Source organism: Castanea sativa, chromosome 1 (genome assembly GCF_040712315.1).
Source record: "Castanea sativa cultivar Marrone di Chiusa Pesio chromosome 1, ASM4071231v1".
NCBI classification, from domain to species: domain Eukaryota; kingdom Viridiplantae; phylum Streptophyta; class Magnoliopsida; order Fagales; family Fagaceae; genus Castanea; species Castanea sativa.
Window position 1 is genome coordinate 78,582,856 of NC_134013.1, and position 70,334 is coordinate 78,653,189.

The 70,334-nt window shown below is 35.7% G+C and overlaps 2 protein-coding genes across 2 annotated transcripts; one reads left to right on the top strand and one right to left on the bottom strand.

The window, feature by feature from the left end:
- The first annotated feature begins 32,914 nt into the window (after window positions 1–32,914).
- On the top strand, window positions 32,915–46,381 carry LOC142613948 (uncharacterized). The gene is made up of 6 exons (XM_075786473.1): window positions 32,915–33,518; window positions 35,479–35,565; window positions 40,700–40,861; window positions 40,975–41,061; window positions 41,141–41,212; window positions 44,081–46,381. The coding sequence occupies exons 1-6, from the start codon at window positions 33,243–33,245 to the stop codon at window positions 46,022–46,024; spliced, it is 2,628 nt and encodes an 875-aa protein (XP_075642588.1). The 5' UTR covers window positions 32,915–33,242; the 3' UTR covers window positions 46,025–46,381.
- Window positions 46,382–52,747: 6,366 nt separating this feature from the next.
- Window positions 52,748–54,541, bottom strand: LOC142613957 (uncharacterized). Its single transcript, XM_075786483.1, has 2 exons — window positions 53,544–54,541; window positions 52,748–52,969 (listed from the first exon to the last, which is right to left on the bottom strand). Exon 1 carries the CDS (start codon window positions 54,354–54,356, stop codon window positions 53,550–53,552), a length of 807 nt encoding a protein of 268 aa, XP_075642598.1. The 5' UTR covers window positions 54,357–54,541; the 3' UTR covers window positions 52,748–52,969; window positions 53,544–53,549.
- Window positions 54,542–70,334: the final 15,793 nt, after the last annotated feature.

The following is a 70,334-nucleotide window of genomic DNA, read 5'->3' on the forward strand; positions in this document are numbered from 1 at the left end:
TCTACTTTTGTTTTGTAAGTAGCTTTAGAGAACAACCCCAAAACCACATACATCACTTTTTTTGAAGAATTAACTATTGTAAGATACTCGGTCTCGAGTTCTAGGTTGTAGAGTTCCTAGAGTTATTGTAGCTAGTATATTTGACTTGTTGGAACTGAAATTGAAACTCCAAAATCAGATACTTTTGTTGTACAATGATCATCCAAGAATGTTGTTGGACTTGACATCTCTATGAATCATTGGTGCATGAGTTCACAATAGAATGCAATTGGTAGTTTGTGTGCATGCATATGCCTAAAAGTTTGACAACCCAATACAAACTCAACAACTAGCAGTAGAGCTACAATAAAAATAAAATATGTTGCAACTATTCAGCATCTATTTGACGCGACTTACTGACCACAGATTTAGTTGAATTTGTCAAAATTGACTCCACTGGAATTGGTATGCCCTGTATTTCAATATCAGCTTTGAATTCTAGACCAATTGATAAGACCATAAAGCTGAGTATCCCTTTGGTATTCAGTGTCAACTTGATAGCCAAATAGTCCTGAGCTTGCATTCAAAACCAAGTTACCACCAAAGTGATAATAACCTTGACTAAACAAGCCAATGCTATCGTCGTGCAAGCTTTTTTCTATCCAGCACTGAAAATTTGAAGCAGGTCTACCTTCTATTTTCATTTGACTGTCAAGAAGTAGAGCGACATCATTACCTTCAGCCCATCAGAAACACTGAGGCCAAAACCAATATAAGGTATCGAAATCGATATTCAACATTATCTTCTTCTTCTCTAAAGTTCAAAACAGGGTAAACTCCAGATTCATCACTGAATTGGGTAGAATATTAGTATGTATGGTATGAAGTAGACCAATGAATAAAATATCTATGAGCGAAGTACGATAAATGCAACAACTATTACTGTCCAACATCCATAATCAGTGATCCTTGTTGCACTTAACATGAATTATCCAATACTTGATTTTTGGAGTCCAAGATCCAAAATCTTTGCAAGCTCACCAAAATTAGTAGATGCAAGGGTGGTATCCCAAAATATACCACTAGAACCTTGGGCCCATGTAGCTAGGCCTAGAACAGTCAAAACAGTGCCGACTAAAATCACAAAGTAATTTCCATCCTTCCTATAGCCACTATAATATTTCTAATTTCTAGGGCTTTGAAGAACATATGCCTAAAAATTTGACAACAATTTTGTAATTGAGGTGCAGAATAATATTAATTTCATGTTGAAAATGTTAGTTATGATTAGTCTTGTCCAATCCTTTAGGAATTAAGTGAGAGACTTGTCTGAGTACAACACGATGTGGGGTACAAGGATGCATAATTTCTTGAAAAACTATGGTATGACACATTGGATATACTAAAATCAATTAAATTGATATTTATTGTTATGTGCATGTTTATACATATAGTATCTTTTTATTAGAATTTAAAGCAAGCAACAATACTAAAATGTTTTCACATCATAATTTAGTTTATTGAATGGGAAAAATAATATAAATAAATGAATCAATTTATTTATTCAGAAAGTTTAATATGAAATAGAAATCTCTTTGTGCTCAGTTTCCAACATAAAACTAAGCCGATTAAGTTTTAAAAATAGCAATTTTGGATAAAACCCACTATATTTCTAGTGTTTTTAAGAAAAAATCAAAAGTTCATTTGAAAATGAAAGTTAAAACCATGTGGCCAAATAACATTTTTCTTTTTACCTTAATATTTCACCCTAGTTACATTTAATCCCCAAGGCTATGGAAATGAGTGATTGATTTCCCAAAGTCATAAATCTGTTTTAAGTATAATGAAATTTAGCATTAAAATACCAAATTACTCTCTCCCTCCAAAACATATAGTAAAGTGGTTTTTCAATGCTAAATACCATCAAACTTAACAGCAAAAAAACAATATAGGATTAAGTATAACATATTTTTTTAATTTGGAGATAGATTGTGTATTTCGATAATTTAGAGGGTTGAAATACGTAATTTGCCTAAACCATATATATAAGCCATGAGTAATCACAAATAAAATGTTATATTGTGGTGAAGCAAGTGGCATTGTTTCAAGAACTACACTCAAATATTTGGTTGCAAATAAAAAAGTTAGACTACAACAATAAACAAACAAAAATGATGGGTCTTAAAACATGACAAAAGGGAGAAAATTTAAAGGATGTGGTAGAGAGAGAGAGAGAGAGAGAGAGAGAGTAATCTTCATATGTGATGTAGAACCCAAAAAACTTGTTTTGACCTCTATTGTATTTGGCACAAAAATTTTGTGTTTTGTAGGACGATAATGGAAGAAGAGAATCAAGGTTGGTCAAGCTGGTTAACTTTGCCATCCACTTGGCTTTGATAGAGGTCTTTATTGATTTATAAAATCCCCAAGTCTTGTTCTTAATGGATGACCTTTTTTGTTTTTGTAATTTTGAGCTGTGGGTTTCATGACGAAGTGAAATTGTTTAGGTTGGTGAATCCATCATTAAATTTTAGTCCACATGAAATATAGAGTGAAATAATGCATTAGCAGCAGAGCCTTTTCTTGGCTTTTTGACTCACACATAAGACATTTGTAGGCTCACGAAAGTGCATGAGCTTCAATCCTGCATTGTTCTTTTTCCTTTATGCTCAAAAAGTGTGTAAAAATTCTCTCTTGAACCCTTCAAACCAAATCTTGATAAGTTTTCTAAAAAAGATCCATTCAAGTAGGCTTGAGCCACATGAGATGAGAATGAGATATAATTAAAAAAATATTAATTATAACTTACCCACTTATGATTAAACATAATTTATAAGTGTTTATCTGTGATTTGATCTTTGTCACTTTACTCACCTATACTATAAATAGGTTAAATATGCTTTTTTTAATCCCTTTCTATGTGTCTCCTCCCTCCAAAGTAGAAAGAGTTCACCACCAAAACACCTAGCTACCTCCACAAAAGGCAACTCAGTGAAAATCGTGTCTAGTGAATCCCCAAAAACGCTAAACAAGCTCTAAAACTCTCTATTTCCCTCCGTAAACTCGCTCTTTCTCTCTCTCTCTCTCTCTCTCTCTCTCTCTCTCTCTCTAAAGATCAAAGCAGTAGCAGAGTGAGCTCTAATGGTAGTGACCCACACATAGATTCTTCCAATCCATGGCCAAAAGCCGTTGATTCACACACTAGTTCCTTTGGGGACACCCACAAAACCTCAAAACTTGTTGCAAAGCCCCGAAATTTTTTTATGCAATACTCTCTCTCTCTCTCTCTCTCTCTTCAAACCCAAAGTCTCACTGTCTACCTCTCTATCTGGGAGTCTGGTTTGATACCTAAATGGGTTCCAAATGGCTTGTGGCCTCAAGATTTGTGAAGTGAAGGTTGTTAGGATTTGTGCCCTTAAATCCTATTGTATGATACTATGTATGATATTATGTATGACATTATGTATGACATGATGTATGACTTAATATTGTATTTGATAAAGTTATTTTATTATTATCTAAAATAGTGGTTACGTGAATATGGAACATTATTATATAGTCCATGAGATGCATTGTATGTGATTTATGTGAAAAGTCACAGAAGATGTAAATCACAAGTTCTTTGTAAACTCAGAATTAATAGTTCGTAGTCGGTGATGAAATTGGGCATTTCATCTGCGAAGACTATAACGTGTCAACTAAGATGATTTGTCTTGATCATGGAAGTGGAAGCTTCTAGTTGATATGTTGATATGTTTTAAGAGTTAAAACATATTGAACAGGACCGCTGTGAGATTTATTATTCTCCTAATGACTGTCAAATGAATAATAAATCTCACGACTTCTATTTGCATGAACTCTTAATCCTGAGAGAATAATGGACTCGATCATGAAGTGTAGGTTGCTTTGATATATCGGAGTGAGATCGAAATAACGGTCAAAACCTCGCATGTTGGGCAGCCACATTTAGTGTTGATGGAACATATATTCTCAAGATGGAATTCATAGTCTCTTGATAGAGATATAAAATATTCCCTTGAGATAAGTTTAATGGTTTCAGTTATTCAGAGAGTTAGGCCTAACCACTTTAGTAAGAAATTACTAAAGTATATATTTATGAAATTGGATTTCATAAATATATAATGAATAACTTTAAAGAATTAAACCGGGTACTCAAGGATAAGATGTAGTAATTTATAAAGTGGCAGTCTACGTTTATGACTTTGTGTTACTACGAATATTTTATGAAGAGGTTACGTGTATAATAAAGTCTTGGGATATAATTTATTAATAAGGCCTAGAGTGCAATTATATTTATATAGTGGTATTAAATATAATTAATGGTAACTTTGGACTTGTCAAGAGTTGATGGAAAAGCCTAAGGCCCATTGGAGCTAGTGTCTTATTGGTCACTTTTAGTCCCACTCCAAGCCACACACTAAAGCCCAATTGGAAAGGCCTAATAGGCCAGCCCAATTAGATAATCAGTTAGTTATAAAGGGAGAAACATACATAATTTTTATTAGATGAGACTAGAAAAGAAAAAGAAACGGTGTGTGAGAGAGTGTGAGACACACTTTCATTCTCCCTTGAAAACTGATTGAGAGACCACACATCTTGGGCGTAAAGTGGAATTGGAGTGAAGATTAAAAGTGTTCCCAAGTGCTTCTAATCTTTGTTTTAAATTTCTCCACACCAAGGTACGCCATCTTGTTCTTAAATTCTGAAATTTACATTGTGCACGTTATCAATCATGAATGAAATAGACCCTAGTTCGTCGCTTCCGCTGTGGGTTTTGTATGAGATACAAAACCAGAATTTTTCCTTCAAAGGTAAAGGTCATAGCAAATGGGGGCGTGTGATGTTGTTTTTGGTGGCGCATGTAATGGGTTCAATTTGTATTGCATTAGAGCATTCACATTAAAGCACTTAATTTGTATGGTTGTGTAAATCTGTGAAAATGAAGGTTCTAGAAAGGAAATTGAAAAATCTCTCTAAATTTGAGAGTATTCTATATTGAATCACAAAATGATTGTGTAAGTCTGTACAAAATAATGTAACTGCTCTATTTATATACAACAAGAGAAGGGAGGAAAAGGCAGGAAAGGTAAAACCAACTCTAACGAACTTCTAACAACTTTCACTATGCAACGGCTTTTGACTTTGTCCAACCAGATCATGACATCTGGATTTACACGTGCTTTTCTTTAGTTTACAACTTCTCACGTGCTTGCTCTATTTCTTCATTAAACAAAATGTTTCCGTTTTCTTAGCCTCTTTATTTATTTCACCACGACAACTTGGTGTCGTTTTCTTTTTGTTCTGCTGTCCTTTAGGTACTGTAGATGCATCTTCAACACTCCCCCTCAAGTCTTGAACTTCTTCAAGTTCTGAGACTTGCACTGATGGACCAACCTTTAATTTTTTTGGAGTGAAAATATCTCTCAAGCCCAATCTGGCTGAAAGCCTTGTGAAAGATGAGATTCCTAAAGCTTTAGTAAATATGTTTGCCACTTGTGAATTTGTTGCTACATGAAACATTTTGATCATGCCCTCCATAATCTTATCCCTCACCAAATGACAATCCACCTCAATGTGTTTTGTCATCTCATGGAAAACAGGATTTGCTGCTATATAAAGTGCTGCATGATTATCATAGAACAACATAGCAGGCTTTGGATGGTCTATCTTCAAATCCTTAAACAATTGAAGTACCCAAGTGATTTCACATGCCACACTTGCCATGACTCTGTATTTAGCTTATGCTGATGACCTTGAGACAACACCCTGCTTCTTTGATCTCCAAGATATTAAGGCATCTCCCAAAAACACTGCATAACTAGTTAATGATCTCCTTGTGTCAAGGTGGCTTGCCCAATCCGCATCACAAAAAGATTTCAAATGCAACTCTGACTTGCTAGGAAAGAAAATTCCCTTCCCTAGTGAACCTTTGATATATTGTAACACTCTATTAGCTACAAGTGAGGCTCTCTAGGTTGTGATAAAAACTTACTCAACCTATGCACAGCATTGGTGATATCAGGTCTTGTCAAAGTAAGATACAAAAGCCTTCCAATCAGCCTTCTGTACATGCTAGGATCTTCAAGCAGCTTCCCTTCATACTTGGAAAGTCTTAAATTTTGCTCCATAGGAAACTTGACAGGTTTAGAGCATACTTCCTTTGATTCAAGTTTATGCCCTCATTTGTCCTTGCCACTTCAAGGCCTAGAAAGTACCTCAAAGAACCAAGGTCCTTCAAACCAAATCTGTCATCAAGCAACCTTTTCAAACTATCAACACAAGTAGGATTATTACCAATGAGTAAAATGTAATCTACATAGACTAAAAGAACAGTAAAAGAGGAGCCTTGTGTATGAGTGAACAAGGAATAGTCTAATTTAGATTGTACAAACCCCAGTTGCAAAATTGTTGAAGAAAACTTAGCAAACCATTTTCTGGATGCTTGCTTAAGACCATAAAGACTTTTATTGAGCTCGCAAACCAAATTAGGATGCTCCCCCTTGCTGTGAAAGCCAAGTGGTAAACATATATGCACATCCTCAACCAAATCACCATGGAGGAATGCATTGTTGACATCTAATTGGTGAAGAAACCACCCTTTCACAGCAGCCAATGAAAAGCCAATCCTAATTGAAACAAACTTAACAACAGGATAGAAAGTCTTAGAATAATCCAAACCAAGTTTCTGAGTGAAACCTTTAGCCACTAACCTGGCTTTATACCTCTCAATAGAGCCATCTGAATGGTACTTAATCCTATACACCCATTTGCAACCAATGGGGGACTTACCAGGAGGCAAAGGAGTAAGAGTCCATGTGTTAGTAAGTTCCAAGGCAGCTATCTCCTTGTCCATTGCAGCCCTCCACTCAGGCAATTGGACAGCCTAATGAAAGGAAGTAGGTTTTGCTGGAGAAGCAGCCACAACCATAACAAAAGAATGATAGGCAGGTCCAAAGTGTGAGTAGCTCAAGACATCTGAAATGTTATATGGCAAACCAGAAGCAGGTTTGGTACAAACAAACTGACAAGCATAATCTGATAGGTAGGCAGGAGGGTGATGAGGTCTAGTAGACCTCCTTAAAACAGGTAAGTCAGAAGGGTACATAAAGGAGGATCAAAATTAGGCAATGCAGAATCTACCATGTCAGAAGCAGAAATAGGATCTACAAAAGGAGGTTCTGCAGAAGGATCAATAGATGGAGTATCAAGGGAAACAGGTAAGGAGGTAGAAGGATGAGTTTGAGGAATGGAGAGAAGAATAGGATCAAGAGTATCAAATGAAGTGCAATGTGGAAAAACAAAAGAATCAAGGTATGAAGTAGAAGGAGAAATAGATGTAGCAAAAGGAAAATAGTCTCATAAAAAATAACATCTCTAGAGACAAAAATGGAATTAGATTCAATGTCCATCACCTTATAACCTTTGATGCCATGGTGATAGCCTAGAAAAACACACTTCCTAGCCCTAGGTTCAAATTTATGCCTGTTATGTGCTAATGTGGAAATAAAACACAAACAACCAAAATACTTAAGGTGATCATAAGAAGTTTGGGAATTAAACAGAAGCTCATAAGGGCTCTTGTTATGCAAAACTTTGGAAGGATTTCTATTGATAAGATATACTGCAGTTAAGATGCAGTTACCCCAGAAGCACAAAGGGACTTTAGACTGTAACATTAGTGCCCTTGCAACATTAAGTATGTGTTGATGCTTCCTTTCAACAATTTCATTTTTTTTTAGGAGTATCAACACATGACAATTGATGCAAAATGCCACACAAAAAAAAAAAAAAAAAAACTCCTTTTGGAAAAATTCAGTCCCATTGTCACTTCTGATGGTCTTGATGTTAGCGTCAAACTGACTATGAACCATTTTAGCAAAATTGGGAATTAAAAATTGTGTATAAGATTTATTCTTAAGCAAATAAACCCAAGTACAACAAGTAAAATCATCCATTAAGGTCAGAAAATATTTGAAACCATCAACAGTACATGTAGAAAAGGGACCCCAAAGATTACAATGTACAAGCTTAAAAGGTTTGTGAGAAACATGTGAACTTGCAGAGAAAGGAAGTCTCTTTTGTTTAGAAAAATGACATACATCACAAGAAGTTGATTTATTTGTAACATCAGTATTTACAACCTTATTCAACAATGCAAGCTTAGAAAAAGAAACATGACCTAGCCTACTATGCCACAAGTCTGAAGTGTGGTCAGTGCTGATAGATAAGGCAGTGTGTGAAGCCAAATTCTGCAGCAAGTAGAGTCCTCTGCACTCTTTACCCAGACCAATCGTGCTCCATTGAGCAAGGTCCTGGATAAAACTGCAATTAGTAAGAAAAATGAGACAACAGTAATTGTGTTTAGTGAGTTTGCTAACAGATATTAGATTAAAACCAAATGACGGCACAAAAGTACATCAGTGAGAGTCACAGTAGATGAAATATTTACAGTGCCTATATGTGTAACTAATGCTTGTTCCCCATTTGGCAAATAGACACAAGAGTGGACAATTGAAGTGATAGTTGTAAGCTGAGTAACAGAATTGACCATATGGCTTGTGGCATTAGTGTCTATAATCCAATCATGGGATTTATAGGCATGTCTGTAAACAAGATAAGCAAAAAAAATAGAATGTGTCATGTTGGGAGGAATCCAGAATGGATTACCTGTGAAATTGGATGGGAAAGATGAAGAAGAAGAAGCAATAGATGAGGCTAGTTGAAGGGATGAAGCAGGAGCCATCCCAGAAGCTGCTTAATGAGAAGACTGAGTACTAACACCTGATCCAGTTGTTGAAAGATCTTTCAAAAGACTAATAAGATGCTCATACGGAACTTGTGAAATGGGGCACTGTGACAAAGATCCTTGTGAAGGAGCTTGTGATGAAGAGCCAACAAATTGAGTAGCAAGTGAATTATGTGAACCAAGTCCACTCTTAGCTTGCAAACCAACACCAGGAAACATGCCATTATATGGGAAAGCATAAGGAAAACCACCATTGGTTTGGAAGTAATTAGGGTTAGTTGAAGTAAAATTACCCAAATTCCCAAGAGTAGCAGATGGCAAAACAGCTGAGACTTGATTAGCCAAAACCTTGTCACCTCCTTTAGGCTTATATCCTAGGAGATAGCCATGAAGCTTGTAACATTTGTCTGCAATGTGACTCGTAAGACCACAATATGTACAAATTGGTCGTTCATTTTTAGAATTCCCTCCTTTTCCACCATGAAAGCCCTGGTTATGACCTTGATGTCCTCTGTTATTAGTATTAGCATACATTGTAGTAGCTTCAACACGATAAACCATATTAACACCATGACCTATGCTCCTTCTCTTTTCTTCTTGCAAGATCAAAGAACAAACTTTGCTAACAGAGGGAAAATGTTCAATTAACAAGATCTGACCAATAATATTCCTATAACTATCATTTAATCCTATTAAGAAACGAAACACATGTTCTTTAGGCATCCAATTGAGAGGATTTAGATCCACAAGTACAAGGACAAGTGCACACAGTAAAAGGTTGGTAGTTGATGAATTCATCCCAAAGTGTCTTAAATCTGGTGAAATAAGAACTCACCATGAGTGAACCCTGAGAAAGATGAGAAATTTCCTTTTGTAATTCGAACAATCTTGGAGTATTGCCTTGTGAAAGCCTATCTCTGAAGTCAATCCACAAATCCTTGGTAGTGTTAATATACATAACACTTGCCTCGAGGTCTGGACTGAGAGAATTGGTCAGCCATGACAGAACAGTAATGTTGCATCTATTCCAAGTGTTGAACAGTGGTGAAGATGGATCAGGCTCTAGAATTGAACCATTCACAAAGACAAGCTTATTTCTGGCACTCAAGGCCAAAAATACTGATCTCGCCCAACTCATGTAGTTCTCTAGACCAGTTAGAGGCTGCGAGGTAAGCACAATTCCAGGACTTTCAGTTGCTAGTAGAAAATAGGGATTGTTAGTAGACTCATCCACCATTGTTGTAGCAAATGAAGGTGTTGATTGCATAGTAGACAAAGGTATTGATTATGTGGAAGTAGAATTGGAGTTATTAGCAGAACTAGAGGCCATGAATGAGCAAAGAAGCTTTGATACCATGTGAAAAATGAAGGTTCTAGAAAGGAAAATGAAAATCTCTCTAAATCTGAGAGTATTCTATATTGAATCACAAAATGATTGTATAAGTCTATACAAAATAATGTAACTGCTCTGTTTATATACAACAAGAGAAGAGAGGAAAAGGCGGGAAAGGTAAAACCAACTCTAACAAACTTCTAACAACTTTCACTGTGCAACGGCTTCTAACTTTGTCCAACTAGATCATGACATCTAGATTTACACGTGCTTTTCTTTAGTTTACAACTTCTCGTGTGCTTGCTTTGTTTCTTCATTAAACAAAACGTTGCCGTTTTCTTAGCCTCTTTATTTATTTCACCACGACAGCTTGGTATTGTTTTCTTTTTGTTTGGCTATCGTTTAGGTACTATAGATGCATCTTCAACAAAATCCAAGGTTGATCTAACACGTACGTAAATCTTTATCATGTAAGGCTATTGTTGATGTTACCAAAGCCATTTCTAAACACACTTAAACCCCCTAAAAGTGCGAAATGCACGAATAACCTGCCTAATGTTATAACTTAAAATAAATCATAAATTAGTATATTACCTCAAAAAAAGTGTCTTACAAAGCGGCCTTTTTTACAAAATAAATTTGTGGTGTATTGAATAGATTAATAATCATTTACGAAATTCAAAACATTGCTTTTTCTTTGTATTCCTTCAGGTGCCAAACAAGCAGGCTAGGAAAGTTCATCAACAACAAACTTATGCAAAGTCCATCCCTCAACCTATCACTTAAGATTTGTTGTGAAAATATTGTGAAGATGTTGTAGACATAATATTTCTCTAAACTAAAACACTTTTCCCAAAACAAATCAAATTAAAAGGTGTTTAAAATAAAGTGAAAATTGTAGTTTAATTAGGAAGTGTTGTTAAAACATACGTTCAAAGTACTCGTAACGGGAAAAAAAAAAAGTGTTTGGTATTATATTTCAAACAACATATTTTAAAATGTGAAAAAATATTCTGTAATTTTTTTTTTTTATAGAAAAAGAGGGTATTTTTCCAGACATGAACAAGTAAATAAATATTTATTTATTCTCAAAGACAATAGCACCTCCCTTTCTCTACTTCCTCGTCATCCAACAGACCCTCCTTGGGATCCCTCTTTCCTCTTCCAAACTTAACACAACTATGCCATATATCAAATTAACACAACCCACAACGCAGCAGCAACAAAAGAAGAGAAATTTCAACCATAGCCCCCTTCCCCCAAAAAATAATAATAATAATAATAATAAAGAAAGAAAGAAAGAGAAAGAGGCATGGTTGTGTTCCATTGATACCATGGATACCATCCACAAAGAATTTCATGACACATGAGAGTTCTAGTTGTGTGCCCCAATGATATGCGCTGCCTTTTTGTCCAATGCTTAAGGATCTTGGCTAGCAGTGGCATGGTTGTGATCATTGTCAGTGACCCATATTTGCGGCATTATGGATCGGTGCTTGTTGGATGTGGTTGTTGGTGCCATATGGGTGGAATGGTGCGATGCTTCAGACAATACAACCACCGCGAGTTGACCCAGAGATGTTGACAGTGATGCATGATGCCTAGGACTGTTGAGAGAGAGAGAGCACTCAGTTTATGAGAGTGAGAGAGAGGGAGCCGATTGAAGAGAAAAGAGAGAGAGGGGTCCGACTGAAGAGATAAAAAGAGACATGAGTTTGTGACTGTGACAGGGACGTTTGTCTTTAATCAAGTCAGTTTTGTTCGTTGACGTTTTTCTAAATATTTACAGCAATGCTGCTCAACACGGGTACTCAAAAGCCAAGAACTGGTAGGGATGTGTTGTTAAAATACATTATTTAAACATCTTAAATTGAGAAGATAACTTAAACACTTTTAAGGTTTGTTAGGGATTCGTTTACTTTGTTGAAATTAAGAATTTTTTGTTGAAAATATTGTAAATAGAAATAAATGTTAATTGAAATAGTACATTAAGACTTATTTATAGTATCAAAAAGTACAGTAAAACCGTAAATAATAATAAAAATAAGTAGAATAGTAAAATAGGTTGGTAAAACTAAGCTAGCCGAACATATACTTAATATAAAACTCTTAGCAGTTTTTCTGTCGAGGGGAGGTAATTGCCTCACTTGTGCAGCAGCTGGATCAGGCATATCAGTTGAGGCAATGGCAGCTTGTAGGGCAGTGGAATTTGGTAGAGTTAGGACTGCATAGAGCCATTGTTGAGGGTGACTCAAAATTGCTTGTGAAGGCTCTAAGATGTAAGGATAGTGGGTTAGCTCCTTATGCCCATTTGGTAAATGATGTGTCGTATTTTTCCGATTCATTTTCAGAATTGTCATACTTTCACATAAGGAGAGATGGTAATAAAGTTGCTCACAGTTTAGCTAGGCTAACTTTGACATCACCAAATTGTACTGTGTGGATGAAGGATGTTCCATTTCGCACTTTACCATTTGTTCAGGCTGATTTGACCGCCCTTTAGTTTCTTTCAATAAAAGTCTTCTTTCTCAAAAAAAAAAAAAAAAAAAAAAAACTCTGAAATGAGCTTGCATATCTATCAAACCGCCCAAAATATTTATTATCAAATCAATCACACAATCTAATTCTCAAAAAAAAAAAAAATCAATCACACAATCCAAAAAAAAAACCAGAAAAACATAATCAAATACAAATAAAAAAAGCAATTATCTTTGCTGTAGAGGCTGGATTCCATGGGTTAGTAATTGAAGGGGACAATTCGAACGTGAAGAAGGCTTTGATCACACCAAGCCCACACATATCCCTCGTGAGCCACATTCTTTATGAGATTTAACCGATTATTCCAGGAATACATACCTGCTCTGTTTCATGTACTCGGCGAACTGGTAATACAGTTGCTCATTGGCTATCTATGTTTGCTAAACATATTAGTGAGGAAGCTCTTTGGTTAGAAGACTCTCCTCCCTCGGTTGAGGATGCTAAATTGATAGTTGAGATCGGAAAGAGTGGTAAGTTGGACTTTTAATACTAAATTTTGTTTAATTAACCTCAAAATAGAAGGCGAAAGATACATTAAAGCAACATTTTAAAATTTGGAAGGTCAATTGTGTGTTATAGTTTGGGAATCAAAGTGTAATTGATGTAAAAGATTAGACCAAAAAAGTGTAATTTGCCCATCAATGAAAACACAAACATTGCACATTTAGAAAAGACACTGGAGGTATAAAACAGAGAAGTCTTTCAAGCTCAAAGCACAATGAATTAACTATCCAAACTTATAAATGTTGCAAGAAATAGGTATTACGAGCCTTTTCTGAGAGCAAGGCTCAAACCAAAACTAATTCACATATTTTTGACACTCTAGGGAGCTTTAATAGCTGTTCACAAACCTTCTCCTGCTTCTCTAAGCCTCCTACCAAACAGGACATAACCATCTCGTTCAACACCAATTCATTCTTGAGTAAAGTCTCTACCCTAGATAGATCTTCATCATTACCATGTGCTTTTAAGTCTTTAATGCACCTTGAGCTGTGACAAGAAGAATGTAGGCAATGGGTCCAATGCATTAAGCTTGTGTTCAGTGCATCAGTGCACTGGACACATGTACAAATTCCAACGTGTCCAGTGCATTATGGTACTGGACACAAACTATATCCGGGTCCTATATCTTATCAACTTTTTCACAATCTGAAGACAGATTGATTCCCCAAATTACCATTGCAAATTAAATGTTTTAACCATCACAGTAAACTAGTGTGTAGCCTCGTGCATATGCACAGATATAATTAAATATAATCACAATTGTACGATTAAAGTTATACATTTTCTTTAGCAGAGGTTCAATTTATACACGGTATTAGGTTACACTTTTTTTAAATCATACATTTCTAAAATATGTAATGATTTCTCAGTATGTGTGTGTGTGTGTGTGTGATTTAGAATTTAATTGGTTTTATACTCTTTGGTTATTACACCTAATAATTCACTTGCCACAATAATTAAAAACTTGGATGGACACATGGCGAAAAAATTTGATTTCAATCGAATCTAATTGGATTTGGACTCCTTGATTTTTACACTCAATAATTCACTTGGCACAAAATTAAAAATTGAATGAGACACATGTCGCAAAATTGAGAATCCAATTAAAATCTAGTTGGATTTTCTTTAAACTTTGGCTATTAATATATACTAGTGTGTAGCCTCGTGCATATGCAAGTTCAAATTATACCTTTTTTATTTATTGAAGATGTTCAAATTATACATTATATTAACTTACACTTTTTTTAAACTATACACCTCTAAAATATGTAATAGTTTCTCACTATATGTGTGTGTGTGTGTGTGTGTGTGTGTGTGTGTGTGTGAGAGAGAGAGAGAGAGAGAGAGAGAGAGAGAGGGAATTCAATTGGTTTTAGACTCTTTGATTTTTGCACCCAATAATGCACTTGTCACAAAAATTAAAAACTTAGATGGGCACATGGCAAAAAATTGGACTTCAATTTAGAATCTAATTGGATTTGGACTCTTTAATTTTTACACTTAATAATTTACTTGGCATAAAATTAAAAATTAAACAGGACACGTGGCACAAAATTGAGACACATAGTGCAAAATTGAGAATCCAATTAAAATCTAATTGGATTTTCACTAAGTTTTGGCTATTTGTGTATACTAGCATGTAACCCATGCAAATGCATCATTGCATTTAAAATTAAACACAATTTTTATTATAAAATATAAATAATTAGTCAAATTATTCCTAAAAAATAGTCAATTTTTTTTTTAAAGTAAATGTAACTAGTCACATATTAAAAATTTTACCTAAATTTAATACAACATCTAATCATTTTTTTTTCTAATTTTTAATAAGATAGAACGTGTGGTGATTTTTGTTGTGTGGTAATTTTTATTGAGTATATGTGATTTTTTTTTTTCTCTTTTTTTTTTTTAATTTTATAGTTCATTAATATTAGATGCTTAGTATTTTGCACTCATTAACTCACTTGGCACAAAGATTTAAAAATTTAAGTGGACACATGACACAAATTTAAGTAGATAATTATTGTATGATCTCCACATAAATTTAGACATATAGTACAAAATTAAATTCTAATTGAATTATAAAGTTGTGATATACAACTACATTTTTGTTGGCTTTAATTCCTTGTCACATTTGACTGTATTTTGTTCAATCATTTCACTGTATGTCTGTGGGATTTATTGTAAGGGTTGAGTGTAAGAGTTTGGTGAAGAATTGTGAAGACAGTAAAGTTCATGATTGGCTTGTGAGTGAACAATCCGCAAAAAGCCACGTGAGAAGCACATGCTAGAAGCTTAACAGACTTATGCTAGGCTGGTTTTCACAAGTCACTTCACGACTTGGCCAACTCGTGGGTGACCCGCAAAACTCTCTGTCTGGATGTTTTTAAAGAGTGCTTTCCTAATTTCTTTACCTATACTATATAAACCCACATTACCTACGAAATTGTAAGGAGACTTTTAGAGAGAAAACCCTAGCAATACACTTGAGAGTTAGAGATTATAAATCCACAATCATCTACACAATTTCTTTTAGTTTTTCTCTACTCCCATCTCTCAAATTACAAATTCTTGAGAGGTTCTTAGTCTAAACACTTACCTCACCTAATCTGAGTGTTGAGAGAAGTTTTGATGCATTTGGGAAGTATTGGAAGAAACTATTGATTGCCGAATGCAATTTGGAGCTAATTGCAAGATCCAGATAACTAGTGAAGACAAAACTTGGTGAAGTTTGTTGGGAGCTAGAACTTGGAGGATTCAAGTACATTGGGTTAATTAGGCATCCTTGTACTCCATCTATATTCACTAATGGATCATTTCGGCTTGGAAGACCGCAAAGAGGTTTTTCGCCGAGTACTTCGATTTTATCTTCAATAATACATCTCGGTGTTATCTCGTTGTTTACATCTCTCTTGCATTACTCTTTATGCTTTATACTTATTGTCTATTGTATATGCATATGTTTTAGAGTAGTTCCGGCCTCATTGTGTTACTCTTACTCTTATTCCAAGAAAATGGAAGTACATAGAAGTAGATAGAAATAACCAACTTAAAGTTTCAGGAGTCAAAATAATCTTAGTAATTAAAGATGTGAGTAAGAAACGACATTGATGGTAAGAAAAATGGAAGTATGCAAAGACACAATCTTAGCAGAAAAAAATTAAACCAAAACGAAGCAAGTTGAAAAAGTAGCATACTCCAACCATTCCATATCCCAATGTGTTGATTAAAATTGAAATTTGATCTTCATGAAGGGATTTCACTAGCTGTAGTAGTGATATATTTTGGGAATAATGACTGTTAATAAGAAAGGAAACACACATATGCATAACATTCAAACTTCACTTTCGTATGGTATATAGGATCAATGTCAATATTGTGCTCATTATCAATGTGGTCTACCATCTTCACAGGCATATCCTCATGAGACCAGAAAATGTTCAAGTAATAACCACAAAAGAAGGTTAAATTCTCGAATGAAAAGGTAATTAACAGTTACAGTTAAACTAAAAACTAAGGAGTGATAAATTACACAAGCCTTTGTCAGAGAAAAAATATATATTATTTGAGTCTTATCTAAGTAAATTGAAAATAAAATGTAAAAAGCATATGCTACTAAAAATACAGTGCTATTATCTTTAATTATTACATAAACTCATCCTTTAGAGTATAAACTCATCCTTTAGAGTGTAAATATTGAACATATGTAAGTGGGATACAAGGTGACACTTGTCTTAAGGTCAGGTAGAGAAACCAATTGTAAATCATAATAAAAAGAAAATCAAACTACAAGCCTCTTTTTTTTATTAATTCACTGATATTTGACAAGCTATACAATGAATTATTAGAATTCTTATTCAATCTAACCAATTTTACTTCTTTTTTAAATATAAATTAGTATCTGCCTGAAAGAGCAAATATGAGGATGGATGAGATATATAAGGCACTGTAAGAGATCAAGGTTGGTTCCTTTGTGCTGGCACGTGCATGTCCACTATTCAATACCTTAGACAAGCTCAAGATTTAAAAACTCTATGTGGACAATGCCATGACAACCTTAACAGTTTCCCTTAAGGAAGACATGCTAATAAAGTGCATTAGGAAATTGAATAAGTGACCTAGAATATGAGGCCTACTTTCAAATTACTTTAAGATATACAGTCAATAATGTGAAGTGCCCTCAAGGTTCACAATACACCTCATTAAACGATACCCTTTAACAATGATTTAACCACAATCTGAATCATTAAAATTTGTCTTCCAATTGCTGCAATAACTGCATCAGAAATCTTTAATCAGTGGCATAGATACTGTTTTGTGAAAGCCAAAATAGATACTGTTGAAAGTGACAAAGAATGTAAGAATTTAAATTCAAAAAAGATACTTGACATAATTTCTTCAAAAACTCCTCAGTATCTTTGAACTTCAGAATGGTTAATGCCAACAGAATTTGTCATAATGTAATGCAAATTAAAAAGAAAAAAGTTTTAAAAAAAGTCAGCTCTTAAGTTCTTAAACAGAATCTTTATACAATTTTAGGGAGGAAATCAATTATAGATACTTTCCTAAATAAAGATGCGAAATTATTGTGTACTCCCGAATTACCATAAATGCATGAGTTATGGTACATGAATAGTGGGTCCCAATAATTAAACTTATTTTGGGACTCACCATTCATGTGAGAGGGGTTATGGTACTCCGGGATCCTAATAATTTTCCCCTTATCCTTGCCTATTTACCTACTTCTCAGTTACTATGATTTAAGAACTTAAGTCTCTAATAATTTTGTTTTACATATTTGAAATTAGCATATTTTTGTGTAGAGGATTATATTTTTTTGTTTAGCAGAATCATCATGATTACGGAGACATATTAGGAGTTTGACATGATCCTTAGCAATATTATTTACTCAGTTTGAATATAGCTTGGGGATAATAATCTATTCACTCATTTTACCTATTAACATGCAATGCTTTCACTCTGTTCTGAACAAGACTGACTTTAATTTCTTTCCTTACATATTCAATTTTCCAAAGTAAAAAGCTATGTTGTCAATTATTTATCTAACAGCTTCTCAAAATATCATAGAAACTTTTCATTCATGAAAATCAAATTCCAAATCCTGAAATTTGTGGATATAGATCAAAAACTTAAAAAGATGCAAAAACTAGAATCACTACTTACCCACGAAAGAGAAATTCTAGCAGTGACAAAAGGATAACAAATACAATATGAGATTTTCCTTAGACCAAAACTGTTTTCAGTAATCACTGACTCAACTTATGTTGATAATTTTAAGGATCTTAACCTTAAATAAAGGAAATTACCCGTGCAAGGTTCGATGACCGTGGGCAAAAAGCAACACCCACATTAAAAGCTGCGTAAAAAAAAGTCACCAAAAACTTTGATCATATAAAGAATAGACTAAGAAGACAGAGTACTTTGAGGGAAATATAAGTCATAACCGATAGCAATAGACTTTTCAACGTATGATACTAATAACCTTAGCGACTATAACATAAATGTCCTCTTGAGAATTTCTTGAGAATTGAGATCAGTGTTGTTTCTGACAAAATTGGAAACAGTCTTTTCAACGTTTAAGAGAATTGAACAGCAATCACAAGAAACCAAGAAGAATCCTATACTAAAAAAAAACCGAAACCCCAGAATTGGAATTAGAACTAAACTATAAATTGACTAATAGAGGATTTCTCTTTTAGTTCTCAAACGCCTCCATTGCTGATACCCCTCTCTCTGTTTTCCAGAGCTAAAACAGAGGCTTAGTGCTCAACGGGATTTTTAATGTAGCCTAGTTTCTCAACGGTAACATTTTTTTGAAATTCAAAAAAATTTTGGCCTTGGATCACTCGTATTTTCATTATGTTAAGCTTATGGGCCTTTTCTGGTTATAACTTTTTAAGTGGTTGATCCAAGTGATTGATCCGCTGCTTATAGTTGGGTCCAACTCGAAGGCCCATTATTATTAAAAACTGAAATAAATGATACACGAGAGTATTTTCTAGCCCACTACAAAAAAAAAAAAAAAAAAAAAAAAACTAAATTTATTAGTATATTAAAAAAAAATCAATAGTGTATGAAGTGAAATCAATGTTGATTTTTGTGATAAGTTTCCACTTCCATATTTTGATGATATTCAGTGATCACCCTTTTTGTTAATTGTGACCAAAAAAAAAAAAAAGTGATAGTGGTAAGGAGGGTAGGATATTTTTGGTTAGGGGTACAATTTTTTTTTTTGATGTATTTAGCTAAAGAGAGAGTTAGTTTAGCCTATTGTGGGTGTAAATACATATTTTTTATTTACTTATATATATTTGCTATTTTAGTAACTTTTACATTATGTATGGATTTTTTTTAAGAAGATCATCATGCATGGAGTTTAGAGTTTAGATTCTCTACCCATTTATTTTGATATCTTTGAGCTAAATTATTATATTTTAATTAATATCAATTTCATGTTTTCACATGTCTATGTTGAATTGAATATTTTATTATATTATAATATGTGCTTTTTTATAAGATATCTAGAGCTAAAACTAATATTTCTTGTAATTACATTCCACATGGAATGCATAACTTGTTTGTTATTAATTTAAAGAAAGAAAAGTGTAAGTGCACAATCGCACCTGGACCCAATAACAGTTACGGGCTCAGGCCCAATGAGCCTTAAACAATATGAATTTGTAGAGTGTGGGCTTGAAACCCAGGTTAGAAGTATGTGAGGATTAAATGACAAGCCAAAGATCGCAAACACTCGAAAAATAATAGAGAATATTGTAAATCAAACTCCTCGGACGTAAGCCAAGAGTTATTATTATCTTCTCTTTTCCCTTTTCTTTTGATTACAAAGAAGTCCGTCCCCTTTTTTCTGTTTTAGGTCGCCCCTTAAATACCCCTCTTTTTAATACTTTGTACACGTGTTGTCATATCCCCCCCCTTAACCTAGATATTTCTTTTCTCAGTGCCTTTGAATAGTAACCAGAAGTTTCCCTTCCACTATTCAGGTGTCACTTCCCCATTAATGCGGCCAAGGTGGTAGGTGCAGGATCTTTAATGTGGAGGTAGCAGCCTTTATCTTTGACACTTTTCCAACATTGGTGCTTCTAGGGCATTCAAGGGTTCACCCCCTTTAACCATTGGTTTTGACCGTGTCATTCCCTAACCTTTACCATGAAATCCCGAGTTCTCTGGTGTCCATCCGCAGAGAAATTCACCCTCGGCTAGATCCTCGGATCCTCGGCGTATGGGCCAACCCATAATACTAACAAGTCCTAAACCCAAGAGCAGGTCGGCCTTCCTTAGCATGGCCCAACAGCCCATGTAACCATCAAAGTCTTTTTACCCCCCACAATAGCCCCTCAAAACTCTAATTTTCAACGTCCGAGGAGAAAAATAGGGTTTTGATCTGACGAGAACTTACTCCACACACTTTGTGAGTTACGGCACGTGTGGAAATCGTTTCGCGTCCCAGAAGATGCCACTTGGCGGTTTTATTTTCAAAAACGCGCGCATTTATTACTGTAAGTTACACTTTGTCTTCCACGTTCAACGGTGAGATGGACATCTAACGGTCCTCGTTCCTCCACGAAACTTTAGGCGGGATAAATATAATTTCGAGGCCGCCTTTTCGCACGTCGTGACGCTTCGGGAACCTGCGCTTTCATTTAATTCCTCAGGGGCTAATCCCATTAAAACATCAGCCATCATACCTTACCTGCAGAAAACCGTGGAAATTTGCACACCTTCAACCTTGTAAGTTCTTGCTCTTTCTACTCTTAACCCTTTTTTTTTCTCAGTCTTTGTCCTCGGCTGTCACTACAAACATTCTCCCTCTTAGAGTTTAATCTCTCGTTCCTCTGTAATGGGAAGATTCAAGTGTCTAGTTGATACCGCCGCTGGGATGGAAGGCTTTAGGGCCAAGTATCGTATTCCCAGCGACGTAGGTCTAAAGTATTGTCCGGCGGAAGCAGTGGCTGATTCTAGGAAAGAGGGAGAGGTTATCATCCCAATGATAGCCTTTATAGAGGGTGGGATGACCCTCCCAATGAAACCTGTAACTAGGGAGTATCTTCGCAACCACCGGTTGTGCCCCGACCAGTGCCTCCCAAACGTTTTTAGAGTTTTGGGTAGTGTCGATGCTCTAAATGAGCAAATGGGTCTAAACCTCACTTGGCACGACGTCGTCTTTCTGTACGAGTCCCATAAACTATCCAACGTAGGTTACTACATTAAGTCCCGTTCTAGTGTCGTTAGGTTAATCTCTTGTCTGCCCAAATCCAACAAAGGCATGAAGGACGACCACCTGATCGTCTCTAGGAACTGGCACGACGGCTTCCACTGCCCAATTGAGTGGGGGGATCCAGGTGCGATGCCGTAGGATTAATCTCCCCACAACACAACTTCCTCTAACACACACAGAAATGCGTATTCATACTTACTTAAATTTACTAAATATCTGTGTGAATCTAACCAGGTTTGTTTGTTTTGATGTTTTTTTGCAGATAAGCAACACGTGCGTCCTCGTTTGAGCCACTGTAACGTCGCAGATCTAAACTGAGTACTTCGCTCCGAGGTGTTCGTTAGTGAAGACTTACAACTCCGGGCTGCTCATCTCATTCTGGGGTACACTCCCATTTCCTCGGACTTCTAGGAGATAGAGAACGCCATAGTTGCGGGTGACCGAAGACGAAGGAGGATAAACGTAGCTCGGCCCCACTTTCTGGACGACCGCGATCTCCCGGATGCTCCTCACACTGTTTTGCACAACCGACCTATAGCAGCAATTCCCCTCGTCGTGCACTCACAGGCAACTGTTGTTCCAGAAGAGCAGGTGTCTTCTTCGCATACACTTGACGACGAGATAGATCAATTCCATTTTGAAGACATCGAGAGACCTCGCGGGAATCAGTTTGTTGTACTTTCCGACGAGGAGGAAGAAGCCGCCGAGGCCTCTGGAATTGCAGGATTTGTGGTTGCCCTACCCGAGGACGAATCTGAGGAAGATATGGGCAGGATGCAGGGTCTCCTAACCAATAGAGCTGCGAAGGTTGTGGAGAAAAAGACGGGGACGTCCCAAGTTCCCCCATCTCTACCACTTCCCCCTCCTCCAGCTGAGCCAAAACTTCCAGCTGAGGATCCCAAGAAGAAGAGAAAGGGGGATACCGAGGGGACGATCAATAAGGACCCCAAAAAACCACGACAATAACTCCCACCGGTCCAGCAGCAGAAGCTGGACAAAGGCAAGGGTAGGGCCCGCTCAGTTGAAAGCGGGGAAATCAGGGACGAGGCCGAAGTGCGCCGAGTACCGACCACTTGGTCCCCCGACCTAAGACTGGACGGCGCACCCATCTCCTGCCAGTCCAGTATAAGGGCGGTTCAACAAGGCCATGCCCACCACTTGGCCGAAGTGTTGGAGCGCCCTCTTCTATTGCCCAAGGACATGGAGACCTTGGAAAAAATGAGCCAGCCACAACTGTTCCTTTCTTTAAAAAGGGATTTAGCGCTGGTATTTTTACCTCTTTTTAGGAAGATTCCACTTTTAATAATATTCATAAGTTGTTTACTATTCCTGATTCCATCATACTTTGTTGTAGGCCATTCAGGAGGTCTTTGTAGCCGAGAAATTTATAGAAGACACTCGGAAGAAGGCCAGGACTGAGCTGGAGATAAGGCTGGAGACTGAGAAGTCTTTGGGCACTGCTCTTGCTGAGAACGAGAAGCTTACCTCGGAGATGGCTGAGCTGAGGAGAGAGAAAAATGGGGTCGAGTCAAACTTGAAGACCATGAAGACCCAGATAAAAGGACAGCGCAAGCTCCTTCGCGAAAGAGATGAAGAGCTCTCCCAAGCTCAAAGGGAGTGTTCGGATCTGAAAAAGGAACTGGCGCTGATGAAGGAAGAAGCCAGCTCCTTCCAACTCTTTCTACAAGCTGCCAAGCAGGCGAGTTTCGATGAAGAGGTAGCAACCACAGAGGAGCAACTGACAGAGGAGTTCGCGGCTTTGTGCCATGAATACTGTCAAAAAGTATGGGGGGAAGCTTTAAACGTATCAGGAGTTCCTCTATCTTCGGATCTGAGGAAGTCCGAGAACGTTTGGCTTCCCCTGGAAATACAGGAGATTGAAGAAGCTCCTGCTACTACTCCTACCCCTGAGACAACTCTTCCTGCTCTTCCTCCCATAGTCCGGAAGCCAATTCCAGATCCTACAGAACCTTTGGGTTCCAATAAAGACAAGGAATGAGGCGGAGATGCCGAGAAGGGACTTAGCCAAGCCATGGAGTACAATGTCCCTCCAACAAAAGAAGCAGACAAAGGAAAAAAGGTTCTGTCTCCTTTTGAATTGGAGTTGAAAGAGACAGAGGGAACCAGCACTTCTCAGCAAGATCCTCCTCCAAAAGCTTAGGACTTAGCTTAGGGCTTCTCTTTCTCCATGTTCAGCCTTTATATGTAATGCATACCCAAATGATTAATGAAGAACAACTTTACTTGATTTTTACTTGTGTTGCATCTGTTTTTACTTTATTCTTTTTATATTTATCGCAAAAGTTTCCCATTAATACATAACAAAAGTTTCTCAAAGTAAACAAATCTAACTCCAAGGATTGCACAATCATAATTTCCACATAATCATGCGCACATTATTAAAGATTTGACAGAAGGTGATATGGTTGAGATATTTAAACAATGCCTTTCATTAAAAAAGAAGAGAAGATCTTGTGTAACGATTAAACACTTGTAACATACATCATCTTTTCTAGTAGGATGTAAGGTCCGAGGACCATTTCTTACACAAATTTGCTCAACACTTAAAGATATGAAACTTAAGATCCAAGTTAATAAACAGCAACACATTGACACCCAGACATAATAAGAAGTTAACTTTGATCAAAGTCGTGGTCCGAAGATAAGACTTAACCAATTTTTCGTTTGATTCTTAAAAATTGTAATTTCAAATGTTAATTTTCCCAAAGCAGGAGGTCCGAAGACCCGGCATAACTAAGGTTCTGTTTAACAAATGACAAGACATCAATTTCCACAAGGTTTGTGGTCCGAGGACTGCACTTAACCAAGTTTCTGTTTGATTCTTAAAAGTGATAACTTCAAATGTTAATTTTCCCAAAGCAGGAGGTCCGAAGACCCGGCATAACTAAGGTTCTGTTTAACAAATGACAAGACATCAATTTCCACAAGGTTTGTGGTCTGAGGACTATACTTAACCAAGTTTCTGTTTGATTCTTAAAAGTGATAACTTCAAATGTTAATTTTCCCAAAGCAGGAGGTCCGAAGACCCAGCATAACTAAGGTTCTGTTTAACAAATGACAAGACATCAATTTCCACAAGGTTTGTGGTCCGAGGACTGAACTTAACCAAGTTTCTGTTTGATTCTTTAAAGTGATAACTTCAAATGTTAATTTTCCCAAAGCAGGAGGTCCGAAGACCCGACATAACTAAGGTTCTGTTTAACAAATGACAAGACATCAATTTCCACAAGGTTTGTGGTCCGAGGACTGCACTTAACCAAGTTTCTGTTTGATTCTTTAAAGTGATAACTTCAAATGTTAATTTTCCCAAAGCAGGAGGTCCGAAGACCCGGCATAACTAAGGTTCTGTTTAACAAATGACAAGACATCAATTTCCACAAGGTTTGTGGTCCGAGGACTGCACTTAACCAAGTTTCTGTTTGATTCTTTAAAGTGATAACTTCAAATAACAGTGCTACTCATGACTTTAGAATATCAACTGACCAAAGCACATTTCATTAATAATAATACCTTCTAAGATTATTTACATTCCATGGACGCGGTACAATTCTTTCGTCTAGGTCAGCTAGCCTATACGACCCTATGCCTGTTACTGAAACAATACGATAGGGGCCTTCCCAGTTGGGTCCTAGCTTACCCCAAGCTGGGTTCTTAGAAGTGCCTACAACTTTCCTTAGTACAAGATCACCTGGCGCAAGTGGTCTTAGTTTCACGTGGGCATCATATCCTCGTTTTAGCTTCTGTTGATAGTAAGTCATTTAGACCATAACTGCCTCACGCCGTTCCTCAAGTAAATCAAGATCTTTCTCTAGAAGTCCCTTGTTACTCTCTGGGCTAAAAGAACTTGTCTTTAGAGTAGGAAAACCAGATTCCAGTGGTATCACCGTCTCGGCTCCATAAGTCATAGAGAATGGCGTTTCTCCAGTGGACCTGTGCGGTGTGGTCCGATACGTCCACAGGACATGAGGGAGCTCTTCTACCCATTTGCCTTTCGCATCGTCCAACCTCTTCTTGAGCCCGTTAACTATGACCTTGTTAACGGCCTCGGCTTGCCCATTTCCCCGAGGATAAGCTGGGGTAGAGTATCTATTTATGATACCCATGTCACCACAATATTGCCTAAAGGCGTTGCTGTCAAATTGAACGCCATTGTCTGAGACAAGTGTATGCGGTATACCGAATCTAGTGACAATATTTTTCCATATAAATTTCTTGGAATCAACATCTCGGATATTGGCTAAGGGCTCAGCTTCAACCCATTTAGTGAAGTAGTCTGTCCCTACGAGCAGCCATCTTTTGTTTCCAGCAGCTCTCGAAAATGGCCCTACAATGTCCAAGCCCCATTGCACGAAAGGCCAAGGGCTGGAGAGAGGGTTGAGAACCCCTCCAGGTTGGTGAATATTAGGGGCGAACCTCTGACATTGATCACATTTTCTGGCATAATCCTGAGCCTCCCTCTGCATATTGGGCCACCAATAACCCTGAGTCAGGGCTCTATGGGCTAAGGACCTTCCCCCAGTGTGGCTCCCACAAATTCCCTCATGCAATTCCTCCAGTAATGCTTCTGTTGATTCAGGGTGTACACACAACAAGTACGGTCCTGAAAAGGATTGTTTGTAGAGCTTCTGATCCTCGGACAACCAGAAACGCGGCGCCTTTCGATGTATCTTTTCTGCTTCAGCCCTGTCCTCGGGAAGGATGTCATTCTTAAGAAAAAATACGATCGAGTCCATCCAGCTAGGACCAGGCCTTATTAGATGGATGCGAGGCGCGTTAGCAGTTACAAGAGAAGGTTCTACCAAATCCTCAACGAGAATAACCCTTGGTAAACCTTGAGCCGAGGATGTTGCCAACGTAGCCAAAGAATCCGCATGAGTGTTTCCACTCCTAGAGACGTGAGCTAAGGCAAAGGAGTCGAATTCAGTCTGCTGACGTTTGACCTAGGCCAAATATTCCTGCATTCTGGGGTCTCTAGCCTCCATGGTCCCCATGACTTGGCCGACCACTAACTGAGAGTCCGAGAACACATGGATTTCCTTGCCACCCATCTTATGTACCATTTGCATGCCTACCAAGACTGCTTCATACTCGGCCTCATTGTTAGTAGCCGAGAAGGCCAATCTTAATGATTTTTCGAAGACAATTCCTTCAGGGGACATTAGAACAAGTCCAACACCTGACCCTTTCTGATTAGCAGCCCCATCCATATACACTCTCCAAGCCGAGGGCAATACGGCCGTGATCACACCAACTAATTTTTCACCCATGTGTGCTTCTTTTGAAGTTTCTTCTAACAATGGTTCGGTAAACTCCGCCACCAAATCAGCGAGGACCTGACCCTTCACCGAGGTGCGAGGCTTGTATTTAACATCAAAGGCTCCCAAAATGGTTCCCCATTTTGCCACCCTGCCAGAATAATCAGCACTGCACAACACAGCCTTGAGAGGCAACTGGGTCAGAACAACCACAGTATGAGATTGGAAATAATGAGGAAGTTTGCGCGTGGCGTGGACTACAGCCAAAAGTGCTTTTTCCAAGGGCAGATAGCGCACCTCAGCCTCATTCAAGGACTTACTAACGTAGTAGATCGGTCTTTGCACTCCGCTTTCATTCCTTATAAGGACTAAGCTCACCGCGTGGACAGCTACGGCCAGATAAGCGAACAAAACCTCGTCCACCTTAGGGCGAGACAAAATGGGTGGCCGAGAAAGATCTTAAGCTGTTGGAAAGCTAACTCGCAGTGCTCGGTCCATTGAAACCCTTTCCACTTGTTCAACAACTGAAAGAAAGGACGGCACCGGTCAGTTGACCGAGAGATAAATCTATTCAACGCAGCAATCATTCCAGTCAATTTCTGAATCTCTTTTGGGTTCCTAGGCGGCTGCAAATTCTGAATAGCCTTAACCTGCACTGGGTTTACCTCTATGCCCCTATGAGTAATCATATATCCCAAGAACTTTCCAGACCCCACGCCAAAAGAACACTTGGAGGCGTTAAGGCGCAACTTATACTTCCTTAGCATGTGGAAGGTGTCGGCCAGATCTGTCATGTGTGAAGGCACTGTCTTACTCTTCACCACCATATCATCCACGTATACTTCTATGGTTTTCCCCAGTTGCTGTTCAAACATTCGGGTCATCATTCTTTGGTAAGTAGCCCCAGCATTTTTTAATCCAAATGGCATGACCTTATAATGATAGTTCCCGGTTGGAGTAATGAAAGCAGTCTTCTCCTGATCTTCTAACGCCAAGGGAATTTAGTGGTAACCCTGGAAGGCGTCCAAGAAACTCATCCGAGGATGTCCGACAGTAGCATCTACCAGTTGATCAATCCGTGGCATTGGGAACGAATCTTTAGGACAGGCCTTGTTCAGATTAGTAAAGTCCACACATACTCTCCACTTGCCGTTCTTCTTTTTAACAACAACAGTGTAAGCCAACCATTCAGGGTAAAAAACTTCTTTGATAGCCCCCGCCCTTTTGAGTCTAAGAACCTCTTCCTTCACAGCCTCAGAATGTTCTCGGGAAGATCGCCGAGGTGGCTGCCTCCTCGGAACAATGGCAGGATTCATGTTTAAACGATGACAAATGAAGCTCGGATCTACGCCTGGAGTCTCATAGGGGTCCCACGCAAAGACATCTATATTATCCTTCAGAAATTTCAACAACTCCATCTTCTCTTGGTGTGGCAAACGTATGCCAACTTGGAAGAACCTCTCTGGATCATCTACTATTACAAACTTCTCTAACTCCTCACAAACAGCCTCATCTCCTGTCATCGCTCCAGGTGCCTCCGGAGCTGTTAATTGCTATGACACCTGGATGGGCAAAGTTGATGACTCAATTTCTGACTGACGAAGCACCGCAGCCGATATGCATTGTCTGGCCACTACCTGGCTGCCGAGGATTTCCTCAACATGATCACCCGAGGGGAATTTAACCTTAACGTGCAAGGTAGAGGAGACAGCTCCCAAAGCGTGCAGCCATGGCCTGGCGAGGATGGCTGTATATGGAGAGTACGTGTCAACCACAATGAAATCCACCTCAACCGTTTCTGTGCCGGATTGAACGGGTAAACGGATCTGTCCTTTCGGCACAACGGCTCTCCCTTCAAAGCTTATAAGTGGGGAGTCGTAAGGAGTTAGATCTTCCAACTCCAACCTTAGCCCCTTAAATAGATCAGGGTACATGATATCTGCACCGCTGCCCTGATCTATCATCACCCTCCTCACATCATAGTTCCCTATCCTGAGGGTAACCACAAGAGCATCGTCATGGGGCTGGATAGTCCTTATTTTATCCTCCTCGGAGAAACCCAAGACGGGTAAAGTGCCCTTCAATCTCTTCGGCCTGCTACCCACATCCTCGGCCCGAGGATGGAAAACCGCCATCACCCTAGTGGGACCTGAGCCGGTCCTACCAGGTGCAGCGAAGATAACATTAATTGTTCCCAATGCGGGCCGAGATGAATCGTTCCTCTGGTTGTTTGAACCAACTTGACTGACCTGCCCAGGCCGACACAAGTGCTGCTTCAACTTTCCCTCACTGACGAGCTGCTCTAGATGGTTCCACAGGGTCCGACAGTTCTCGGTAGTGTGGCCCACATCCTGATGGTATCGACAAAAGAGGTTTTGGTTTCTTTTCGCAGGGTCCCCTGCCATCTTGCCTGGCCATCTGAAGAAGGGCTCTTTACAAACTTTCTCTAGTAACTGATGCACTGGTTCTCGGAACACAGTATTTACAGCCTGAGGTGCTGCCGAGCCGGATTGGCCGAAGTAATCCCTCCTCGGCTTGTTGTTGTGGTATCTGTTCGACCTGAAATCCCTTCTCTCCTGCGGGATAACCTTCTCCTTTCCCTTCCCCTGCTGCTGGTCTTCCTCTACCCTCTTGTACTCATCAATACGATCCATAAGGTGGCGTACGCTGCGGACGGGCTTTTTCGTCAAAGACTTTCTTAGGTCGTGGTCAGTAGGAAGACCTATCTTAAAGGTATTAAGCGCCACCTCATCAAAGTCACCATCTATCTCGTTAAACATCTCCCAGTATCGGTCGGAGTATGCTTTCAGTGTCTTCCCTTCCTTCATGGCCATGGATAGTAGCGAGTCCAATGGCCGAGGGACTCTACTACACGTAATGAACCGCGAAGCGAATGCCCTAGTTAGCTCCCCAAACGAGCCTACAGACCCCGATTTGAGACCGTTAAACCATCTCATAGCCACAGGTCCCAAGCTGGAGGGGAAAACTTTACACATCAGAGTCTCATTGTGAGAGTGCACTGCCATCCTATGGTTGAAGTGACTCACGTGCTCCACCGGATCAGTCCGGCCATTATAGATGGTAAAGGTGGGCTGGGTGAACCTCCTAGGAAGCCTCCCCTTCTCAATCCTCCGTGAAAACGGAGATTTAGAGAGTTGGTGCAACGCCCTACTCATAGTATCGTTGCCTAAGCCCCTAGAACGAAGCTTCTTACGTCTGCGGGTTGGCTGGTCGTCCTCCTCGCCGGAGGACGTTGCACTGGTGGGGGAGCGCGACCTTGAGCTGTAGCCAACTCCCCTATCCTTCCCCGAGGAAGAACTGGACGAGGACGGTGAAAACGTACATTTAGCACGGCGTAACTTCCTCTTCAAACGATTGATTTCCTTTTGCATGGATTTAGATCCCTCCTCGTGGGTGGTGCTACCCCCGCCATGAGTATGGCTAGCGCCTGGGTATTCTGTATGGACACTCCCTTCACGATCCCTCCGACGTTCAAGACGTTCGAAATGATCTTCCGGTTGTGATCCCTGTGACTCTGCATGGTGAGAGCCTAGGCCTGCCATAATATCCCTACCTCTTCTAGACTAGATTCCCACAGACGGCGCCAATTGTAAGTGCACAATCGCACCTGGACCCAATAACAGTTACGGGCTCAGGCCCAATGAGCCTTAAACAATATGAATTTGTAGAGTGTGGGCTTGAAACCCAGGTTAGAAGTATGTGAGGATTAAATGACAAGCCAAAGATCGCAAACACTCGAAAAATAATGGAGAATATTGTAAATCAAACTCCTCGGACGTAAGCCAAGAGTTATTATTATCTTCTCTTTTCCCTTTTCTTTTGATTACAAAGAAGTCCGTCCCCTTTTTTCTGTTTTAGGTCGCCCCTTAAATACCCCTCTTTTTAATACTTTGTACACGTGTTGTCCTATCCCCCCCCTTAACCTAGATATTTCTTTTCTCAGTGCCTTTGAATAGTAACCAGAAGTTTCCCTTCCACTGTTCAGGTGTCACTTCCCCATTAATGCAGCCAAGGTGGTAGGTGCAGGATCTTTAATGTGGAGGTAACAGCCTTTATCTTTGACACTTTTCCAACATTGGTGCTTCTAGGGCATTCAAGGGTTCACCTCCTTTAACCATTGGCCTTGACCGTGTCATTCCCTAACCTTTACCATGAAATCCCGAGTTCTCTGGTGTCCATCCGCAGAGAAATTCACCCTCGGCTAGATCCTCGGATCCTCGGCGTATGGGCCGACCCATAATACTAACAAGTCCTAAACCCAAGAGCAGGTCGGCCTTCCTTAGCATGGCCCAACGGCCCATGTAACCATCAAAGTCTTTTTACCCCCCACAAAAAGTATACAGCTTATCAAGTTAATTGTCCTAGTTTGTTCTATGGTTTCTCAAGACCTATTGAGCTTAATTAGTTTTCATTTTATGGTTTAACGTCCATTAGTTTCTTTGCCTATGTGTCTAATGGAATAATGATGCACCATTTTTTAAGTGACATGGCAACTTTATCATTATTAATAAAATTACACAATCAAGTCTCAATTTGAGTTATCAAAACACTTTTAATAGCTTAGACTTATTCCTTTATGCTCCTATTTTTACAATTTTGAGAATTATGGGGTTTTTTTTTTTTTTTTTACAATAACCAATTTGCTCGTGCGAATATCCAATTGGATTGTGGCAAGTGGTGACGATATTGCAAAGATATTGGTAAAGAAAACAAGGTGATTTTGTAGATAGATTAGAAGTTAAATGGCGTAGGGTTCAAATTTTCATTTGAATCAGGTTGTTTAATAGATTTTCAACTTGTATTTTGATTCCCAGTGCACGGGAAATTTCGTTTAATCATTAAACACATAAACTCTTTGTTTGACAACTCAAATTGTGACTTGCACTTATGTGTAATTTTTTTTTGATAACATTTTGTGTAATTTTTTAATAATGAGAAAGTTATCAAATTACTTTAAAAAATGACACATCATTATTCTGTAAGACACATAGAGAATAAAACTAACAAATGTTAAACCATTGAACGAAGATTGATCAAACTTAATAGTTCTTGAGAAACTATAGAATGAACTAGGACAATTGACTTGATCAATTGTATACTTGTCTTTCTTTAAATTAATAACAAACAAGTTATGCATTCCATGAGCGAATTGGTTATTGTACAAAACAAAATACCATAATTCTCAAAATTGTAAAAATAGGAGCATAAAGGGATAAGTCTAAGCTATTAAAAGTGTTTGATAACTCAGATTGTGTAATTTTTTAACAATGATAAAGTTGCAATGTCACTTAAAAAATGACGTTTCAGTATTTCGTTAGACATATAGGTAAGGAAACTAAAAGACATTATGACAACGACTAATAACACCAATTTTTTAAACTTCAAGGACCAATAGTACATGATAGGTAACCAACTATGTATTTATATATGAAACGACTATATATATTCACTTAAAGTGTAATTCAATAAGTCACATGCAATGCACATAGTAGAGACACATATTATCATTTTATTGTTGGTTATAGTCTTAAGCTACAATCAGTTGATTATAACCAAACTTTGTCATTTATTTTAGACTGAGGGATTTTTATGTCGAAACAAATAGACAAAATTTGCAAAAACTTCTATGTTTGGAATTTGCTTAATTTTTTTTTTTTTTGTTTTTTGCTTTTTGGTTTTGATTTTTGTGTGTGCAAATAATATAATTTTTAAACTTCTTTAAATAAACTAACTTTTAATTTTTTGTCACATAAAATTTAACAACATCCATATATGTATTTGATAAACACTATTTATGCTCGAGAAAAGCAAAACCCAAGCATTTTGACTCTTATTACTAAAAGTAGAGACACAGAGATCATTCCCAACCAAAAATCATGACTAATCGCATCCAATACACAGTGGAGACCAATAAAGCAAAATTTATTTTATTTAACTTTAAGGTTTGAATTATCCCCATAAATGTCCTCAACCCAAACTCCAAAGTAGGCAAATACCATAAACAACCAAACTCATTATTATTTAAAAAAAAAAAAAAAAAGTCATATACAACAATCAGCTTCTTACTTACACATATCTCTAGCTTAAAATCCAAAACCGATGCTCATACTCCACATCACCACCCTATCATAACTTACTTAAGTTAACCTCAAAATCAAAACCCTCCATTTTCTCCACAAAAAAGAAAAAAGAAAAAAAGAAAAAAAAAACACATCAACCAGAAAAGCCCCAAACTTAAAAAAGCTCTCTCTCTCTCTCTCTCTCTTTCTCTCTTCTTTCTCTTTCAATTTGGACTCACAGGTTTTCAGTTTCTTTCACTCTTTTTCTCTCTCTGTGGAAATCGGACACATCTAAGCAAAAAGTGTCCTTCTCTGCAAAATTTTCCAAACCTCAGGGGGTTTTAAAGAAACTTGCAATCGCCACTCCGATTTCGCACGCAATTTCAAGGAAATCTAGGGTTTTGTGGCCAGATTTCCCATTACATTCGAAGTTCAGTTCATTTCGGATAAGGTACTTCTTGCAATCTCAGCCGTCAGATTGGTCGATCCGTGGGGGTTGGAGGGGGAAATGGACGCTCGAGATTCGTTGTCGCCATCGACGGTCGCTTCTTCTGCTGCTTCTGTTACTGCTACTGCTGCTGCTGCTGCTGCGGCGGCCGCCTCTGCTGCCGTTACCGTTTCTCCGAATCGCGACGGTTCTTCCGGCGGCGCCGAAGACGACGCAGTTTTGTCAGCCGTGGCGGTTCTTGCAAAGGACGCTGCCTTGCACTTCCAGTCCTCCAAGTTCGCCGACTGCGTCGAAGTCCTTAACCAGCTCTTGCTCAAGAAACAAGACGATCCCAAAGTAAACCTTCTCTCTCTCTCTGTCTCGCACTTGCTTTCGCTTTAATTCAAATCTTCATTTCCGGTTTTTTTTTTTTTTTTTTGGAGCTAGGTTTTGCTTGGCGTTGTCGTTTTGATATGGATCGCATAATTGGATATTAGTGTTTGTTTTTGTGAGAAATGCATGTAGGTCGATTTGGTTTTGGATGTGAAGTTCGAGCCTTATGTGGATGTCTTGAGTGAGTGAAAATGGCAGAGATTCGTAAATGAAGTGGTGTTGGTAATCAGTACTCGAAATTTGATAAACAACGAGAAATTCAGGCTGTTAGAAGCGTTTTTTAGTTCGTGTTTCGTTTGAATACTGAGATTTGTATGTGTTTTCGGTTTTATGGTCGGGTTTAGGTTCTGTTGGTGATGGTCATATATTTGGCGTAATTTAATATGTATTGAGTGGAGTGCTTGTACATGTTAACTGAAAACTTGGGTGAGAATGAACAAAATTACTATCAAGCACAAACATAAGGATTTATGGAGAAAGCATTAGCGAGGAGGATCATTTGTGGCAAATGTCATAAGGATTTATTGGGTTTGTCTATTTGTCTATGTCGGCAAAAGAGGGGGATCAATATCTATAAAAGAGTAGGGTAATTAAAAGCATTATTATCAACCTCTTAGCTTTTTATGTAGAATGGCATATGGCTGTCTGGCACACCCTCTAACCCCTAATTTTGTTTGAGGAGTTCTTATATGCATTTTATTGACGAACCATCCCAAATGATTTATACTGTTTAGGGATCCCATAACATTGCTAAGAGGGGTTGAATGTAATGATGAGCCCATAAAGTACTAGACAGACACCAGTACAATCACAACAATTTTAGACTGTCTTCCTATAGATACTGTGGTAGCATTTTGAGTAAATGAACATTTAGTTGGTCTAGGTTTCTAATACAATTAGCCTGCTACTGTAGGCATTAGGAAGGCATAATCTTTGTGGTTTGTTTTTTTGATAATTAGATAGTTGGGGGAGGGGGGATTTGAATCCTGGATGTTTCCGTTGGAAACACCAAGAAGTGCCAATTGAGATTCTAGGCTCTTTAGAACCTTAGTAGATTGGCTGTCAGCTTTGAGAAACCAATCATTCTCTTCCTTTCTTGAATTTCTTGATTTATGTAATATTTGTACTTGATTTGTTTGACCCCTGTACACTTCCTGTGTACTAGGGTGTCTGTTTTTATATGTCAATAAATCTTATTACTTATTAAAAAAAAAAAGCTTCCACTAATGGTATTATCCATTCCAAATATTAAGCTGGTTCCTTTTTGTAGAGGAATAGCTGATTCTTCCTTGAAAGCAAAAATCTCCACTATGGTTATTACTTGGCTATTTGTTGTTTTCTATGATTAAAAAACAGATTAGGTTTATTTATTTATTACAGAGGAATGTCTATTTGGTAAATAATTAGAGAATATATAATATGAAGCAGAATTGGTTCTATTAGTAATCTACAATTATGTCAAGCGTTCTGTTTTAGAGTATGTCCCCCCCCCCCCCCTTCCCAACGAACAAGTTCAGTAAATTGAAGGATTTTCTTACAATTCTAATTGTTAAATTCTGATGAAAGTCAATTTTTTTTTACCAAGACTGCCGTACAAAATTGTAAAGTTTTAACATGATTTTTGTATGGCTTGGGACTAATTTGATACAAGCCTCTTGATTGAATTTTCTGTTTATATGAAATTTTAAGTTTTGTGTGTAATCCAGATTCAAATCTTTTGTAAGCATTTCTGTCAAACTGTGGATCACACTTGTAATCATATTAGCAGACACAGACATAACAAATATTATGCTACTTTTTGACTTCCATGGATTATGGGATTGCTTACGTCATTCTTAGCTGCAGGATTTATTTATATATTTTTGATAAGTTTTTTAGCTGTAGGATTTATGCTTTCAAATCTTATGGGTATCTTTTTTTATAGGTTATTCATAATATTGCAATTGCCGAATACTTTCGTGATGGTTGTTCAGATCCAAGGAAGTTGCTTGAAGTACTTAATAATGTCAAGGTACGTATCCTTTTCCCTTTTCTCCTTGTTATATATATGGATGTCAGTTTTATGCTAGTATATGGTCATTTAGTATGGTCATGAACAAAGGCGTGAGCATTAAGCACATTGTGCAATTCCTTACCAATTAAGTCCTTTACAGAAAATTAATACGTTATACTGTGATGTTAACTTCTTTTCACTCTAGATTCCCTTATATCATGTGATATTTTCTCTTTATGATAGATGGAAATATCAAACTAACAAGGACATTGAGATTTTGTATGTACTTTCATGAGCAGGGAAAAATTATAGGTGGAGACCACCAAGAAAAGGTGTAAATTCTTGGAAAAATTTGTAGGCATGATATGCGGAAATTTGAACCAAACATAAATATAAACTTAGTAATTATTTTTCGTGTGAAGGAGCTAAGTGGAGAGTTTGTTGCGTGGAACAGGGCCAAAAAAAGAAACGAATTGATTGGCTCTAAAAAAAATTTGGTTTTGGGCCACGAGACCATCAAGATAGAAACTATAGGTGGGGATTTAAAGAATAGATCTCAGGACGGGAGCCAAGGAACCAAGCTTGGGCTAAAATAGTTTTGAAGTGTGCAAGTGTTCAAAAGCCCAAATTGAATTGGCGCAATGGCTTGGATGCAGATTGGTTTCTTGGGTCCTTTACATTTGAAATTCTGTGTAGATTTTGTCAATCTACATAGCTGAACCCTCAAAATTTGCAATTGTAAGTGTGAAGTATGAAAGACCCAAGACTAAGGCTCTATTTGGTCGTGAGGATGGAAAAGTGAGAGAACAAAAAACGTAGGAAGGACAAAAAAGTGGATGGATAGAAAATGTTTTAATTTCCCTCATATGTGTTTGGTAGAGAGGATGGAAAATTTGCTTTGAATAAATTTTCTATTATACCCTTATTATATAAAAAAAAATGATAGAAAAAATTGTAATTATAAGGGATAAAATAGTAAATTCTATGTACAAAACATTTTCTCTCCATCTTTTCCCCCCCAATTTGGGAGGATGGTTTTGGTTGGGCTTGGGTGGAAAATTCCATCCTTCCTCATTTCCATCACACCAAACAATGGAGAACTCCCATTTTCCACTCAACCAAATGGACCATAAACATGATAATGTTGGGGTGTCCCATGGGAATCCAATCGAAGGCTAGGCTAGTGGAATTGATGGTGAGTATTGAGCACTGAGCACGCAATCTCTTTCTTGGGCTTCGACGACATGAGGATGACGGTGTTTCTTTTCCTAATCAAGTAGCAACGATGGAAACAAATCTCTAGATGATATTGTCCATGCAAGAGGATTGGTGGGTTGACGACAGCCCACCAAGAGCCTTGTAGCTTAACTGGTTGGCACCTCCTGATATTTCCAATGGAGACATTTAGGATTGAAATCTCTCCTCCCCTATTGTAAGTTGTAACTATGGTTTTAAAAACCGGATTGGACTAGCCGGTTTAACTGGGAACCTGGCACCAATCCGGTCTGATAAAACCCCTAAAACTGGTTAGAACTGGCCAAAACTGGGAACCGGGACTAAAAAAGTGGTTCCTTGATTTTACCAGTTTTAAAAATCATGGTTGTAACTATTGAATTAAATAAAAAATGGTTTGACAACAACCTGATTGAGTCATTGAGGCTGAGGACAGGGATGGATTTGGTGATGACATGCCTAGTTGCCTAGAAGTGATGACTTGAATGGGTAAAGAAGTGCTAGTGTTTTGGTCCTTGGGTAGGGGTGAGATATTCTTAGAAATTTCAGGATTGGACATGGTACTCTTTAGAAGATCCTTTGATGCAAGTCCCTCAGCTGCGTTGCAGGGCAACACAGTGGTGATGTATGATGTTTCAAGCACCGAAGTTGACTAGGTAAGAAATGTATTAATAGATTTAGTAAATTCTTGGGAACTTCTTTTGAGGTAAGAGGAAGTCATGATTTGAGAACATGAAGAGCACTTCACCAACGAGATAAGTAAACAAGTCTAAGATGAATTGGCAAAGGTATAAGGGACCCAAAGAATTTGATTTCTTTAATAAATTACTAGAAAAAAGGAGCAGTGAATGAATATCCTAGCATGTGAATAACTTGTAAAATACTAAGATGTCCATGATATGAATGATGGGGATAAACAACAGAGAACTAAAAGTCTACTAAGAGATTGGAGAACAGATATGGTATGCCTTCTAGCAACCAGGATGGGAATAATAAGTAGGGAGACTGTGAGAAGCTAGGGGAACCAGTTTTGATAGGTCTTTAAGTACATTGGGGGCTGTAATAGGTACCTTGGTATTATGGGACAAAAGGGTAGTAGACAAACTAGAAGAGTCAGTGGGTGATCACACAGTTACCTGCAAATACAACTATGTTTCTGATGGTTTTTGTGTGGTCTTTTTTTGGTGTCTATGGTCCCATTGTAGATGGGGAAAGACGCGATTTATAGGAGGACTTTTTAACAGCTGGTGCGATCTTCCCATGGTGCACAGCAGGAGATTACAACACTGATTGTTTCCCTAGTAAACAAGCGGGAGCAGATAGGGCCTGCACAAGTATGTGTGATTTTTCAAACGTCAAGACATTCAATAAAAAAAGATTTCTTCTTTTTACCCAATTTTTTTACCCTTATGACACGACATCCAAATAATATTGATTCACCAATTTTTTGAAATTACTGAACATGGTTTGATAAATTTACCTTTGGAAGGAGGGGCTTTTACCTAGTCCAACAACTATGAATCCCTAACAAATTAACCAACAAAAAGAAAAAAAATGAACTCACCTTGTGGTCCTTGGTGGAAGGGTATGGAGCATGCTTAAGTGGGTCTTGAAGAAGTCCTTCCTCATCATTCCACTCAATTGATGGATCATACCTCTTCCCATGAAATGTGAGGAACCTAGGTAGCTCAGGAGGAAGTGCCATGGAAGATAAAAAGATGAAGATTTGAAAAGAGGGTTTCCAAAAATGGGTTTTTCAAAAACACTTAAAAACTTTCTTATTTGTCTAGAATAGGAGTATTTCAGTAATTCAAATCAGAGATTACTTCCTCAAACATTATCAGACCACTTCCAAATACTGGTTGATGCTAATGGCATTAATAGTGGAAAAGTATTGTTTAATGTTGATAACATGTGGCTCAAAATAAAGGGCTTCATGGTAAAGACAATGGTAGAGTAGTTACCATTTTAGTGGGACACCTAGAGTGAACACAAACTGTTGAAAACTGACTTTTGGATTTAGAACAAAGACCTCTATTTTAGTAATTGATTGTGGAGTTATGTGAAGGAGAGGGATGCACTACGTAGCAAGGTAATTGATATCAAATATCGTACTTCCTAGGGTGATTGGCATTCAAATGGCACAGGGAGGTTTGTGGAGTGAGCTTATGAAACGTGATAGATGTGGTTGGGACAGCTTTCTTAAATTTGTAAGATTTGAAGTGGAAGATGACACCAAGTATTTTTTTTTTGGCATGATAAATGGAATGGAGATTTAACTTTGGAGGAAAAATTTTCTTGAGCTCTTAATTATTGCAAGGAATAGAGATGCTTGAGTTGCAAACTCCATGGATTGCTCAAATGGAGCTATCCATTGGAACCCTTTAATTTTTAGGCCAGTTCAGGATTGGGAAATGAAAACTATGGAATACTTTTTGGATGATCTTTATTCTACTAAGGTTAGGCAGGAAGGAACAGAAAAATCGTTTGTCACTCCTCAAAGAAAATGGATTCTAGGTTTAAAGCTATTTTTAGATGTTGCATTCAGAGGGTAAATGGGTTTCCCTTGGAAAAACATCTGGAAAGTTTGAGCTTCATTACAGGTAGCATTCTTCACTTGGACTATTGCTCTTGGGAAATTTTTTGACAGTGGATAACTTGAGAAGTTGATGGACTGGTGTTGTGTGTAACGCCAAACGGGTGAATCTGTGGACCATTTAATTATGCATTGTTCAATAGCATGTGAAATACGGACACTGATCTTCTGTCTCTTAGAGATTAGTTGGGCAATACTGAATTCAGTAGTTGATCTCTTGGGCAACGGGATAGGGATTCTTGGCAAACAGGCTTCTGGTGAGATTTTTGGAAGTCAGAACCAAAGTATTAAATTACCAATGTTCTTAATATGGACCATTTGGAAAGAAAAGAATAGACCTACTTTATTTCATTTTTTATTCAATCCTTCTAAAGTTCAGCAGCGCTTCTTCAAATATATTATTCTTTTTGCTGGGTTAGATTAGAAGATTTCATGATTTGGAGTTCCCTATATGAATATACTCTCCTTTTGCAAGTTGTTTAAAAGTGCTACATCCAAGTCTGCTAGGTCTATTTTGCACAGTATTTGATGTTTGATATATAATATAATGGCATTGATCCTTTTTTTTATAAGTAATAAACTTCATTGAAATTGAAAAAGGACGAAAAGATAAAAACAGGGCACACATGCAGTGTGCTAAGAGACAACAAAGGAAAAACTAAACAGTAATGAAGGTACAAAAATAAAGCATGTCAGGTAGAGACATTCAGGCTAATGTAAACATATGTTCTTCCCTTCTGATAATTATTGTCTCATTTTTATCCTTTCCTCCATTTTGTCCATTGATATTGAATTTCTGTTGTGGGAAAAGTCAAAACAAGGAGGAAAACAAACGTACCTTATGCAGATCAGGCTTGTATATTGAACAGTTATGTTCTTTAGCCTTGTAGTTTTGTGTTTGTTAGTTATGACATGGCTATTACATTGTTACATCAAGCATGCCAATACAAATGGGCTGTTTGCAATTTTCGAACCATGATTACTTTCATCCTCTTTTGCAGTCATGTTATCTATCTATGGATGGCCAATAAATAAGCCATTATTCATGATTTTATTTATTGGCTGAAAGATATTCTGCTGCTGGCCCCAAGTTGTCTAGACTGTGAAAGTTACTAAGATCATATTATTACTTGTTTTTCTTGTCCTCACAGAACATTCTCTTATGAAAATTAGAGCTATTGAGATAACTTATCAAAAAAATGTCACTGTAATAATTATGGTTCTGTAACTTTATATTCTAGATTTTTAAGATTGCTAGTTGATGGTTTTATCTTTGTTTTATTTTTGGTCATTCATTGTTTCTTTTTGTTGTTATTGGTTCAGAAGAGAAGTGAAGTGCTTGCTTGTGCATCTGGAGAGCAGGTGGAGGCTGTTAGCAATCTTGGGAATAAAGTTATTTCTGGGTCTAAAGGAAGTAGTGCTGCAAATAGTGCCAGTATTGTTTATACGGATGAATTTGACACTTCTGTGGCAATCCTAAACATTGTATGTTTTTGTTATGTCTATAAGTGAATATGTTGGAGACTGCTGAAGGGTAATTCATCTGTCTTATTTTTTGCTTGAATTGACATGCTTGTCTTGAAATTGGTCTTATCTAGGCGGTTATCTGGTTCCATCTTCATGAATATGCAAAGGCATTATCAGTTTTGGGGCCTTTGTATCAAAATATTGAACCAATAGATGAGGTATGATAATTATTACCTATGGTTTTCTTTTTGCTGTTGTAATCCTGTGTTAAATCCTTTTCTATATATTTATACGCAGACGACAGCTCTTCATATTTGCCTCTTGTTGCTAGAAGTTGCACTGGCATGCCATGATGCTTCAAAATCTGCTGTAAGTTCTATTTTTTAATAATTTATCTAGTTGCTTCATTCAAGATTTTGCATGATGTTCTCAAATGTTTAACTTGCTATAAGGATAGTATGGTATTATCGGACAAGGAGTGAATGCTGAACTTAAGCATTGTATGTCATGGGTAAGTTGGCCTCCTGTCATGGCTGTAATGAGATGGAACTTTGCTAATGTTGAACATCTAAAACAAATTACTTTAACCTTTTGGTTGGAGTTTGTGTTCTTATCCTTGGGATCAGGGAGTGTCATAGACCCTAGTGAGATGAAATGTAGACTGAAATATATGATGTGTTGTGGCTTTTTGTTTGTAAACTTTTAGGGAATATACATATTTTTGTCCACAAATATACATGGATGTCTGATTTAGTTCTTGAAGTTAGAAAGTTGCAATCAAGTCCTCAAATGATGTGAAAAGTCACCATTAGATTAATGCTATTTTGGTTGGAAATGTCTAGGCAGAAATGGCTGTTGGGTTAAAGAAAAAGGAGAAACAAGAGATTGAAAAGGTTCCCTTTTTTTGAAGGGGAGGGGGAGGTTGTGTGTGTGTGTTTTTGGGATTATTTCTAATAAGACACATCATTGCTTTCTTAGGTGAGGTAAGTGCAAATATTTAAGTGCAATTCCATTAGCAATCAACTGCCACCTAAGAATTTTATATGACATATCATCAATTTCTGTTAGTTCGATTGTCAGAAAGAGAGTTCCAATTTTTAAATTATTTATGGACTTGATTGCAAACTTTTAAATTTTAGAGACTAAATTGGAAATTCAGCTATTTGTCAGGGACTAAAATAAGTGTTTTCCTAAATTTTTATAAAAAGTAATGTGTCTGTGTGTGTATTTTAAGGTCCATTACTTCCAGTTATATTATATCAAGAAACTCATACAACATATTCAATATGTACAATTTAGAACTAGTTTCTTCAAATGGAATGATTCAATCATTCTAATGAGCTCCTTCATCATGCCACTTCCATTACTAAGTGGTGCTTATTGTTTCCAGTACGGTTTTGCTAATTCAAGGGATCACTCTCCATATCACCACACTTTGACAATCTACCCAACTAGCCTTGCCATAACACTCTTTGGCATAATCCAATGAACCCCGAAGAGAGAAAAAACCATGCTCCAAAGCTCTCGAGCAGCAGGGCAATGGAGAAGTAGATGATTAGTAGTATCCCCATATCTCTTACACATGCAGCATCAGTCTATAATAATTATTCAACGCTTCCTGAGGTTATCAACAGTTAGAAATTTCCCCAAAACTGCTGTCCAAAGTAAGAAACTGATGTTAGTTGGAGCTTTAGGTTTCCACAAACTCCTCCAAGGAAAGGAGCAAAGGGGTGTGGATGCAACGTTTTATAATGGGATTTAACCTCAAAGGAATTCCATGAAGAAGGATTCCATTAACAGAAACATACCTGTATTAGAAGAGCCTTCAATGCTGCCCAATGTTAGAATATTATATATGCATATAATTCATAAGGCATTTACAATATTTTGTACTTAAAATTTGATTTTTTTGGGGGGTGGGGGTTAATCTGTTAATTGTGGTCATTTGTTGGTGTCTTAATGTAGTGTAATTTGGCCTCTGGGTCTATCTTTAATTAGTTTTTTATTTTTAAAAATGATTTTAGTCGCAATTAACTAATTATTGGGGTATGTGTTTCTATCAATTAATTGTGAATTTTTAGAGGTATTTTTGGAAAAAGAGGGGGGGGGGGGAGTGTAATTTGGCCATTAGGTACATCTTTATTCTCTCTCTCTCTCTCTCTTAATTTTTTTATTTATTTGCAAAAGTGATTTAGTGGTAATTATTGGAATTTTGCCTTTAATACTAATGGACTGCATATTCTTCTGAGATATAGAGCATTTCAAAAATGGATAGTATCTCTGAATGTTTTGAGAGACTGATAATTAGAAAGCTTGTGATTGCAAGTGATAACACAACTTTGGTGTAGAAGTTAGATGTCTCAGCTAGTTTTGTGTTTATATATTTTTTTAATCATGTAGAAGTGTTGGCCAAGTAGAGAAGGAGCAATTTCAGCCAGTCAAAGTTTGTCATGTGCCAATGAAATCTAGCTCAAATGGCATATGCTCTATCAGTAAGCATGGTTTGAAGGGTGAAAGTTGTGGGTTTGAAACCCACTGGATGCATGTGTACCTTTAACAATCAAAAAAACAAATTGCCATTTCTTGCTAAATTCTCTCTTCTTCCTCACTAGAAGTTTGCCTTTTTTTCTTTTATAATTGTGCTTGGCCCGAATGACATCTCATATGCCTTCTGGTTTATTTAAAATATGGTATCACTTTCACAACATAATATGGGAGGAACTTAACAAGGGAGAAGTTGAGTTGAGTTTTAAGCGACGTAGAATTCTGAACAACCTAAACCTTGTTATAAAGAATTGCAGAAGACAATATATGCGGCCTCCTTGTAAGGGGCCTGCTTTGTGACTCAAGGTCTTGTGTGTGACTGTTGGATTGGCAAATGAATGTTGTTCTGTTGTGTTTCTAATTTAACTATGTGACTATAACTTGATCAAGTCAGACCACTTTTTTATAAAACTTTCCACAATTTAAATGAAGCTTCTGGCTCTCTCTAGATGTTATGCTAGGTCATTTTAGACAGTTCATGCCATTAATAGGGGCAATGATGACCCAGTCTAGACAGTTCTGATCCAATATGAATATGATGCAAAGCCTTTTTTTTTTTTTTGTTTAATTTGCTGACAGTTTGAATCTGAAAATTTTTGTTATCACAAAAAAGGAAATTCCATGGCATCATTTTCGGTTTGCATATAGCATTCTTAATCCAAAATGGTAACCATTATAATTCTTTTTGTCCAGGATGCATTAATTTATGTGGAAAGAGCTTTTGGTGTAAGTTGCATGAGTCAAGTTGACAATGGAAGCATGGCACAACAACAATCTGCCAACCTAGTTGCAAAATCTTCCTCTTTTCCTAGCAGCTCATTGGCCACGGTTGCCTCAGATTTAGCGTCTAGTGTGATTGCCTCAGAAAATCCTTTAACAAGGACTTTATCAGATGACGCACTCGAATATGAAACTATGCTATCGAAACTGGATATTGGTGGACAGAATGCAGTCAGGCCAGCTGGTCTCTCATCTTCAAATGATCTGTCAAGGACCCCGGTTGATAGGTCATTTACCACTGTTGATTTGAAGCTTAAGTTGCAGCTTTATAAAGTTCGGTTTTTGCTTCTCACTAGGAACCTCAAGCAAGCAAAACGTGAAGTCAAGCATGTTATGAACATTGCACGTGGGAAAGATTCATGCACTGCCCTCCTCCTCAAGTCACAGATTGAATATGCACGTGGCAACCATCGTAAAGCCATCAAGCTGTTGGTGGCATCCAATAATAGGACAGACATGGCAATTTCAAGCATCTTCAACAACAATCTTGGGTGCATTTATTATCAGCTTGGAAAATACCATACATCATCGATATTTTTTTCAAAGGCACTGACTGATACATCCTCTCTTCGGAAAGACAAGCCACTAAAGCTTTCAACTTTCGCACAGGATAATTCTCTTCATATAATATATAATTGTGGTTTACAGTATTTGGCCTGTGGGAAACCAATACTTGCTGCTCGCTGTTTCCAGAAGGCCAGTTTGGTATTCTACAACTGGCCTCTTTTATGGCTCCGACTAACTGAATGCTGTCTGATGGCTTTAGAGAAGGGGCTAGTGAAAACAAGTCGGCCTCTTTCTGAAAGATCAGAAGTCAGAGTCCATGTTGTTGGCGAGGGTAAATGGAGGCAGCTTGTTACAGAAGATGGGATATCAAGAAATGGACTTGTGGATTCTGTTGAAATGGATGATCATATGCTAAGCAACGATGGGCAACCAAAGCTCTCAATGTCCCTTGCTCGGCAGTGTCTCTATAATGCTCTTCACTTACTGAACTGCTCTGAATCGACCCATTCAAAGCCTGATTTGCCCTCCTCGGAGGAAAATGAATCAAGTGAAGTGGCTTCTTCCAAGAACTCAAACCACAAGAACTTAAACAGCATTGAATCCAAAGCATTTTCTGTAACAGTAGGCATAGGTCAGGTTAATGCCAATGGGGATGCAAGAGAACCAAAGGGAGGAACAAGTCAGGAGCTCATACAGAACTCTCTTGCCCATTATGAAGGTATTCGTAGAAAAGAAAATCAGCTGATCAAGCAAGCTGTTCTTGCTAACCTGGCTTATGTAGAGTTGGAGCTGGAAAATCCCATGAAGGCCCTGTCAACTGCAAGGTCTCTCTTGGAACTTCCAGAATGTTCCAGAATTTATGTCTTTCTAGGTCATGTGTATGCAGCAGAGGCACTCTGCCTGCTAAATAAGCCAAAGGAGGCTGCTGAGCATTTGTCAATTTATTTGTCGGGGGGAAATAACTTTGAATTGCCATTCAGCCAAGAGGACTGTGAGCAACTGCGAGTGGAGAGGACCATTGACAGTGAAGAGTTAACTGGAGGATTGGTTACTGCCAAGAATTCTTCCCCTGACGACTCACAAGGTATTGTGTTCCTCAGTCCCGAAGAGGCACGTGCAGCACTTTATGCTAACTTTGCTGCGGCGTCTGCAATGCAAGGCGAGCTTGAGCAGGCCTACAATTTTGCGACTCTGGCACTATCCATATTACCCAACAGTCCGGAAGCCACTTTGACTTCAATTTATGTGGATCTAATGCTCGGTAAGTCAAGAGAAGCTCTTGCCAAGTTAAAGCAGTGTAGTCGCGTTAGGTTCCTCCCCAGTGGCATAACAGTCAATAAATCTTCTTGATGATTTTACTGGTGGTTCTTAATTCGTTATGTCCAGCCCTCTCTCAGCATTAGTTAGCGGGTAGATCAGCAATCCTTCAAGAGGATTTGTAACATATATATAGTTCAATTCAGGGAATAAATTTTTCTGTTCTTTTTTCCTTATAATTTTTCACATCTAGGGTTCATTACTCGGTGGTGGCTGTGTTTTGGTTAGTGCGGATGCCCACCTTTCAGATTTGAGATTTAGTTCGATTCAGATTATTGTGTTTCAGTGGCTAATCCTGATGGTATTAAAGAATATAGAGCATGTGCTTCTCACGAAAGGACTAAAATGATTCATTTTGGATTTGAATTCGAAGTCATATTTTCATATCAAGGCTCTTTCCCTCTCTTTTACCTTTTTGTTCTTTACATTTTTGGATTTGAATTTGAAGTCATATTTTCATACCAAGGCTCTTACCGTTTCTTTTACCTCTTTGTTCTCTACATTTGAAGTGTTGATATCCAGATTATATATATATTTGGTTGAAAGGAGATAGATATATCAAACAAATAGCAGAGAAAACTCAGTCCCAAATTTGAACTGGAAGAACAAACAACCTCACTCGGAGGGCAGAATAAACTAAGTAGTCTACATATAACATATTTGTTATAGCTTGCAACCAATTTATTTGGCTAAAGCATTGGCAATTTGGCACAGAAGTAGGATTTCCTGGCAAGCATGCTTAACACTGAAAATGGATTTACATGCTAAACACTGAATTTATAGTCAAGCTTTCTTCTGAGCAACAAATTGCAGTCTCACAAAAATTGAAAGAGTTCTGCTAAAGCATGCATTACATGCCATTTAAACATGACTTCTTTTTACTGTTTCAACCAACATCGATACATGCTGAAAAATAGATAAAACAGAACTATCGGAGTGAATCGTTTGACCGAGGAAATTGGTCAAACGACTTGGTGATTTGGCTCATTTGAGTCTCGGGTCTCAACGATCGGTTTTGGAAGCTAGTGGCAAGTTTGCCTTCGTCTTCGTGTTTCCTTGGAAGTTGGAATCGTTGATAGGTCATAGCAATTAGAAAACATGCAAATTGTAGTACCTTTAAAAAAAAAAAAGAAAAAAAAAATTTAATGGATTTTACAAATATATGCTCTAAGTGCACACAAGTATACTATTTTTAAAAAAAAATTTATCAAAAATTGAAAAAATTTGACAATTTTTTTTAATTTTTCATAAAATATTTATAAAAGTAGATAGCTTAATGTGTGAGTAGGGCACAAATTAACCGGACTTTTTGATACCTCATGAATCACATTTCATGTTGCACGTGAAGTAGCGTACTTGAGTTCACGTCCACGTACCGCTCATCATAATAATAGAAGGTGACTCAAAAAAAAGAAAAAAAATAGAAGTTGACCAATAGGTCCAGTTCTTTGTAATCTGACCAATAGGTGGATAACATGTAAAAGTTTAATAATACTATGTGAAATAAAAAACTGAGACACTGTTAAATGTGGAGATATAATAGAAAATGTACATTTTGACAAGGGAGAGTATTGATTCACATCTGTTGATGTACACTGTATACACATAATATTCATATTTTCATAGTAACTGTCCACATTTTCTAAGAATGCACATATCTAACACATGGAACTAATAATGTATAAAGTACATAATTTTCAAAAAAAAAATTATAAAGTACATTAATCAGGATGAGATAATCAATATTCTTTTGACAAACCCGTGAATAATCAACCATTTTCCTAATGGATTTGGTTACATAACTACATAATCCTGATGCTACACTGCAAATGGGTAAAGCATTATAAATTAATAATGCATGAATTTCAAAATTTTCAACTGGATCAAATCAAGAAACTGTATAGGAAACAAAGAAACGCATGAATGTACAAGTAAAACCAGCTATGGTTTCTTTTCTTGCAATGATATTGTACATCCAACATGTAGGCGGTTAGTTATTGTATGTACCAAAAGTTCACTTAAAACTTCCTCCATGAATGAACTCATTCGCAGCAATCTGCCGGAGTGGCTCAACCATAAGGCCATTTTGGTAATGGCCTAAGCCCCCAAATGGAAGAAGGCCCCTAGAATAGAATATATTATATCTATATAATACTATTTTCAAATGTTCAATATTTTATAAATACGTTTTACTATGTTTGCATTAGTTTAAAAATATAAAAATTTTCAACCTTTCAAAAATTTTACTCTTCCTTTTCCTTTATATCAAAATTAAAATTAAAATTAATAGTTTTCGAGAAAAATTCATTACTGAAATCTATTGTTCAATAACTAAAGTTCAACATTGCCAAGAGAGATAGTGACCATATAAAATATGATATTTCTCATTATATTTCAATATTTTTCAGAATTAAAAGTTTAAAATATGTTTTATAAATATATGAAATTAGTCCAATTAATGTAATAATTTTTTTTTATTAAAATTCATGTATTAAATTATATAAAAATGTTGAATCCTTTTGTATAATTCATATATCACATATAAAATATAAAGTTATAATACACTTTACATTTGCGTTTGACTCCAAAACATGTTGAGTCAGCCCTAGATTAGGCCATATGTAGGGCCTAATATATATATAAATTTTTTTTTGGTAGACAGTGAATTTGAGCAAGATTTGAAAAGAATATGTTTAAAGCTGGATTGAGGTATTTAATAAAAACAACACTGTTTAGAATTTATAAGTTTTTAAAGCTTTTTATTTAATATTTAAAATACCATGTGCATATGAATCTTCACAGATTGTGGCTATATTTTGCATGAAAGATATTTAGCATGCCAATAATATGGTTAATATTTCATAATTTTGGCATGATCATAGTGGTATTAATACAAAGAAACTAAATCAATTGAGACTAAAATTATTAAAAAAAGCAAATTTCAAATTGATAGCTTTACAAAGAAATGTTTAATGTGTACCACCATTAGGATATTGGAGAAAATTAATAACTTTTCATAAATGGCCTCATGACCTTGATAATCTAGAACTCAACAGTTTATAGAATTCTTCGAAAAACACATTAATGAGCTTATTATCAAGTAACAAGCTCTGTGTTTTCAAGAAAAATAAATTTGAACTCAAGGTTAAATAAACACAATGAGGATTTTTTTATAGATTCAATTTATAAAGGAACATGCTTTATTTTTCAATGAAAATAAATTTAAACTCAAGGTTGAATAAACAAAATGAAGATTTTTTGTTTAGGTTCAACTAGAAAGTTACTCCAAATCTAATCGTATCGTTTAATTTGGACTCAAATTTTTATAATATTACCAGAGGGAGTGTTTTGCAAATCTTTAGTATGGTTTTAGTAGTATAAAGATGATACCTTAATCTCCCATGCACTTGGTTAGATAGTTTTATGTCAAAGTGTCATTTAGAACCCAAGACTACTCCAAGTTTAAAAAAGCTCTCATTACAAAAAATGACCCAATTTTATTTATTTATAATTATTGGGTTAAAAAAAAGGGTTGTGTACTATTTTTTGTACATACAAGAAGACCTCCAAAATAAATTGTATTGATTAAATTAATATCAAAGAGAACCTCCAAAATGAATTGTATATATAGATTAAGTTATTGAAGAGCCCTATAGCTAAAGATCACATCTCTCTTGTTGTAATCATTGAATTATCAGAAAAAAAATTAAGTTATTGTATATTTAAATGTCCTGCGATATTCGATATTTGAGTGTTGAGGGAATTCTATAAGTATACTTGATTGTCTGTAGTGGCAGAGTCACATTTGAGGGCGCACGCGCGCGCGCGCGCGCACACACACACATATATATATATATATATATATTAAAGTGTTAGACATATGAAACGCTTACGACACCCTACGTATATATCAATTACATTTAGGAAAAAGTTAACCAATGCCTAAGGCCAGACATTGGTTTAGAAAAAAAATTTTGATTTTTTTTTTTAATAGTCTTTTATATTTCTATGAAAGTGGTAAGAAATTTTCTTAAAATAGTTCATTAACAAATTCCTTAAGAGTTAAAAGCATCTGTTTGCACATAACAAGACATATGTCATTTTTTTATTGGTGGTCGGATCTCAAGTAGGCTCCAAACATGCTTGGAGCCAAACTTTTTCCTTTTTTATATATTTATAAATAAAATTATTTCTTGGAGCCAAACCTTTTCCTTTTTTTATATATCTATAACTAAAATTATTTCTTTTGAAGTCTGTAATTATCATGAGAAAGTTTAAAGTTATTTACATTAATTTAAATAAGGTCACAATCTCATTAATGAAAAGTTGTATATACTAATTACTTAAATTAATTGGTATACTTATAATGAACACATATCCTAACAATTATTTTAAATAATAAAGAGAAAAAAAGTTTTCGTCTTTACAATTTATTGCTTATAATTTAAATAAAGGTATCTAATTTTACATTATTGTTTATTTTGTATTTGCCTAATGGCTGATTGTTGATTAAAGACAGATTAGAAATATAAAAAATTTGTCAAGTTGAATAAATATATCTGTTGTAGTACATGTACATATTATGTTTTTTTTTTTTTTTGTGTGGGAAAAACACACATATGATGTTATAAAGTACTTAAATAACATTTTAAAAACTGATTTGTAGTATTCTTTTATATTACTATATATATATATATATATAATTTATTCATTACATTTTTATTTTGCTGCCGAAGAGCAAATTCCTGTCTCCGTCATTAATTGTGCCCTTGCTGACGTGAACTATTTTTTTTTGCGAATCGAATAATAATTTTGTTCACTAAAACAAAAAAACTAAAGGTGCATCTCATTTTCAGAGATAGCCCAGTAAGCATTTCTCAGTTGATACACAGTCTTGAATCTTGAAGAAAGATCCAATTTAACATTATTATGCTGTTTACCTTGAAAATGCATAAAATAACAACGGAATCTCTTGTGATATCAATCAAACAACACGAACCCTTCAAATTAACAGGCACCACATGTTTTAATGGGAAGAGACAAACAAAGTACATGTGCCGAGTGCCGTAGGTCCTTACTTTCTAAACTTAAGGTCTTGGGATTTCTCATGTATTTGTTTTCTTATCCCTTCTCCGTCTTTTTCTCAAGTAAGGCAGTACATAGGATAAGGTTTTCAATCTTCAATCCCACAATTTACCTTCACAATGTAAGAACAATAATTTTCCCTACACAATTTTTTCATAATTTTTTTTTTACAGCCAAATTAAGTTTTGGTCACTACTAATAGACAATAAAGAGATATTAATCATAAACTTATGTAAAAATCAGTAACTATTTTTTAAAATTATTATTATAAAAAACTTATAAAAAATTGTTTTGTATGTGATATTACTAATGTTAAAACTCTTCTTTCTGTGGGTGATAGCTACCAATTAGTCATTAGGATTTTGTTTTTTCAGACAGGAACGTACTTGCGTTAAAGTGAAACCCTAGGGAAAATGATAAGACATTAATGTTGCAAAAGAACAGTGTGTAGTGCGTGGGGTCTAGTTCGTGCTTTTCAAGTGAACCCTACCTAGTATATATGCTTTTGCTACTGACTACTCGATTAAAGCTCAATGTTATTCTTCAAGCGTGGTCCACCAATTTATCAGACTTTGCAATCAAGATATATACGAAATGAAGATCGTGTACACGATCTTCCTTTCGTATATATCTTGATGGTTGCTACATTTGTTATAAAAGGTTGTAAAAAAATAGGTTGTACATTGAAACTCTATGAACTACATATTTGTATACTTTCCTAAAGCATTGAAACATTACTGTGTGCTTCAAGATTTTCCATTAAATTTGGGGTTAGGCTTCAAAAGTGGTTTAAGTCCAGCGTTCACAGTAAAGTTGAAGGCTTGGTAAAGAAAAAAACAAGTTGGAGATCAAATATATTTTGTAAAGTTACAGGCATGCTTTAGAATATGGAGTTTCTCTGTCACTTGAAGTGATGGAAAAAGTTGCACTCTTGGCAAAGGTGATGTGTCCAACAATATTAATTTATACTCAATCTCTCACTTTTAGGGTAAATGTAACACTTTAAGAATGATGGAATTTCTCAACGCCCATTGGAAATCACAAAACCAGAATCTCTCTTCTCTCTCTCTCCAATTATATGGTGTTCAAATAAGAAAAATTATCTCGTGTGTACTGAGTCTAAGCTGGCACCAACCACATATGGGAATGGAGCATATGCACTTAGGACAAAAATATCTCCTCCTCTCCGATTACATGCATGGTGTTTTAAAATGAGAAAAATTATTGTGTACCGCGTACACATTGGCTCTAATTATAATGGGTATGAGTCACATGCAGTCAGAACTTAGAAAACACAATATCTAAGATGATAGATTAGGTTGATTCCGAGCTAGCTATGAACTTACCAAATCAAGAAGATCCCCTTGTTCAAGCTCAACAAATCTATTAATTGCACAAAACCGCCACTCTTTTAAGATTTGCTTCACTTTTTTACTATAAAGAGCCTTATACCTTAATTTAGAAATAATTATCATATGGAAGATATCTTTTGATCGAGATTCAAATTATAATTCTCATGCGAGGATTCCATCTCGCAGTTATTATTAATCTAAGGCTCACTACTTTTCTCTTCTATTTTATTTTTATTTTTTAGGCTCACTACTCTTAGTATACAATAAATGTAATACAAGATGATATACAACAAGGAGAGAGACCGATAAAGAATTGAAATTTGAGACGAAAAAAAAGCATCTTTGATTGCTTCCTTGCTTAATTAAGAATTTAAGACAAAAACACACATGCAACAATCGCTTAATTTAAAAATAAATGTTGTACAATTTCGCCAAACTAGAATACCAATCAACAAAAGCATAAGATTCTCGGAAGAGAGAGAGAAGGAAGGTCGACATCCTCTCATGTCGATCTTGTCAGTCCAGCCATCAATCTAGCAACCTGCAATCCAGCAATTACGACATCCAATGAGCCAAATTTTCCTAATTTTCCCATATCCAAAGAAATAATACATATGCATGCTATTAGCAAATAACATTTGAATGGTTGGATATTTCAAGGAATGACTAAATTGGCTAAACTATAGCTTCACTATTTACAAATGCACTATATTCAACCTTAAAAAAAAGGGTCATTGTCTTTTCTTTTCTAGTTCAGATTATGAGTTAGTGAGTGCGTAAATTGCCTCACATTTTTAGCTCTCATACATTATAAAAATCATAAGCGTACCAATGTTTAGTCAAGCTAGCTAATACACTTCCTTTTTAGGATTATAAGCACAAGTAATTAATTAAGTTAATTACCATCATTTTCAAATGCTATATCTACAAATATTAATATGAATAAACTATTCCGTACAATGTAAAAGAAGAATTTCCCTTGATATGAAGCAGAAATAAAGCATTTGCAATGAATTTACTCCTCCTAAGTCCTAATAGTGATGAAGCCCATGAACATGCGGAAAAAGCTTAAGGGTTATCTACAGTTTCGAGATAGATAAAGTGCAGTACTTAACTTGTTTCTACAGAGAACAGGTGTAACCAGGAGGAGGTGTCTTCCCACAAGTTATAAGGAGCTGAAGTGCTAGTGGGACATAGATGTTAAGGTTGAGAAGCTTGAGCTTGAGAGTGGTGCACAAGCAAACTGCAGCTTCTAGCTCAACAAGACCTGCCAGTACTGGACAACACTCATTAACCACTGGATCCCCAAGCCCAATGTGAACCAACCCACCTAGAAGATCCACGCATGCACCTAGTTTCAATGTGTCAATGGGGCATGTTTGGGCCGTTCCTGGTGGCGGTGGACATGGCGTGCCACTTGGTGGCTTGGTCACTGGAGGTACTGTCACTGGAGGAACTGTAATTGGAGGGACTGTAACTGGAGGGAGAGTCACAGGTGGTTTCACAATGGGAGGGAGAGTCACTGGTGGGTTTACTATTGGGGGTAGAGTAACTGGTGGCTTTACAATTGGGGGTAGAGTAATTGGGGGTTTTACTATAGGGGGTAGAGTCACTGGTGGTTTTACTATAGGGGGTAGAGTCACTGGTGGTTTTACTATTGGGGGAAGAGTCACTGGTGGTTTAATGGGAGGGACTGTCACTGGGGGCAATGTGATTGGGGGCTTGACAACGGGTGGAGTGATGGGGTGTTTGGGATTCTTTACCTTTGGTGGCCTTGTTACTTTGGGTGGCCTTGGTTTCCTGGGTGTGTTGTGCTTTGGGGGCTTGCCACCACCACAGTATCCACAGCCAAGAATGGGGGTGACTGAGGAGATGAAGAGCATGCAAATGAGCAAGAGAGCAGAGATCTGAGAGGATTCCATTTTCATGGGGTTATAAGTCTCTCTTTGGAACAAAGAGAGAAATATAGAGTGGTGATTTTTTTTTGTAGAGGAAAGAGGGTGCTATATAGGCATAGTGAGGTTTGCAAGAAAACAAGAACCCTAGAAGCATATCACGTGAACACAAGGGAGCTCGCTAGCCTCAAAAGGCAGATGCCAAACTTTGCTAGTTGGCAACTACCATACAAATGCATGAATCCATATGGATATATGTTCATGTGCTATTATACTTTTTTCCATCATTAACATCATCTTTCGTCGTTTCCATTTGATTGAGGAAGAGACGCTCATAAAAAATAACAAAGAAAAAAAATTGAGGAAGAGACTTCATTAACGCTAACATGCATGGTTTTTGGTGGAGGAAACTCGATCTATGCTCATCCACCTTTAGTCACCTTCTCTAATTGGTAGGGCGGGCCATGTTTAAAAACTTTGGCTATTGTTGTTCTAGCAACACCATGTTTTAAATAAATTCTTATAAATAAAATTTTTAATTTATGATATTGATGTTGGTTTCATTTTATGATATATGATTATTCTTTATCATCAAGTCTAAGGGTTGTCAATGGGCTAAACTGGGCTGGCCCATTTTTACTTGGCCCGTGTGGGTTCCAATTAATCCCATATGATTATAATAGATTATATCAGTTGAATTAATTGAAACCCACATTTGAAAATAGACTTAACTAAAATAACTTGTGCAATGCACAAAAAAGTTTAACAATTTTTTTTTTTACCACCGCATACTCTCGGTGCAATGGTCACTTTATAAGTATAAGTGCTTGTGGGGCGTGGGGGGTAAGGGCTGGGGTTTAAGTCTCTACGAAGGAGACTCACACACATATATACTTAGATTAGGCTAGAGTAGAATTTATATCTTGTATAAATTTTTTCTTTCTTTGCCTAAAATATAAATTAATAAATATGATAGTTATTAATATTAATTTTTTATGATTGTATTTATATGGAAATGTCTATTTTAACATTTTAAAAAAAAATATGCAATGTGACAATTTCTAATGGATGGTTAAATATGGTATAAAATCTAAATTTAATTAAAATTTATATATTAAATAATAACATGTAAAATTTGTGGTATTCAAATCTTCTAGATTTCCTAAGGTACTCTACCAATAGATTTCCTTAATTCCTAACCACTCTTTATGATTTAATGGTCTAGATTCTGCCATGTCAGCATTTTACTAACAATATTCTTAAAATAATAAAATAATATTGCAAATAAAACAATTAAGAATATTGTTAGTGGAATGCTGACATAGCAGAATCTAGACCATTAAATCATTAAAGAGGGGTTAAGAATTAAGGAAATCTATTAGTAGAGTACTCTTGAAAATCTAGAGGATCTGAATCCAAAATTGTGAGGTTCCAAAAACTTATACGACAAAATATTATAAAATCAACAAAAAGACAATTGTTTTCGGTTAAATATATGAATAATGCTAGAGACATGAATTATTTTACCAAAAAATTTACCAATTGTTTATGTGGTGAGTAATTATCGGTAAATGATAAAATGATATTAATGGTGGGCCTAGATGAAAATCATTAAGAGGTTGGTTACATCAGTTGTAAAATAGTTTGTAATTATAGCATTACTCTAAATATATATATATATATATATATATATATATGTGTGTGTGTGTGTGTGTGTATTATAAATAAATTGATGATAATAAGATGTAGGTGTTCACAGTGTAACTTGATATAGTTTTGGGCCATAGTTAACACCACACCACACAGTGTGGTTTGTCCAAAACCTTCATTGCATCTCGTCTTAATAGATTGCTCAACGTATGGTGCGGTACGATTTGATTTGTTTTCATATATATATATATATATATATATATATATATATATATATATATATATATATATATATGTATGTATATTGTTGGGGGAATGAGGAATCTATATTTTTCGGAAATTAAAATCTTAGATAATTTAATTATGCAAAAAACATATAATAATAAAAGTTTGCCGAGCCCGAATGTAACACCATCATTTACTCTTAGGATTATACTTCAACAGTGTAACTGTCACCGGCATTGCTGGTCCTTCTTTATAAGGGGATTGGATTCAAATTATCTCTCTTATTATTGTAATTATCAAATCACCAATATATATATATATATATATATATATATATATATAAATATATTTATATTTGTTGATATTCTCAACTGGTAAATGCTATTTGCAAATGAAATTGATATATGGCTTGATTATTTTTTATGGGAATGGTTTAATTATTGATAGTTAAAATAATAAGAAAAGAATAAAATTGTTTAATGGATGTTTGATTTGATTTAGATTATTTTAGTACAATGCATGCATCTTTCCTTCCCTAGTCATAATATGAGTCTGTTTGCGATTTGCTTATTTTGCTGAAATTAAAAACTGTTGTTTCAGCAATGACATTTTCTAGAAAACGAGTCATTTTTCAAGAAGTATTTTTTATAAAACTATCTCATTTTCTAATATTTAGTAGCAACTTTAAATGAGTTGAAAAACAACTTTCTAACTTCCCTTATTTAACTTGCTGTGAGATATAGTTGTTTTCCAAAAAAATTTAATGGAAAACAATCTTTAAAAATAAGCCATGCTTTTTATGTTGACCAAAGATAGTTTTCCTTTGACTCATCTTTTTTTATGCTACCAAACACTAGAAAACATAGAAAACTATTTTTACACAAAGTTTTCCATTGAAACAAATGGAGTGTAAGTTTGAATTTTTAATACTCAGCTCGAGTGTTGCTTGTTTATTTAATACTCAGCTTGAGTGTTAGCTGAAATAGTATAGTAAGGCCTATGAATAGTACCAAAAAGTGAAATGGACCCCATAAATAGTAGTAAAAATAAACTGAATAGTAAAATAAGTTGACAAAATAATTTTTGCTAAACACACTCTATATAATAAATTTTGCACTATTTTACTCTTGCCCCCGTGATACATTCTCATATCTCAATGAATCTAGGTGGAATATTTTCTCCCTAAAATAAACATGAAAAAAGGATTTGTAAAGACAAAAATACCCTAAGGTTTACAATTGTAGTAACCCTTTTTTGTGGCTTGTAGTAAAATACTAAAATGTGTCAAATCTAATAAAATATTTGAAAATTTATTTCACATAATATATATAGATATATATATATATATATATATATATATGTTTATTGTCTACTTTATTTAAAAAGTCAGTAAATCTTTTAAATTTGAGTTTACATTAAAGACAATAACTTTGATTTTTTTTTTCTATATACAATATAGAAATTCTATTCTAGCATAATCTAAGTATATATATGTGTGTGAAACTCCCTTTTGGAGACTTGAACTCCGGCCCTTATCCCCTCACACCCCATAAACACTTATACTTATGAAGTTACCATTGCATCAAAGGTGTGCAGTGGTACAATAATTTTGAAACTTAAATTGTTTGGTATATATATGTTTTCACAACTTGTTTCCATCACTTAATTAAAACAAAATGGGGCGGGACCTACTTTGAAAACTCATTTGGCTCATCGTTTCTAAAGACTCAAAAAATCACTTCGCAGTTTAATGTGGAGACAAATTTTGGTACTAGCTAGCTAACTAGGGGAAGAACTGGAGAAGGACTGGTGGGGCTTGAAGCCAAGTGCCTAAGCATCATAAGAGGTGTTATTAATGTATCCCTCGGTTTCTCCAACGATTTTGATTTTTTGATAAATTCAATAGTTAGGTCAGTTTGTGATCCGCTTATTTTGTTGAAACTGAAATTTTTGTTGTTGTTATTGTAGATAAATGTAAAAATTAGTTGAAATAATACAATGAGACTCATAAATAATATCAAAAGGTGTAGTGAGACCTATGAATAATAGCAAAAAAAGCTGAATAGTAAAATAAGTTGACAAAAATTATTTTTGCCAAATGCACACTTACAGAGAGAAAAGATGAATTTGAATCATGAACATTTCTATTAAAAATATTAGTTTGTAATCTTATGCATATGCAAGGATATATTTAAAAGATATACATTAAGATACATAATATAATTCTTGTATATAATTTAGATTCTATTGATATATAGTCATCCTTATATTTTATTTAAACTTTAAAAAATCAAATAAGAATATTATCAGGTAGAAAATATAAATTGTCCATATTTAAATTTTTTTTTTATGAATTCTTAATTTTTGATAATGTGAAGCATTTTTTTTTTTTACAGTTTATTAATTTTAGACTTGTTAGTTTTTATACTTAATAACTCATTTGTATAAATATTTATAGTATGATCTCACAAATGGATCAAAAATTAAGAAATAAAACTCTCTATAAATAAATAATTTAGAGCATATAGCGTAAAATTAAACTTTAATTATAAAATGATTAAAATCTAATTGATTTTTCTCTAATTTTTACATCTATATATATATATATATATATATATATATATATATATATTAGGTGGGGTCAATTGAACTGTAATACAGTAAAACTCTTGCATGCCTCCAACAATTTTAGTTAGAATGGTTGACGACGGTCAAAATTTACCTTAATTAATTGCACCAATTATTAGAGTTGAAGCAAAAATAGGCATGGAAAAAGATGTACCTTGAGGTTCCATGCTTGATCATTTCTAAAACGATATAGGTCCCACATGAAAGGAGACTGGACGTTTGGACTGACAAAATCCGCTTTATAAACGCGTTGATGGAGGTGAGTTTACAGGAACTCTATGCGTTAATTATTATGTGCAATAACAAAGAAACTTCACCGTGGAAATTACAGAAGCTAGTAGCTAGTACATGCAAGTCCTTGAAATCTTTAACTATTATTTTCACTCCATTTCATTTATTTATTTTTTTGGTTCTGACAATTGTTGCTAGAAAACAATTGTCTCTTATGATTTAGTCCAAACATTACGTCTTGATCAAATTTGTTTGGACATAGTAAGATCTGAAAAAAGATAAAATAGTCTTGGACGAAAAACAGTGAGGTAACAAAAAGCAAAATACTATCTGCTATTGTAAAAAAAAAAGAAAAAAGACTATTATACATGCAAACATACAGAGAGTGGAGAGTGGTGAAGCTGTTGTGTGTTTGGGGAGCTGTACAGCTATGCAAGCATGTGCAATGGTGGGGTTAGAACTTTGAAGAAGAAGGAAAAGAAAGAAAGAAAGAAAAGGATTATACAATTGGAAAGTGTGTGCTGCAGCAAGGTGGGGGAGAGAGGGGCATGCATGGTGATGGGTCTGGAAGTTGGTCTATATGTCCGTCCGTGAGTTAACTTGTGAAAGTATATCCTTGAGAGGCTGGAAGTTTTGTAATGTTGTGTATCCGTGATACTGCTTTGCTCACTCTGATGTGATCGGTCGCCCTCTTTTGCTCTTACCACTCTCTCTCTCTCCTCTCTCTTCAGTACCAAAATAGTATCCTTTACCCTTTTTTTTCTTTTATGAACAGTTTCCTTTACCTTGTTAAAAGGGACTGTAGAAAAAAAAATCAACTGTTTGGTAGGGCTCATTAAGTCAATCTTAAACAGTTTATACTTGACTCAACAAAAAATTTATTCATGTTTGCTAATTTATAAACAAGCTATGTTTAAGCCTTAGTTTTAAACTTGTTTAGTAAATTAATTGAGCTTAAGCAAAAAAGAAACTGTTAACGAATAGACTTGATACAAAACAAGCTGAGCCTAAATTTTTTTATGAGTTGGTAATAAGTTTGATATCATATGAGCTTAATAAATAAATTCATCTTACTAAAACTTTAATTAATTAGGACCGAGTTGGGACCACTTACAAAGTAATTAAGCTTGATAATGTGATTGTGTTTGAGCTTGATATTGAGCTCAAGCTTAGCTTGGCTAATGAACAAATTGAGCTTGAGAATTATAATTTTATTGTCAAGTTAAGTTTAAACATTTACTATTTGACAAAACTTGGCTTGTCTACAGAAGTAGTGCTAGTAGACAATTTGTGCAATGATCACTTCAATTAAAAAAAAAATAGTAAGAGTATTATTGGACATCTATCTATTTACTCGAAAATAAAAATAAAGTAGTATTGGACATAGGGAATGATTCCGAGCTCTCAACCTAACCAATTATGTAAAATATTATTATTTAATTTTGTCTAATGCAACAAATTAAAGTTATTGTATGCTAAGATTGACAATATTTCTCAATAGGCACCTTACTTTGTTTTGGGCTAACAATATCTGTAATGAATTCAACCCGAGCCTAGTCTAGCCTACTAGCATAACACTTGGGTGTATATGAAATTATGATTATCGGCAAGTCTGGCTGGCAAGACTAATTTGATTTCCTTTACAGTTTTCGTCAACTGTCAATAAGTTGAGTGATGAGTTCCATAGTTTTTTTGATGTTGATCTTGCTATAACTTAACACCAACGATAGTTTCTAATAATTGGGGATATTTAATACTTTCAGTCATGCGAGGATAGAAACTGCTGTGATACCATTTGAAATGAACTTTCTTAATGAGATAGTGATAAACATTTTTAGGTTTTTAGATGAAAAGGAATTAATGAGGAAATGGAAGGGGAGTAAGGTATTGACTCATTCGAGGAATCACTCTCTAGAAATGAAGAGAGAGAGAGAGAAGATTGTATTTTCATTTCACATACGTCCCCTCTAGAAGACAATTACAAGTAACTAATATCTCTCTTTGTTTGGGTTCATTATATTACCCTCCCATTTAGAACACCTTGCTCACATGGTATATATTATTGATGGGGAGAGCTTTGGATCATCTTGCATGCTTGGAGCTAGCAGGTTGCAAAGTCCACTTGGAAAAATGTTGTCCCAAATGAGATGATTGGATTGGCTTGCTGAACGTGGGGGACCTATCAGGGAATATCATCGAATCTAAACTACGAACCCATCCATTGAGAAGTCCCACAAAAGAAACTTTGTATCCTACTTAGGGGTGACAATTCGTGTTCGCGTGTCGGGTTTGTGTCGTGTCAAGTCATAAGTATTCGACTACATAGGTCAACACTAACCCGACATGTTTATTAAACGGGTCAAGATTCCTCAACCCTAACACGACCCATTTATTAAACAGGTCAGTCGTGTCGACCTGTTTATCAGATTTTATCAAAATAAAAAATAAAAATTAATGAAAAAACAAACAAATAAATTTTTTTAATATAAAATTCAGAATTAACAAGTAACTGCATCACAAATAATCATTCAAAATTAAAGCATATCCCAATATCACAAATAATCAAGCACAATATGTCAAAGAAAATAAATCACAACAACTAATAAGTTTATATACCTAAAGTTTGAAGGGTATATTAGTAAAATATCATTTAATTAAACGGGTTAGACGGGTCAAACGGGTTCTATGTGTTCAACACTAACCCAACCCATTTATTAAACAGGTTAGTCGTGTCAACCCGAATATAACACGAACCCGTTAAGCCTCAACCCATAACCTGCTAATTTCGTGTCGTGTCGTGTCGGATTCGCAGGTCGTGTCAAATTTTGCCACCTCTAATCCTACTGTTATTTTTGAGGGAGAGTAACGAAAAAACCCCTACGTACGGTTGATTTTCATTATAGAGTAGAGGAAGAAACTTTTCAAATGTCATCTTTATCATGAGCGACCAATCACTTGGATCAATATTTTAGTGACATCTTGTTCATCCTATATATTATTACAATCTTTTTTGGCAAGTTTGAGAATGTCCCTCTCAATGTTTTTCTACTTTTTGGGCTATGAGTTTCAAACGATCTGGCCAAATTTACAGTCGCTGTTTCACTAATATACCATGTTTTCACCGGTAGGATATTCCTTTATCCTTTTTGGTAAATTGGTTATCCCTTTATGAGCCTATACGACTATTGTGTCCCTTTTTGCACAATAGTCATTTCACAAATATAACGTGCTTAGGTATAGAGCCTAAAGGTTAGGGTGAATAGAATTCTATCTTAAATAAAAAAAAAAGTTAGTATATACTTCAACACACGTACAAGAAAAATGTGAATTTATCATGAGACAGATTTCCCAGTCAAGACTCATGAAAACGTTAATCCAACGCATACGTACGTGTACATTACTCCATGTTTGATCTACATCGATCCACAAATTCCTCTGTGCATACGACGACACGAATCTTATTAATTGGTTTTTTTGTCGCGTGTGGTGTTTACATACAGTAACATTTAAATTTAATTAATGGACGCTGGGTCTTCACTCTTCATGGCTCAGATTTCCTCCATGAAATTCATGGCTCTGAATGCAAGTCTCTGATAAAAATGAAATCTGAGCCAGTGATGATAGTGTTATTGGGTTGGCTTGGCTGTGATCATGTACGTGGATATATTACATCCACAGAATGCTTGACTAGTTGACTGTTTTTAATTTATTTGTATAGAGAGCCAAAGAAAATGGTGATGCTATCAATAATGGCACATGGGAAGCACCGGGAGAGATCATATTCTTTTGTTTTGTTCTTTTAGTTTCATTATTAATATAGAGAAGTGAGAATTAAATTATGAATGTTTTCATTAGAAATATCAAAAGGTATTCATTGAATTACAAATCTACAAGGCTTTAGGTCATTTATTTGTTATATTACATTTTTTGAAGAGATATCAATTCTAATTTCCATGAGCGTAAACCATATAAATTGATGTAGCAAGGCAATGCAACCAATGCTATAGATTGATCCCAATGCTATGGACCTGGTCAGAGTAGCCCTGTGTTATAATCATGCAAATCTTCTTTGTGATTTAGAAAAATATCAAAATCTCCTTATATTTTTTAAAAAACCAGTTGCTTGGAGTTATTATTTTTAATTTTTAATTTTGCTTATCATACAATTTATTTGGTTAGCAAGTATTATTTTAAATTATTTTGGAAGAGAATCAAACTTGGAAAATATTTATTTTGACCTGATTTATAATGAACAAAATTGATCATACGAGTTGTTTTATATATATATATATATATATATATCTGAAGTGTTGTTTATAAAAATAGGAGGTGACTTAGATATTTTACAAAGCTGGAGAGAGATTTTGTAAGCTTGTAATTTTCTAGTGTGAAGGCATAGAAGATGAACTAAATTGAAATAGTCCATCACCCATGGCCATCTCCTCCACAAAAAGTACTTCAGGGTAGAGATTATGGATGGGGATCAGATTCTACAAAAGAACATGAATCAGCCCAATCATGAGCCCACGCAGCAATGGGCGTGGACTAAGTAATTAGAATGTCCATACTCCATACAAATGACTACATGAGAGCATGCCCAAAAATTAAACAACAGATCTGAAGTTTTGATGTCCTACAACACCCCTCTACTCCCCTTCCCTACTCCTCAATCGAAACTAAGGAGCTATAATCTAATCAAAAGAGAGAGAAGAATTCGAATGGAAATCAACAGGCTAGCTTTTTTTATTATTATTATAAAGAAACATCAACAGGCTAGCTTATGTCCTCAACAAATAAAGACATTCTATTTGCTTGTTTTCCACAATCCCCTCGCTTGCATTCCAAATCAAGCACATTAGAATGGAAAAAGATACCAAATTGGTGCTGTCGTAACCCCCTTGGTAGGTTGGCACTGGTTTATCGAACTCACCCAACTTGAGCTTACACGAAAAAGATCTGAGTTCAAGAAGGATTAATATATTTGGTTTAGCAACAACTTTTTCTTTTATTTTTATTTAAAATAAAAAACTTGTTTGCTTATGCACAACTTTTAAAATTTCACTTTTTAATCACAACTATATATACTTTTATGTTGTTTTCATATTTAAGAAGATTATAATTATTGCTTGACATCTGATCCCATTATGCATTAGAGTCGACTTGATACAATTTGAGATTTAAATGAGGAATTTTTTGAACTAAGATATCATTTAAATAATATTTATTTACCTTCTATATTATAAATTTTTTTATTTAAAAATCACTCTTGCTTTTTGAGTTGCAAATTTATTGTTCAAGTTTTTGCATTTAGGATTTTTGCTAATAATTCTTTTTCAATTGATAATAATTTATCCAATTAATCTTTTTGGGATATGATCAATTAATTTCAAGTATAATTTTACCAATATTAATTTAAAAAAACTTATTTATGAAAAAAAAAATGTAAAGTAATGTCAATAAAATTCTGCTAGCGATATACATATTTGGGAAAAAAATCTAGTTTTTTTTTTTTTTTTTGAAATAAACTAAAGATAGACACGACAACAACAACTAACTAAAAGGAATTGTCGTTTTTCTGTAGTATATTTCATCACCTTCCTAACTTTTTTGATGAGTTGCTTGTCCATATCCAGAGTGAAATTTTTTTGGTAGACATCTATAATAACAATTTTTTTAAAACACCATTTATAATACAAAGTTATAACATGATAAGAACAAAACTTTAAAGCTTAGAATAATAAACTCTAATTTATTAAAGGCATTATTGCAACTCTACTTTATAATAGAATCACCCAATAGCCCCAATTTACCAATACTACTTCACTTCACTTCACTTAAAACATAAGTCAATGAATGAATACTAACCAAACCAAAATTATTTTCATATAGAGAATCAAATATCATAGTTCAAATATAAAATTTAACAAAAAGGAAATGAAGTTTATTATTTTTTTATTAAAAAGTTATATATATTTTGCCTTGGATAAAGTGATGCATGGATAAAGAAAGTTGAAACAAATTTTCAACTTTTTGGTGCAGAGAGAGAGAGAGAGAGAGAGAGAGAGAGAGAGAGAGAGAGAGAGAGAGAGAGAGAGAGAGAGAGAGAGAGAGAGAGAGAGAGAGAGAGAGAGAGAGAGAGAGAGAGAGAGAGAGAGAGTTTAATGTGTTACATGGGAGATTATGTGAATAATTTTGACAATTTATTGTGTGAAATACTGGTTTACAAAAGTTAAAACCTCAAGCTATTATGGCAAGAGTAATGCTACAGTCACAAACTATTTTACAACTTTTTTATAAATTATTAATGTGGCAAATTTTTATTAGTTCTAATATGGGTCTACCACTAACATCACATTTATGTTTATTAATGATTATTTGAAAATTACTAAAGTCACATAGGCAGTTTGTAAAAATGTTGTAAAATAGTTTGTGTCTGTAGCATTACTCATTATGGTAAATTGATTGACATTGATGATTTGACATACTCAATAGTTTTTTTTTTTTTTTTTTTGGGTAAAGTAGTTTGAAGTTTCAATTAGATTGGATTTTTATTGAGGCAATATTTTGGAGATTTTTCGAAGGTCAAGGAAAGAGTTCACATTCTGATAGGCCAAGAATGTAATGATCCATTTGGTAAATTAATCAATTAGTTAGCCAAATTAATTAATTAGATTTAATTACATGCAATAAGCGTGGTAGCACAAACAAATTACCAACGAAGTTAAATGCATCGGAAAATAAATTTGACACAGGTAATTTGTTTACGAATGAGCAAAACCATCGAGGCAAAACCCCACCGGGTGAATTTAAGGTCACCACTCCCGATAATCTATTATTATCAAAACAAGTGGTTACAAGTAAAATAAATCCTAATATCTAACACGAACCTACAGTTGAACCCTTACCCCAATACCCAATTGGACTTGTGATGTGGTGACAATCTCTCCTTTCAATTCACGGCTTTGAGTACGTGACTAACACCACAACAACTCTTTGATTGTTGTAGTTAATTTGCAATAGCTTCACATAGAAACACCAACAAGATCTTCAATGTTGGTGCAAGAGACTTTGCTTGGTTACAGAACCCAAAGGCGTACAAGAAACGCAGTAAGAACTCTTTCTTCTATAGGAGGGAGCTAGGGTTTTGAAAAGAAAACCTTATGAAGCTCTCCAGGATTAGATTTTTCTTTTTCCACCTCCTTTAAATAGAAGCTTAATGGGCTCTCCTATTCCAAATAGGTTTACACAAACCTTGGGCTTTCCTAGTCCAATAAAGATTATACAACCCCACAAACCTTGGGTTTTTCTAGTCCTATAAGGATTATACAAACTCATAAACAAATAGCCTTTTAGAATAAAAACATTACTGGCTATAGTTTGAATCCCATAAGCTCGATAGATCGAGACATGTGTCTAGCTTTAATGAATCTCGACAGATCAAGCTTTTGTCGAGGAGATATTAAGATTTGCAGATTGTACTTTTCTTGAGTAGTCCTTGAGTAATCTTCATGTCTTCAATGTAACCATTTGTAATGATCATCTTGAACCTACTTAAATTTACCCAAATACAAGCAAAATGCGTTTTGTCAAAAGATATACCAATTACATAAAAATATGTCCCTTACACATTCCACTTTTTTTTTTTATAAATAAAAATATCAATTATTATCCTACAACATTTATGGGACCATAGGCCTAGAGCTGAACTGACATCCCATTAGGGTAAATTTCCTTTGGAGGTATAACCAAGCAATTGGATCCACCTTGCACTACATGAGTTCATTATTCTTTTGGTTGAATTTTTTGATTTGAATTCATGATATATTATCGTGACAAAGGCCAAGGGGAAGTTTGAAACAACTCATCACAATGGTTGGAATAGCTTGTACCACAGCTTTAAGTAAGATTTCTCTACTTGCTTCGGACAATAACTTTTCCTTCCATTCCTTAAATTTATTCCAAACTCGCTCCTTAATATAGTTAAAGCTTGCCTTTTTGTTTCTCTTCAATACTGTAGGGGGCACCCCAAATACTCTTCATATTCTCTGATTTCTGGAACGCCTAACAAATTTTTTATTTCCTCCTTCCTCCCATCCAAGACACACTTACTAAAGAATAGTGTGGTCTTCTCTCAATAATTTGTTGACCTGAAGCTTTTTCGTACAAAGACAACATCCCTTGAATAATATTCAATTCTTCCAAGTTTGCACAACAAAACAATAAGCTATCATTAGCAAAAAAAAAGAAAAAGAAAAAGAGTAATACAAGGACCATTCTTACAAAGAGAGAAACCGCTAGTAGATTCCTCATTGGTTAGATTGTGCAATAAAAATATAATCAAAATTTATTTCACATAATCGCTTTTTTCTTTCATACAACAAGTGGAGAAAAGGGTTCATTTAAACTTATGTTTTCTCATGATAAAGATGGGTAATAACACTAAATCACAAATCTCTCGATCTGTGTTTAATAACTTTGGGATTATTTTCAACAACATTATCCAAGTTTTGATATTTGTTATGACCTGAGATAATATGCTGGATAAATTGTTATTGTTATTTTAATTTTAGACTTAGTGATAGATCTTTATCTGAATAAGGTAGTAATAGATTAGTATTGTTATTTGCTTATATTCAAATTGATCCCTATGTTTTAGGATATGATTAGTTCCTATGTTTTAAGATTTGTTGATGAGGTTATCTCATGCTTGGCTATTTAGCCTATTTATATACGTTAAATGCATCAATGAGATAAAAGCAAAAAATTTATCCTTAAGTTCTATTCTCCCTCTCAAGTTCAGGAAACCAATCACTTTGAATCGATTAAGTTATCTTTTTATTTTTTAGGTTCACAACAGTATTGTAGTTCTCATGGAATTGCGTTCGGATTGAATTAGGGTTTAATCATATGCCCAATATATATGATAGGCTAGTTGAACTTGTATATATTCGCCATTGAACTCTAGGAGGCCAATTGGGTGCTCAACGCTTTTTCACCTAATGATTTAACACCCGAGCTTAGTTTATGAGATGTATACATTAGGCCTTTTCCATGTAATTTCGTTTAGAATATAACTAGAAACAGGGCGGCTCGATGCATTTGGGGGGCCTAATGCAAAAATTAATTGTCTTATTTCATATGTAAAATTACTATTAATTAACACGAATAACGTAGAATTTAAAAAAAAAAAAAAGTTTATAAACACAAAAAAATTTGACAAAACTTTTTACATTTGTTGATGTGGCAGATTGATAGTAATGAGTTAAAGAATGATATTAGTGGTGAATTTAGTTGAAAACTAGTAAAAGTTTGCTAACTCGACTATCGTGAAAAATGTTGTGAATTTTTTGTGGATTGCCTTGTTTCTTTTATTTTATAAGTGCTACATTCACAATATTTTTCATAATAAATTTTAGATGTTAAGTTACTTCTTGTTTTCTATTTGAACCTACTACTAAAATTATTTTTTTGCTGTCATTAACAGTTCTTAACAATATGCTATTTAGGATTTTTTGTAAAAATATTGTGAAAAATGTTATGGACATAGCATTTCTTTCTCTTTTTCATATGTTTTTTATTTGATAAGAAAATATTATTTTATTCATTTGTTAATATTTTAGCTTAATTAATACATTTGGTTAAAATTTAGGGGCTTTTTTTTCACTTGGACCTTTAGGTGGCTGCATCAATAACTTATACCATTAAGCCGGCACTGACTTGAAAATAAAACCGGTGCATTTTTCTTTTCTTATAATGTGTCTAGGACCAAGACGTTGTATTTTTTTTATTGTCATTAATAATTAATTAAGCTTATTTATGATATTTTCTGTAAATCATATTAAGTAGGAACAGCATTATAAGTCTCTTAGGTTAAGGGGGATCACTATCAGCAATGGACTTGAGGTTTGCAACTAGATGAATGCTTCTCCGTACTCATTAAATTAAAGAGGAGAATCTAAAGTGGTCCCAGGATCGCGATTTTCACAGATGAAAAAAAAAACAAATTTTAAGGGAAACATTTATCCATAATTAAGAGGGCGTTTGGATAGGCGTTTTCTGCGTTTCTGCGTCTGAGTTTTGCTACCTTTTTTTTTTTTTTTTTTTTTAACCCAGCCGCAAGATTTGACTATTCAGCTATGAACAGTGCATAAATGCACTGTTCATGAGTCCCACAAATTTCACTTTTTCGTAATTTTTTCATTAAAAATGGGTTCTACAGTACTATTCACACATTTAAAAATTATTTTGCTACAGTGTTTTCAGTTTTCAGTTTCAGCAAAATAAGTTCTATCCAAACGGACTCTAAGTACCAAAACAACTTTAAAAGCAAAAGAGAACAAGGAATAATATATTATCATTCCAAAGTAAAATATTTTTTTGTATTTTCACATTTTATTTTGTAGGAAAATATTTTCACAAAGCTGTAAAATATATTCGGTCAAAGAAGCAAAATATGGCAAAAAAGCGTAAAGCATTTTACACTTTCTGCCCAACTCACTCTCGACGCTCTCCCCGTCTCTCTTTCTCGTTCCTTCTCTCCTCCAACCTAGCCCGCCGCTCTCCCACCAATTCTTCTCTCCTCCAATGCAAGCCGCTGCCTCACCCACCAATCCTTCTCTCCCACAACGTACCTAGCGATGCCGCCCGCCGATTGACACCACCCACCATCATCGGTGTTACCAACCTTCTTCCTCTCACAAACCCCCTCTCCTCCCTCTTCTCTTCTCTCTCACAAAGTTCATTGGTTTTTTGGTGGCTTCTCTGATCTCTCCGGTGGCTACTCCGATCTCACAAACTCCTCTCCTCCCTCATCTTTTCTGTGTTCGTGGGTTTTCGATCTAGTCTATCTTTTTTTTTCTTGGTTTCTAATCTAGATTTTGTGTTGTAGGTGGTTGTTTTTTGAGTATCTGGTGATGGTTTGGAGGTTGGTAGTGATTTAGCGGTTGTTTTTTGGGTAGTTGGTGGCTGATTTTTGAATCTTTGGTAGTGGTTTTGGCGGCTGTTTATTTCTTCCCGATCTGGATTTTTTGGTGGTGGCGGTGGTTTGTGTGACTGCTGCATTCGGTGGGTTTTGAGAACTAGGGAAAAAAAAATCATTTTACAGTTTAAACAAACACTGAAAAATGATTTTCAAAACGAACAATAAAATGAAAATATTTTACACGTAAAATTTTTATATTTGAAAATATTTTATTTCAAAATAAACGAAGTGGACCTAAAAATCACCTTAATATTACATTTCTTTTTCTTTCTAAAAAAATTTAAGCGTTATCGTTA

What these genes read in the sequence shown, in the direction of transcription:
- LOC142613957 (XM_075786483.1), bottom strand. Translation starts at nt 54,356, where the DNA reads ATGAAAATGGAATCCTCTCAGATCTCTGCTCTCTTGCTCATTTGCATG.
- LOC142613948 (XM_075786473.1), top strand. Translation starts at nt 33,243, where the DNA reads ATGGACGCTCGAGATTCGTTGTCGCCATCGACGGTCGCTTCTTCTGCT. An exon ending in AAGTACTTAATAATGTCAAG is followed by an intron (nt 35,566 to 40,699) that starts GTACGTATCCTT and finishes TTATTGGTTCAG; the next exon opens with AAGAGAAGTGAAGTGCTTGC. An exon ending in ATGATGCTTCAAAATCTGCT is followed by an intron (nt 41,213 to 44,080) that starts GTAAGTTCTATT and finishes CTTTTTGTCCAG; the next exon opens with GATGCATTAATTTATGTGGA.